Genomic DNA, 60,911 nt, shown 5'->3' on the forward strand with positions numbered 1-60,911 from the left:
AATGAGTGGTGTATTGAAATCATCTTGAAAGGTGGAGATAAATTCCATTGTGGCAACAGACAGTTGTCATGATGTTTTGCAAAGAATGTCATTAAAAATATATGATAATTAAGCATAAAGTTATAATTAATGATTTGGAAATGGGATTATAGAACAAATAAAAACTCTCTCTAACCATTTGTAATCAATACTTTAGTCAAAAATTTCTTATTTTTTCCTTCCTGAACCAATGAACAACACATTTATTCATCCCTATCACTCAGTGTATTTCTCTTCTTCCACTCTTTCCCCTTTTCCCCATTGTTTCTTACAGAGCCTCTCCTTTATGATTTTTGTCTCTTTTCTTACCTTATTTTTCAAATTAAAACCAAGTGAATGCACAAGTCACATCAAAATGAATGCTACAAAATTATTAGTAATAAACATCTCTCAAAAGAAGAGATATCATACTATGCCTCTGTGCCTGCTGCTGTTCCCGCTGTGTCTGTTGGGAGAAAAAGAAAATGGCTGTGCCACCTCCTTATGCTGACCTTGGAAAATCTGCCAGGGATGTGTTTACTAAGGGCGATAGATTTGGCTTAATAAAATTGGATCTGAAAACAAAATCTGAGAATGGAGTGGAATTTACAAGTTCAGGTTCAGCAAACACTGAGACCAGCAAAGTTTTGGGCAGTTTGGAAACAAAATAAAAATGGTCTGAATATGGCTTGACATTCATAGAAAAATAGAACACAGACAATACATTGGGCACTGAAATTACTGTTGGGGATCAGCTTGCACATGGACTGAAGCTGACCTTTGATTCGTCCTTCTCATCTAACACAGGGGAAAAAAAAGTGCTAAGATTAAGTCAGGATATAAGCCGTAACATATCAATCTTGGCTGACATGGATTTTTATATTTCTGGACCTTCAATATGAGAAGCTGTGGTACTTGGTTATGAGGGCTGGTTGGCAGGCTACCAGATGAATTTTGAAACTTCTAAATCTCAGGTGACCCAGAGCAAATTTGCTGTTGGCTACAAGACCAGTGAATTCCAGCTGCACACCAATGTGAATGATGGCACAGAATCTGGGAGCTCTATTTATCAGAAGATGAACAAGAAGTTGGAAACTGCTGTCAACCTAGCCTGGACAGCTTAAAATAGCAACACTCATTTTGGAATAGCAGTCAAATATCAGATTGACCCTGATGCCTCCTTCTCTGCTAAAGTGAACTATTCTAGCCTGATAGGCTTAGGTTAAACCCAGACTCTAAAACCACATATCAAACTGACATTATCAACTTTGCTGGAAGGCAAGAATGTCAATGCTGGCAGCCACAAGCTTGGTCTAGGACTGGAATTTCAAGCATAAAAGAAGTTGTACAATCACTTAATTTTAAAAGATTTTGCAGGATAGATACCTTCAGAAATTAGTGTACCTTTTCATGTTGTATGTCTGGGATGCAAGTATTGCTATGTATCAATCATATTAGACCTCCAGGTTAAAGATGATTCAGCTTTAAAGTGTTATCCTTCCAGAGATATAGAAGAAACCTGACTCAGAAAAAAAGTACTTTCAGCTCCAGGCTTTTGAAGGCATATGTGATGACTCCCACAACAGCTTTCAGAATTCTTTAAGGACTGAAAGGATGCATTGATCCACCTTTTTTTCTTAATGTAGAGATAGTTGCTAGTGGAAGGCAATGATATGTAGGCACTTAGTAAATGTGAACTGATTAAATGAATACATTTTGACTTCCTGAGAATTCATTGTCCATTGCAGTCAACTTGGCTGCAATTCTATCCTAAGCGGGTAGACAGGCTCATTCCTTGATTGAGTGAAAACTTGTCTGAAAAGGGAACATTTTTAACTCAAATACTCATGAATTGTTCCAGCTTTGATTAGTTATTTCTGCCAAAGTTGTCTGTGGAGTCCTTTTAGTTGTCCACTTTGTACCATTTTGTTGTGGAGCCGGTTTGATGTGATTAAGCCAATAGTGTAGTACTTAATTCCTAGTCTCATTGTGGTTCCATTCACTTTGACTGAGTTACATATAAAGAAGTTGCTAGGACACTCAGCAATAAGCAGGGAACAGTCTGTTTAACTGTGCTCAAACAGTGGCATAACTTGGAATCAAAATTGGACTTCTGTTGTATTCTCATACTAATTTTGTTTTTTTTTTTTAGCAATTAATGGATACATTTTAGAATCTTCCATGTTGTGTGGAATTAGATGCCTTCCCCTCCAAATTCTGTACTTACCACCACTTAAAAATACAACTTGAATAAAATATTGAAATTTCAAAAAAAAAAAAAGAAGAGATATGATAACATAGCCCCAACACACTTCTTTACAGAGGCGAGAGGTCCATGAAGTGGGACATCACAAACAGTATCAGACATTTTCATTGTATTGATTAGTTTTGCTATTTTTTTGTCTTTTCTCCCTAAAGAAAGGTACTTCACTCTGAATCAGTTCATAGAAATGTGTCCATTATCTCTCTCTCTCTCTCTCTCTCTCTCTCTCTCTCTCTCTCTCTCTCCCTCTCTCCCTCTCTCAATAGATAGTTAGAGATAGACATATATTTGTATACATATATAGGGATATGTGTATGATTTGTGTGTATATATATATGAATATGTACACACACATATATTAAACTAAAGCATCACGAAAGGTTTCATGAACCTTTAATGTTATTAGAACTAAGTCCTAAAGAATGGGAATATCTTTAAGAGGGGTTAATGGGTATGAAGGAAAAGATTTTTCCATGATTGCAACAAAAGGATATTGATGTTAAGTGAATTAGCTACAAAGAGTAAGTAAACTAATATATCTGCAATTACTTCTTTCATCTTGAGATAGCTAGATCATTAAATTCTTAAGTATATTATCATGATTGCAAAGAAAAAACAAAAGAAAACTTCCATACTTTAAAATAAACAAAATTTTAATTCTAATATACTGAATAAACTTCTTCGTTTTTATCAAGAGCTATAATTTTCAACTCAGGCTATTAATAATAAATTATTTTAATATACCTTCTTTGAATTGAATATACCTTTCAGTTCAGAATTCACTTAGATTTGTAGCAAATTACAGCTGGAAGGGGGCTTAGAGGTGATCTAGCTCAATCCATTCATTTTGCAGATGAGAAAAATGAGGTCAAGAGATAGCGAATATTGCAGTTAGGTTTCGATTAAACCAAGATTAGAAATAAATGATGTATCTGGATACCTAGTCCAGTGATCTTGTAACTACTTTAATTTTAATAATAAATATGTTCATTTTCCTAGCACAGAGGAATTTCTCAAAAAATGTGAAATCATTATTTTTCAAAGGTAACACAAAACATTTACTTTCTATTTAAAAGTCTCTTTGCTGAGATAGGTAAAAATGGCCTTTTCCTTCTAATACATAATAGTCTAGATGGGGAGATGGAAATTCAGAAATCCATCCTACTTATTCCCCTCCCCAAAAAAATAAAGAGAAGAAATAACAGTCTCCAAAAATCAGTCATATGTGTCACATGCCACGTGAACATGGGTGTAGTCAGTGAGTGCTACAGAAGTTCAAGGGAAGGAGAATCACTTTTTTGAGGTGGTAGTCAAAACTGGCTTAATAAATTAGGTGGGATTTGAACTATACATAGAAAGAGAAGTAGGGTTTTGATAGGAGAAAAGGAAAGGGTAGGTCATTATAAGGATGTGGTGGTGGTGTAGAGAACAAAGCAATAGAAGATTTTTTTTAAACCCATTCAATTTATGTGACTCTCTTGACTGGATTCAAGGAATGTTGCAGAGGATTTGAATATGAAAATTTTAGAAAAGTAAATTGAGGTAAGGTTTCATGATCCTTATTTGTCAGACTCAGAAATTCTAAAGATATTGGGAACATTTAAAGGTTTTTCTCACATCGACTCAGACATGTATACAGTCATGGGATCCTAGTATAACAGAAGGTGTTACATTTAAACTAGTAAAAAGGGAATTACATGATTAAACTGGTTTTCTTTAATGTCAGATACTTAAACATAGAAGCTATACCTAGACAAATTTAGTGTGTTCGATAAAATAACTAATAATTAAGTTCTGTAAGGGGTAGGCATGCCATTACCTTGGAATCTGAAGTGAAAAGACAATGCCTTTTTTTATGATAACGAATCAGCGAGTGTCAAAGTTTAATCATGTCTGGTATAAGACAAAATAATGTTAGCTCACAAGATAAGTTCAGGTAGTTATTATCTGCCATTCCAAGAAAGGTCTACCGGAGAATTTTGGGTACCAATCATCAGTAGCACTTTTATGAAGTATTTCTAGGCCCAATTAAAGTTCATATCTGAAGAAAAATCACCAAACATCCCCATGTTTAAAACCACCCTTCAAATAAAAAATTTGTGGCTATATTTTTTATTTAAAAAAAAATAGAACATAAGTTAATTTAAACTAATAATTGCTCAATAGTGAAATTCTCTAGCTTTTTGGAATTCTGTTGACTCTCTAATTCACCACAATGATAGGACAAGCTAATGTGAATAACTGATTGGGAAATTTGTTGTTAGGGAAATAAGTGCTCAAATCAAGGACATCTCAAATGGCTTTAATATCAAGTTAAATTATTTCCAAGTATTAGGGAAAAACGTAAATCAAGTTGACACTGCATGAAATAAGCACGTGATAAATTATCAAAGATTATCTAACAGTGGGTGGAGTAAATGAAGGAAGTCTAATTCAAACCTGAATTTAATTTCTAATTGTGATATTTGATGATGGTACAAACTTAAAATTTATTATTAGATTTGTGTATCTGTGTGGGTACATGCACACTTATTTTTTAAACTGTGTAGCCCTCAGTTGTGGTAATATTCCATGGGTAACACTGGTAAATGAATATGGACTTTTTTCTTATTTAATACTTAATTTATGATTTATATTTTTCTGAAATAAAATGAATAATCTATTCTTTACTCTGTTATCTGGACTCTTTGTATTTTTATATTTTTAATTTACTTCTCATCATTGGGCAGAACAAATTTTAACTAGTTTCTTTTTATTTCCTCTTTATGTTTGTGAAAGTCATCTTTTTAATTTGGAATTTGATAATTTGGTTTTATCTAATAGTTTGTCTATGTAATTTTCATTTTTATTATACCTACTGCTTTTATTCATTAATTCATTATTTTATTTTAAGTTTTAAGGTGATATTTAGAAATTTAAATATAAGTCTAATGGTAATTTTTTGATTTTTAAAAATGCTTTTATTTGCCTAACATTTTTTATATCTGTTCATTCTGTCTTTCTTTACTGAAAGTGTGTGTGTCTGTTATTTTCTGTATGAATAAATGTATGCATAGAAAATACACTATATATATGCACATATTTATGGGTGTGTATATATATATTTTTGTGTGTATATATGTGTGTGTGTGGGGGGGTGAAGGTGTGCATGTGTGCTTGTGTGTGTTCCCTACAAACTACTTAATTTTATTGAGAAAGCTTTGGTATTTTGTTTCACTACAATTTTCATGAATAAAATTATTTATTGTTTTCCACTTTGACCAGGACCAGTAGACATAAGGATACAGATATCTGAAGTTATTCCAGACATATCAAAGTGGTTTTATATATGCATATACAAACATATATATGTATATACACACACACAATAGTTATCCAAGTGGTAATACATGAAAACATTGGGATCCTGACCAAAGTGAACCACATCCATAATTTGCAGCACTGCACTACAAGATCATGAATAAGGCTATATCTATATATCTACACATACATACATATATGCGTATATCTAAATGCATGCATATATGTGTGCACATGTAACAAAAACACAAATCTGTTAAAATAAATTTTTTTATTTGTCCACTACAGATTTCTTGTTGGATTAAAACTCATGAAAGTCTGTCTGCTTTTTTAGGCCAGGTACAATGATATTTTGCTTTATTTTTTCTCCTAGCTTGGGGTTCAATTAAGACTTCTCTGAAAATATACTGGGACAGCAGGCAAACAACTATATATAAACAAGATATATCTAAGGAGTGGAGAAAATGTCTAGTCCACCGTTTAGACGATCAAATAACCCAGTCATAATTATTTTTTAAGGGAAGTCAGGGAAAGCATGAGGCAAAGATGAAGAAGGAGACCACACTTTCACTCCACCATCTTGTATCCTCCCCCTTCCTTGATAATTTCTTGAAAGATGATGTCTAGGTCTTTTTTTTTATGATAGCTTTCAGGTAGTCCAAAATTTTTTAATTTTCTCTCTTGGATCTATATTCCAGGTTAGTGGTTTTTCCAATGAGATATTTCACATTGTCTTCTATTTGTTGTTGTTGCTTTTTGGTAGTGCTTTATAATCTTTTGATTTCTCAATGTTGTTAGCTTCCATTTGCTCCATTCGGAATTTTAAGCTATTAGTTTCTTTAGTGAGCTTTTGGACTTCCTTTTGGACCTCTTTTGGCATTTAGGTTAATCTATTTTTAAGGTGTTATTTTCTTCTGTATTATTTGGGAGTCTCCTTTAGCGAGCTGTTCACTTCTTTTTCATGATTTTCTTGCATCACTCATTTCTCTTCCCAATTTTTCCCCTACTTCTCTGTAATGTCAAGCAAAGGCAACTTCCCAAGGTTCAAAATACCAGCATAGGTGCTCTCCATTTTATTCAGTGACAAATTAAGAACAGAGAGAATCAACATATAGCATAATATAAAATACATCATTTACCAAGTGTGATTCAATAATCTCCAAGTACTACCCCACCCCTGGACATTATATTCATTTAATCAATCCCTAATACCCTCTTCTAAGTACTACTCCACCCCTAGGCTGTATAATCATTTAGTCCATGACAAAGCCCTTTTTTCAAATGGCGATTAGTTTCCAATGATAAGTAAAGTACATTAATTTGTTTAATCACAGAGCACAAAAAGTTAAAAATTCCCAACCCTTGGATTACAATTGAATCTACCCCAGAGTTACAACAAGCTTAAGCACAGCATTTAATACCCAAAGAGAGGTCTTTTCTTCATCTTGACCTGAGGCAAGGTCTCAGCAATCTTTGTTCCTGGGGAGACAAAGCTTAGCAAGGCTACAAGATACATTGCCAGTGTCTTCATTAATTCATTCTCTGTCTGCAGAACAGTCCTAGGACCCCTGAAAACATTAACAAAACCCCCTTCCAGGATTTCTGTAAACATACAACAAGAAAATCCTTCTTCAGGGCTTCTGAACCAACAGCAAGGTTCCAGGACCTAACAGTCTCAGTAGCTCTGAGCCAACAGCAAGGTTCCAAGTCCTCTGCAACAACAGGAATGTCTTCAACAGTGGACAGAATTCACTCTCTGTCTGCAGAACAGTTTCAGGAGCTTTGAACCAACAGCAAGGTTCCAAGACCTCTGGAACAACAGGACTGTCTTTCACCAGTGGACAAATCTGGCAAAACAATATCAAAACAGACAGACAATAACAGCCATATCTCTCTCCTCAGTCCTTGGCAGCTCTGGGTGGCAGCTCTCAAAAGTCCTGGGCAATTCAAACTGGCCCTCAGCAATCATCTCAGTCTCTCTCTGCCTACAAGATGCTGCTTCCAAAAAGTTCTTCTGCCTCTTTCTTTTCTTGTGTCTCTATAAATTTATGTCACCAGCTCCTCCGAGTTCATCCCTCTCTTTTCAGTCCTCTCTTTTCATGTCAATAAGTCCATCCCACAAGTTGGGATTCACAAGCTCTGGGTTTTAGCACACAATCGATTTGAAAAACCAAGCCAATACAGGGAGATCTTTATATTCCATTACTATTACATTCTCTTACTTGATTTTCAAAATCCTGTTTGACCTCTTCCATGGCCTTTGACCAATTCATATATTTCTTGGAGGTTTTGGAGGTAGGAGTTTTGACTTTGTTGTCTTCTTCTGGTTGTATGTTTTGATATTCTTTGTCACCAAAATAAGATTCTATACTCTGATATTTTTATGCTGTTTGCTCATTTTTCCAGCCAAATATTTGACTTTCTAATTCTTTGTCAAGGTAGGACTCTGTTTACAATGGGGGAAGCACTCTGCCAAGCTTCAGTTGTTTTGTGCTGCTGCTTTCAGAGGTACTTCTAGGGATCTTTAAATGTCCAACTTTTCCAAGGATCTATCATCAAAGCAGAGGTGCTTTATCCTTTCCTGGCCTGTGTTCTTGTTTGTGAGTGAACACAAGTACTATTTTCTGCCTTGAAACTGTGAGAAGAATGTTCTCTACACTGTAGCACAAGGCCTACCATACCAATGCACACCCTCACCTCAGCTCCACCACCCAGGACTACAACCCAGATACAAGCAGGACAAAGCAAAAGAATCTTGCCTCAGATCCAGCAAAGAGAAACCTGCAATCACCCAATGGTCAGTTCCTCAATATCCACACAGTCTGTAGACTGGGAGCTCTGGAAGCACCGGCTGCTGCTGTTGCTGTAGCTGGCAAGCCTCGGATAACTTTGCTGCCACAGTTCTGCGGCCCAACAGCTCCTCTCTCACCTAGGTCCCGCAGAATTTTTCCACTGACCTTCTATGTTGTCTTTGGTGTTTGTGGGCCAATAAGTCTGGAAACAACCATTTCTACCAGTGATTCAATCCAATGAGGCTTGTTCCAGTCCGATCTATGCTGGTTTAGCCCACACTAGACTTCTCTCTGTTCCCTGCCTGTTGTGATAGACCCTTCCTGTTGACCCTCCAAACTTTCTTGGCCTGGAAATTTGTTTCATTCCATCATTTTGTGGGTTCTGTAGCTCTAGAATTTGTTTAGAATCACTTTTTTTACATATATCAGCAAGGGTTTGTTGAGAGCTGAAGCAAGCCCTAGTTTTATTCTGCCATCTTGACTCTGCCCCTCCTCCAATGACTACTTCTTTCATAGAAAATAAATAATCCTTAATGGATGGAGTCAGAGGAAAAATTTTAAGGCTTGCTACCTAAATACATTTTGTGCATTTGTGGTAATTTTAAACAACCTTATTTGATCCCTCACCTAGGATTACCTGGGGCAAGATTTTCCTCCTGTTCTTCAAATGTGGTAACATCAAGATTCTGCAGAACAAATCTAATATCAGCATCACAGTTTTCTTCAAATGTTTCTGATCAGGCCAATTAAGATACTGAAGCTAGTTTCAAGTTGGGACAATGGGCCTTCAACCACTATTAATGCAAAAACATGGTGCTAGATCTCAGAGTTCTTGGGTTAAAGATGTAGCCCTAATTCTCTAGTACCAAAACATGAGTTTCAGGAACTACCTTTATGTACCAAAACACCTCTATCCACCTAACTTCCTTGATTATCTCCTACTCTACTATTTCCCACAATATAGTTAGAAAAAAGATAGATACCATACAAAATCTAAATATTTATCAGATTACCAATGTTAGTATGATGGTCGCCCCAGCTTATCAAGAATTTAGGGAACATAAGACAGGTCAAGTGTTGCTTTAATGGGGCAGTTCATATTTCTTTGTACTGGGATATTTCTTGCTAACAAAACTGTAATAGGTGCAACTACTGTCCAGGATAAAGGTTTAGTCTCTAATTTTTGTGATACAATTGGAACTGTTCTGATATGGGGTGATATATGGAGGTAGTCTTTGATGAAAAAAAAATCAAGTTTAGCTCAAGTCAATCAATGCTGGAGGTAGAGAAAATAAAGCCATAATTCATAAAATTTTATTTCACAGTGCTTTATGGGAAGCTAGGTAGCACAGTGGATTGAGAACCAGTCAAGAATAGTAATCTTCTTTTTACATTAAAAAAAACTGATCTCACATACTAGCTGTGTGACACTAACCAAGACACTTAATTCTGTTTTCCTCTGTTTCCTCATCTGTAAAAAACAAACCAGATAAGGAAAAGGTAAATTAGTCTAGTATCTTTGCCAAGAAAAGCTTACTTGGGATTTTTAAGAGTCAGGTATGACTGAAAGCAACTGAACAATAATAAAAGTGTTATACAATTCTTATCTTTTATGGTCCTCAAAACAACTGTGCCAGTTGGATGCTATTATTATGCCATTTTCCAAATAAGTAAATTAAAATTAAGAGAGGTAAATTAATTTGAACCAATTAAAACCTATAATAAGTGCTTTAAATGTGGTGAAAACTCAGATCTTCTGGTACTTTATCTGGTATACTAAGATGAGCCACCTTTTATAATTACATATGATAAGTGTTGTACACAAGAACTTGTTTTTAGTCCTGAAAAGTAATGATAGGAGGTTAAGCCTTCCATGGGGCAGCTTGACTAGTCCCTCCCTGTAGATGAGTTCCAAGCACACTGTAAGCATATCTGCAATTCTGGATGCAATGAGACCTCAATCGTGGTTAGTAGCATGTATTGTCTTTGGGCCCCTTGCCACTGCTAGATCAGGGACCACTTGTTGCATTAGTCCAGGTACCTGGAGATCCCTTCAGTCTAAACAAATAATATTGAAAATGACACTTTTAGAAAAGCAATAGTGGAAGCTGGAATTAAAATAAACAAAACAGCCAATAATCATTATAGTAGTCATTTTAAAAGGCTTTTAAAGGTTTTTAAATACACCATCATACCTTGTGATACTGACAGCCCTGTGATACAAAACCCAAAGATAGCTTAATACCAAGTTACAGATGAAGACACCATGTCCCAGAATTATGAAATATCCTATTTGTGCTCTAATAACTATTGAGTATCATATTACTGATTCAAAATCTGATCTCTGGTGAGGTGCAGTGACTTGTCAATAAAATGTAACTAATATTACTTTTAAGTTCCCCTTAGTTTATAGTAGCTTCCTAATAAATGGTTGTTGAATTGAATTTCAAGCATGATCTTCATTAATATATGTTTTCCTGAACTGTTGAAAACAGTTAGGGAAAGTCAAACCATGTGAGCTACTAAGTCTACTACAAATTCATGGTAATTAGCTTCAAATGGCATCACACCAGTACACATCATTTTATTTCTTTCTGATAGACTATCTCACTTTTCATAAAAGCTCTGCTCTTCTGCTAAAAGACCCATGCACAGCCTACAAGTTCTCACCAAATTTTTTGCTAAAGTCTGAAAGGATAAAGCAACTATTTTTCTTCACAAGGTTGGGTGATCAGACTCTTTACTTGCTTTCCTATTTGCACCTTGGACAATATTCTCCACTAACGTTTCATTCAGATGCTTCATTCTTACTCCTACATGTTAGTATGTACAAATGTGTAAATATGCACATTGAGTTTGTATCTCTAAGTTAACAAGAACTTTGTAAAGTGCTCTATATATGTTAAATCTTGTTATCAGAGTACAAAAATTTATTTCTTTACAACCTAAAGAAAATCTCTATTAAACATTCTTCAAATGTGGCTACATACAGGAATATATTCCTTAATCTTAAAAAAGTTATTATAATGCAAATCTATATTAGAGTTATGTGATAAAATTCTCACAAAATTTCTTCAAGACACTGATACTTTACTAATCATTACATCAATGGAGTTCTCTAAGTGAAATGACTTTATAAGTGTGCAAGTAAAAGAAACAGCTGGAAAATTGGCTCAATTTCTAATATTAACAAAATTATCAAATTGATAGATGAAGAGCATGATGTAGATCCAGCTAACCCAGATTTCAATGACGCATTTTTAAGTCTATTGCTATTAGTCTTAAGGAAAAAAGGTATATATACTCAGGGTAGATGAAAGTATAATTATGTGAATAATTAATTCAGCCAAAGCAAATGTGTGATGTGATGGCAACATACAAGAAGATCTTTAACTGAGTGTCTGAATACCCTTATGTGTATAGCTCTGTGTTATTTGATATTTTATTAACTACCTGAATAAAAGTGTATATGACATATTTATAATGGTTGCATATGATAGAAAATTAGAACAGATGACAGCCTTTAAATGACAACTAATGTATAAAATTTTATTAGAATGAATATCATATTCAGTAATTCTGAACAACTCTGTGATGTAGAGACCACAATTAGGATTATCCAAAATTTATAGATGAAAAAACCAAGGCCCACATCTTTCTCAGCTCCTTTCTTATCACTCCAGCATACAGTTATCTCCAATCTTCAATCAATTAGCAAGCAATTATTAAGCACTTTCTAAGCCCTAGACACTGTGCTAGGCACTCAGGTTATAAAAACAAAGAAGGAATCAATCACTAATCTCAGTGATACTTAGTCATTTTGATACCCAAGCACATACCTCCTTATATTAATATTTTATGTTTTTATGATTATATGTCTTATCTGCTCAACTAGACTATAACTCTTAGAGGTGTAAACAAAGATCACATTCAAATTTTTTCCTTCATAGTTTTAGAACATTGCTACTACTTTTAAAATAATTCTCTTAATAAGTTCAAAATGCAAACAATTACCACATCTAACTTCCTACAACATCTATTCATTCGTTTCTGGGAGACATGGAGGAGACTTACCATCCTTTGTTGACCGGTCCTTTGAAAATAAATCAGTTGAAATGTGATCTTCCAAAAAATAATTCATTAGAGGAATTGAATTTGGTCAGATTGGGTTGCTTATCCAGAAATGAAACCCTCTTCTCTACTTTTATCCTAGCTTGCTCAGGTTTCATTAACTTTACCTTTCTCTTCCTCAAAAGTATCTTTTTCTGCCAGAAGGTCAAAAGAGTCTTATATATCTCTAATTCCCCTTACCCTCTTGACTTTCCAGGTATTAGAGAGATACATGGTACCTACTTCAAACTCAAGGAATCCTCTATATATACTGTGCATATTTAAATAAGGAGATAGACACATGCACATAGGGATTTAAAAAGCTCTTCTAAAGCTCATTTTCTAGGGGGATAGTCACAGATACATCACACCACATAAAGTCTAACAAACTTTCTTGGAAGCATGGAATGAATTATCTTTTTTTAAACCCTCTCCAGCATTCATGAGTCCTTTCCTAAGCTTCCTCTTCTCTTACCAAGGCTATCCACCCTATTGTTCCCTACCACCCCCCCAGGTACTTGGCTCACAGACCTGCCAAAACAGGCACCTACTACTTTTTGCCTTCCAGAACAATTCCCCTGTATCTAGTCAAACCTAACTAAAATGAAATAATGCACAGGGACTTCTCTGATCAGGAGTAAAACATTTCCAGCTTGATCTTTATTTATAACTCATACTCAATGAGATAGTCGATGCTATTGGTGATGGCAGTGGTGGTCCTCCATTCTCAGAGAGGACCAAAAGTATATTTTATTATTATTACTATTAGAGTCAAGTTACAATGTGTCCAACTGTGACTGATCAGACAAATACAAAGTCAAATGCTCTACCACAGGTTGGGCACAGATAGTTCATGCAAACATTTGGGGTGGATTCTGTAAATTTGTGCATCTCATGTTTCTTTTGAGCTACTTCAATTCTGCTGTGCTCATATAGCACAGCACCTTCTCTAATTAGGGCATTCCATGCTGCACTTTTTTGAGCCAGTGTTTCCTATGTCATAAAAACAATTCCAATGTTCTTTTTAAATAATTGTTCATGAATTTGTTTTTAGTTTTCAACATTGGCCTTTACAAGATTTTGAGTTTTAAATTTTCGCCTTCTATTTCCTTTCCTTGCCCTCCTCAAGAGAGCATGCAATCTGATATGGGAAACACATGTAAAATCATATTAAACATATTTGCACATTAGTCATGTTGTAAAGGATAATTAGAACCAAAGGGGGAATCCATGAGAAAAAAAAGAAAAAGGAGAAATAGTGTGCTTAGATCTACATTCAGACTCCATAACTCTGAGAATGGATAGCATTTTCCATCATAAGTCTTTTGGACTGACTTAGATCATTGTATTGTTCAGAATATCTAAGTCTATCAAAGCTGGTCATCACACAGTATTGCTGTTGTAGTTACTGTTTATGTTTTCTACCCCTTTTGTTGTTGTTTTCCTTTTTCTTTGCTTCACCTGAAGCATAATATATTCTGCCCAAGCCATTTAACTTCACTCTCTGTGTGTCTCTCCATTTCAAATGTCTTTCTTATAAACAAAATATTGTAGGAATATGGTATTTAATCTTCTCTGCTATCCATTTCCATTTTAGAGGAGAGTTCATCTCACTCACATTAACAGTTATGATTTCTATGCCTTTATCTCCATCCTATTTCCCCACTTTCTGTTTATGCTTTTGTCTCTCCTTTCTCCTTTTTACTCTTAACAAGTGTTGTGCTTCTGACTGCTGATTCCCTTAATCTTCCACCCCTTCTGTCAGACCCCCCCTTTTCTTTCCCCTTTCCCTTTCTACTTCTTCCTTATATTCTGTCCTCCCTTTTCTCTAACCCCATCCCTTTTTTCCCCTTACCCTTCCTACTTTCTACAGGACAAGATATATTTCTATACCCAAGTGAGTGTGTATGCTATTCCCTCTTTGAGCCAAATCTAATGAGAGCAAGGTTCAAACAATGCTTGCCTCCCTCCTTTCTTCCTCTCTACTATAATACATCCTTGCACCATTTCATGAGATGTAATTTACCCTTTCCTGTCTCTTACTTTCCTCTTCTACCAGTACAATCTTTTTTCACCCAAAAACTATTTTTATAATCATATCAAAGACAACTTACACCCACAATCCTCTGTCTATGCATACCCCCCTTTTAAGTGTCATAATAATGATATAGTTCTCAAGAGTTAAAAGTATCATTTTCACATGTAGGGATAAAAACAGTATACCCTTATTAAATATCATGATATTTTTTTCCTTACCTGTTTATATTTCTCCTGAGTCTTGTATCTGAAGATGGAATATAGGATGCTCAATTTTGCTGTGGAGTTGATCCTTGTTTTTAATCCAAGCTCCTTTGCCTTATGGAAGAGCATATTCCAAGTTCTCCAATCCTTTAATGCAGAATCTTCAAAGTCCTATGTAATCCTGACTATGGTCCCATGATATTCTTTCTTTCTGATTGCTTGCAGTATTTTTTTCCTTGACCTGATAATTCTGGAATTTAGCTACAATAACCCTTGGTATTTTCAGTTTGGGATCTCTTTCAGGAGGTGATTGATGGAGTCTTTCAATGACTACTTTACACTCTGGTTCTAGGACCTGAAGGCAATTTTTCTTGATGATTTCTTGAAAGATGCTATACAGGCTTTTTCTTTGATCATGGATTACTGGGAGACCAATAATTCTTAAAGTACCTTTCCTGGATCTATTTTCCAGGTCAGTTGTTTATCCAATGATGTATTTTACATGTTTTTTCTATTTTTTCATTCTTTTGATTTTACTTACTTGATCCTTCATGTCTCATAAAGTCATTAGCTTCCAGTTGCACAAATCTAATTTTTTAGCAATTGTCTTCTTCAGTTAGCTTTTGTATCTCCTTTTCCATTTGGTCAATTCTACTTTTTAGGCAGTTTTTCTCAGTGAGTTTTTGTACATTTTGTAATTTTCCCAGTGGCAATTCAGCTTTTTAAGGAGGTCTTCTCTTCAGTGTATTTTTGTATGTCTTTTCTAATTTAACCAATTTTATTTTTAAGGAGTTATATTCTTCAGTGAATTTTTGTCCTATATTTTCCAAGCTGTTTACTCTTTCTTGTGTACCTCTCATTTTTTTTTCAAAGTTTTTATTCGACCTCCCTTATCTGACTTTTGAAATCCTTATTTTAATAAAATCTCTTCCAAAAAGGTTGTTTGGGTGCTTGAGACCAATTAACATTTTTATTTTAGGTTTCAGCCATAGGTATATTGACAATGTTTTCTTATTCTGAGTTTGTGTCTTGAACTTCCCTGTCAATATAATAATTCTCTATAGTAAGCATTCTTTTCTGCATTTTGCTCATTTTGTTTCCTATTTCCTGGCTTTAAAAGTTGAGCTCTCCTCTCTCTCTGGAACACAGAGGCCCTATCCTAAGCTTCTTTTGCTGGGGCCTAGGGGCTTGGTCACTGGCTTTGTGTGCTAGGGCCTCAGGTGTTGGCAGTTGGAGGTTGTATGGGTCTGGTGGTTTACCTGATACTGATCTGGAGTCCTAGTGGTGTTGCCTGGTGTTTGCTGAAGCTAGGTGGTGTTTTTCAACATTTCCCCAGGGTTACACTGAAGAACATGGAGTTCTGGCTGCCAGATGAAACCTGCCTGTCCAGAGTTGTGCTGAGGCATGGGGTGGGAGTTCGGCTGTTGGAAGATGCCTGTCCATCCAGTACTATGATGAAGCAAAGGGAGATTGGTCACTGGAGGATGCCTGACTACTTTGGGCTGCTCTAACACACATGGTTCTCCAAGCTGGAGTCCACCAGTTCCCCTGTCTATGCTAAGGCGCACGAGGGTATTGGGTTTTGCCTGCTCCAACACCTAAGGACTCAGGATTTCCTGCTGGTTTGCTGCTGGGACATTTCTCATCCTGGACTGACCTCCACTTTGTGTGAAGTGAAATGGGCTTTTCTTGGTGATCCTCCAAGTTTCCCAGGATAAAAGACTGCTATACCCTGTCCTTCTACTGTGTCCTGTGTTCCATAATTTTCTTGGGCCTTCATTTTATTTTTTTTTAAAGCAATTGGGGTTAAGTAACTTGCTCAAGGTTACACAGCCAGTTATTTCTGGGTGTGGTGCTAAGTATCTGAGCCCGGATTCAATCCCGGGGCATTCTGACTCGGGGGCCAGTCCTCTTACTCACTGAGCCACCTGGCTGCCCCTAAGCAATTGGGGCTAAACAGCTTGCTCAAGGTTACATGGCCAGGTGTTTCTGGGTGAGTGCTAAGTGTCTGAGCCTAGATTCAATCCCAGGTCATCCTGACTCTGGGGCCAGTACTCTTACTCACTGTGCTACCTGGCCACCCCACGGACTTTATTTTTTAAGTGATTTTTTGTTTTGTTTTGTTTTTTTGCTTTTTGGAGGGCAATCGGGGTTAAGTAACTTGCCCAGGGTCACAGGATTATTTTTTGTGTTAAGTGTCTGGGGCTAGATCCAAACTCAGGTCTTCCTGACTCTGGAGCTGGCACTCTACTCACTGTGACACCTAGCTTCCCCTTTTTAAAGTTTTTTAAAGGTCAATAAAGAAGGGTGAGAACAATTTACTTCTTACCCTGTCTTCTTGGCTCCCAGAAGTCCCTTTCAATATCTTCTTTTTTTTTAAGCAATCAGGGTTAAGTAACTTTCTCAAGGTTACAAGGCCAGTTATTTCTGGGTGGATGCTAAGTGTCTGAGCCCAGATTTGATCCCCAGGTCATCCCGCCCCTGGAGCTGCTGCTCTTACTCGCTGTGCTACCTGGCCGCCCCGGTCCCTTCCAATTTCAAAGTTCTTAATTTTCTTACTGTTCTTTCTCATTGAAGGTTTTTGATAACATGACTGAAAACATCATGCTAAAAAGCAAAGGAGCAAGCACAAAGCTTTGTTTCACTCCTTTGGTTACAAACAAAACATGAGAGCTTCATTCTTTATCCAGAACCTGGGCAAGCATGCCATTGTGAAACTGACATACAACACTGATGAGATCCTCTAGGCAACAAAATTTTTACATAATTTTCCATAAGCCCTCATGACTGACTGAATCTAAAGTCTTGCTCATATCTAAAAATATTGTATTCAGACCTCTGTTCTGTTCTTGGCATTTCTCCTGGAGTTGTCAGGCAGCAATCATCATAGCAACAATTCCTTGGTCCTTTCTGAAACTATACTATCTCTCAGGTAGATGACTATTTACCCTTCTAGCTGAAAGATCAGTCTATTAAGGACTCTGGCAAGAATATTGCCAGCACTGACTAAAAGGAAGAACACCTGTGATTGTCACAAAAAAAATCTATTTCCTTTACCTTTTATAGAGATGGACAATGGAGGTTTCCTTGAGACCCTGTGGGATAAACCTCCTCTTACCACATAACCTGGATAATTTCAGTCAACATTTGTATGAGCAATGGACTCCCCATCTTGCAAATATCAACTAGAATAGAATAAACACCAGGTGCTTTGCTAATGAAAGGAGATTGATGGCATTTAAAACCTTTTATTCATTTGTAAGTTAGACTGGGGAGGTATTGACTTCACCCTGAGGTAAATGGTCAATGGCTTCAGTATTGATTAATGATGGTCTTTTGAGAACACTATGAAAGTGTCCAGCCCATTTTTTAGGTTCATGTGATTATCACTAATCAATGTGGCCCCATCAGCACTGAGTAGTTGAAGTGCACCATAGGTCTTTGTCCCATAAATAGCCTTCAGGGCATCATAAAAATTGTTTGGATTATTACTATGAGCATTTAACTGAATTTCATCTATCTTCTTACTTAACCAAGAGTTCTGTATCTCTCTAAGCTTTGCTTATACTTTATTTTTGATACAATTGAATGTTCCCTTCTTAGAGATGGATGAACTATCTTGCTGGTAAACCTTGTGGAGTTTTCGTTTTTCATTTAGCAGCTTCTGAATTTCTTATTTTCATCAAACTGGTCTTGATGTTTGGGAGTCTTTTGACATAGATTTGCAAATGTAGTGCTGTATACCAAACCTCTAAAACTGCCCACTCTTTTTCTGCTCTGCTGTTGCCAAATGTGTGTGGGCTTAACTTTTGCTCCAAGTTAGCAACACACTGTTCCTGTTCAGAAGAGTCTTAATCTGCTGATCTTAATTCTTCTGGCAGTCTTTTGCCTTGGGCTCCTGTATTTGTTGGATGTGAATATTTAGCTTGAAGAGGATAAGTCTATGATCAGTCTAGCACTATGCACTACACCCTTGTTACTCTCATATCCTGTAGGTCTCTCTTCCTTACAATCACATAGTATATCCAATTCCAGTGTTTGCTAGGAGGGTGTATCTATGAGGTTTTATTGTGTTTAAGTAAATAGAAGACACTGTTGGTGATGAAAAGGTCATGAGTCGCAGAAATTTGCACTATTAAGTGACCATTGCTGTTGTTGTTTCCAACTCCATTGCTCCCAAGGACTCCCTACCATGATGTCTGGTAGTCTGCATCTACTGTAGCGTTAAAGTCTCCCAGAATTATGAACTTGTCCTCTTTTGTTACAGTGATGATAGTAGTCTCCAGCTCTTCATAAAATTTTTCTTTGACATCATCAGGGTTTGTCATGGTGGGAGCATAGGCACTGATGATGGTGGCATGGCATTTTCCTGAAACTGGTAATCACATTGTCATGAGTCTGTCATTCATTCTTTTGGTAGGCATAGAAGCTTGTTGATTAGACTAGTTTTGATTACAAAATCTAAACCAATTTCACAGCATTCCCCTTCAACGTGGCCACTGAAGAAAACATGTGTATTTAGTGCTGAGTTCAGTAAGCTTGTCTTGTTTCACTCAGGGCTACTATTTGGGTATGATACCTGATGAGTTATTTTCACAAGAGCTGTTCCTCTTTCAGGTTCACTGCATTTTGTTTTGTCTATAACTGTATGTATTCCATGTACCAATAGTGAATGAAATCATCTTTGCAAAAGGTTTTGTGTGTGTGCGTGTGTGTGTGGTGTGTGTGTTTCCATCACATGGTGGAATCCTCATCTGCCCAGGTAATTAGGCCAGGGTTGGGTAAGCACACATTTTTAGAGCACTTTTCTTGCTCCTTCCTCACACCAAAAGGTGAGCAGTGCAATCCTTAAAAGGCTGCCAAATCCCAGAGCTGCTTCCAGTGAGAAGACAACTTCATGGCCTGAGTCACCTGTGTTCAAGGTTGTGACTATACCTCACAGCATATCCACACCTGCTGCTTAGTCAATTGCCTGTCACCACAGGACTTTGAGATAGATAACATTGTAAAATGGTATGGGTGATGTCTTTTGATTCATGTGTAAATTGGATTTAAGTGAGGCCGAGTTGCACAAAATCATTAGCTTCACTACCTCTTCAAGAGTCATCGCAATCCAGTGTCAGGACAGAATTAAGATGAATAGAGATAGCTCAAAATGCAGTGGAGGACCTTAGCATCTTCAATGTTTAACCAAGCTCTAAGCACTCAACATTGCCTGATTCAGCTGCCCTCATGACCGTCAGAACAAATTGTTCTCATCTGTCCATTCCACCAGGGAAAGTCTTCACATGCTTTGGGTAAATACAGCCTAATTCACTGATGGGTTTGAGATCCCTTGTTTACCCTCAACCTGGTTTAGCTCAACTGTAGAAATGGTTTACTGGGCCACTGGGAATGCTACAGCTTTTTGGAGTCAAAGGTGGGAGTTAGGTGGATCAGGTTGATATCAGAAGTGCAAAGCAGTCCTGAAAAGAGCTCATCAGTGCTACTACTCTTCCTTGGACACATGCTACATCCCACACTACCCTCAGTGAGATGGTAGATATTCTCTCATAAAACCTATCTGTGTACCAAATTTTAGAATCCTTTTTGTGATTGGAAGAGGAGAAATTTAATTTTGTCAATGAAATTATCCATTTATAATTTGATGAAATTCAATACACCAAAAAGAAAGAAAATTACAATCTTTGCCATAGCAACTTAAGCCTCTTTTATACTGATTTGGAAAATATCCTCATGCATATAAGACCCAAACAGATGCTCATGTTTCATTTTTTAATCATGTTTTTAAGATATCACACTGACCTAAATTGCCCCACCCCCTCTACTCTCTTATCTTTTATACTGGATAATAACCAAAGACAAATTGTAAACATTACTAAAGCTTTATTCTAGGGTAAGCATCTGTCAAGGCACCACTGAGTACATCATTTGTGATTAAGACAACAAAGGATACACATATTAGTGTTGAGTGACTACAAGTACCAATCAGTCTGTTTTATAGCTACTTATCCCAAACTACTTCTCTCTATGGAGAGTACCTAATCTTATTAAAACATTTCAAGGATATGTTACAAATAAATACACACACATATTTGTATTGTCAAAATATTTTGGATGTACCCTGTTTTCCAACGCTAAGGCCTAACAAGCAGGCTGTGCCCTGAGCTTGTCATAATAGCAATACTTAGCAATCTTAATGATCTCACTCTCTGGAAAAGTGTATTACTTTGTCCAAGCACCAGGTGCTCACTGCCCACATTTCCCAGGGATCTGAGAGCCATCTTGCTTGACTTGCTCACTTTCATTGTAACAGCTATATGAACCAAAATTTTGTGAGACAATAAACCTGGAGGCTGTTCCCACAAGACCCAGGAACATCTGCATTGCCCATATGTGAGCCTGCCACGGGAAACTTCTACTCAAGACCTAACGATGGTTATGTCATAGTCCAGTTCACTTATGTGTATAAGCATTGCCCAAACACTAACATGTTAAACATTCCTTCTCAGGAGGAGAGAGGGGGATTTTTGCTTGAAAATTATGTTCTTCACTTTGAAATATGTTATACTACTACTTTATATCCTGACATGCCTACCTCTAGCCTGCTCTTTTTGACTCCAGCCATTCCCAGGTTAAAGACAGGTCCAGTCTGTACTGCTTTCAATATTACATTGACAATCTGTATGCTTATATGTGTATACGTGGGTGTATGTAGTTATTCAGATGCATGTGAATTATTTATATATGCACACATACATGCACACATGTGAGCTTGGGGTGTACACATGCACAAATTTTGCCTATAATAACACATTCCTTGGTGCGTCAAAGAAAGAATGCTGACCTAGATGGGCCCAGAGTGTCACGCAATATAACTTTTGTTTTCTTAAATGAGTCATGAATGCCAATTTTGCAAATGATTAATGATCTGTAGCAGTTATAAGTGGGCACAAAAGTTTCTTTGAATACTTACATGGGGAAGAAAAGCAAGCAAACAAAAATTTTCTTGGGCAAGTACGGCATGCTGTTTTGCTCTGGAAGAAGTTGGTTTTAGTAATTAACTACCTCAAAAGTAAGCACTAGTAGAATATGAAACATTTATAGAATGTAGTGACAGAACTAAGGCCAATGTAGAGTCACAAGACCTGGACATGTACATAATAAAACATTTTACCTAACAAATGTGATATTTTAATGACTTACACTATTATTGTGCTTTGTGATTGTAAATTAATGAATTGCAGAAGAATTTAATAAGTGCCTACTAAGTGCTAGAATGGATTCAAGAAACTAAGGCTCCAAAAATGAAAAAGAAATAATTGATGAACTCAGGAAGCATGCATTCAAAGGGTAAACGTTATATCTCTTGTTCCTCAAAATAACCCTGGGAAGAATTATATTAAGTATCATTATCCTTGGGGTGCTAAGTGTCTTACCAGACTGAGTGCCAGTCCAGGAGTCAGAATGACTCATCCTCCTGAGTTCAATTCTCACCTCAGATATTTACTAGCTGCATGACCCTGGGCAAGTCACTTAACCCAACTTGCCTCAGTTTCCTCATCTGTAAAATGTGCTGGAGAAGGAAATGGCAAACTGTTCCAGTATCTTTGCCAAGAAAATCTCAAATGGGGTCATGAAGCATCAAACAAGACTGGAAAATGACTGAACAGCATTAAATCATTATTTTATAATTATTATTGAAGAAACTTATATCTAGAGGGTTTCTGTCATTTATTTATTCCAATAGTAAGTAAATATCAAGCAAAGTTAGTACCTTTATATGTAAGAATTTTATTTTCTTCATAGCCCCATCATAGTCCTTTTTATAACCCATTCCCATACAAAAGCGAATGTGTACTTGATGAAAAACAACCAAATAAACTTATAAAATAGGGCCAAAATTCATAATAATTCTGCATTTAGATGGATAGTAAAAAAATGGTTTGAATTTATGCTCCTAAAGAGGGGAGAACTCTAACAACAGATTGGAGTTTAAGTTTCTACAATTGCTGTAAGAAAAATTCTTCTCTCTTGTCTATCTACCATTGTGTTCTCATGCCATAAAGAGATACCACTAGTAACTTAAGCACAGGATCAACTACAGGAGTTTATGAAAAAAGACAATATTAAACATGGGAAATCTATTATACTTTGTTTTAATTTTTATTTAGTATTTCATCTTTCCTAGTTACATGAAAAACAATTTTTAACATTTGATTTTAACATTGATTTCCAAATTCCCCTTTTCTCCTACACTACCCTAATTGAGAAGGCAAGAAATTTGATATAGACTAATACATGTGCAGTCAGGTAAAACATTTCCATATTAGTCATGTTGTGAAAGAAAGAATAGACCAAAAAAATGCTTAGAATAGACCAAAAAAAATGCTTAAAAAATGAAGAAAAGTCTATTTCCTGGCTGCCCTGGTCCTGGCTCAGAGCCTCCGGAACTCTCCGGAAGAGATGTCGGGAGAAATTTGGTAAACTCAGGGTGCCAGCAGCTTCCACTTGCACCACTTCCTTCAAGGGGATGGGCCTCAACTCCAACTACATCAAGCTCAGTGTGGGGGGACACATCTACTACACCACCATGCACACCCTCCCCTAACAGGACACCATACTGAAGGCCATGTTCAGCGGGAGGATGGAGGTACACCAATAGGAAAGCTTGGATCCTCACTGACAGGTGTGGGAACCTCTTTGGTATGTTCCTCAACTACTCAACTAGATTGGGCCGTTCCGCTGCCTAAGAGCCACAGGGAGGTGGAGGAGCTCCTGGCTGAGGTCTAGGGTCTGGTGAATGAGTGTTTGGCGGCCTTGCAGAGCAAAGCCTTCTACAAACCCTTCTACAAGGTCCATGTGATCACCTCCTCCAAAGAACAGAAGTTGATAGCCAAGTTCAACAAGCCGGCAGTAAAGTTGCTTTACAACAGAGGAAACAAAAAGTATTCCTACACCAGCAATTCTGATGACATGTTGAAAAACATTGAGCTGTTTGACAAGCTGTCCCTGCATTTCCACATGAGGGTCCTGTTAATCAAGGACCTCATTGGCAAGGAGATCTGCTGCTGTTCTTTCTATGGTCAGGGCCGGAAGATTGCAGAAGTCTGCTGTACGAGCATTGTCTACATCACAGAGAAGAAACAGACTAAGGTGGAGTTCCCAGAGGCCCGCATTTATGAGGAAACCCTGAATGTTTTGCTGTATGAGGTTAAGGATGGCTGAGGCCCAGACAATTTTGGAGGCAATGGGTGGCTTTGCAGGCCATGCCCACCACCTGGATGAGGATGAAGAGGGTGAGAGGATTGAGTGTGTGCATTGGATCCATATCAAGCACCCAGATGAGCAGGCTACCCTTCTGTGCTGCTCACAGAACCCCCTCCCCCCCTCACCACGCTCCCAGGCCATATTGAGAGCCTGTGGACTCTGGAAATGGTATTTTGTAACAATCCAGGTCATTCTTTTGGTATTTCGTGGCAAGGTGAATTGGTTCTGTCATGGGGACCCTCAACCCTGGGACTGTTCATGCTGCATCTGTCATTTTTTCATTTTCCTGAAGGTGAAGAGCCTTTGGGGAAAGCATTGCCCAATCCTGGGGATGAAGAAGGGGAGTTGACTGGGAGGTGACAGTGAGGACTTTCATTTTCAGTATTTATTTTTGGTGGGAACCCCATGGGGTCAGCTCTGAGCTGTCCACAGATCACCCTGATACAGGGACTCCTTCTGATGAGGTATGGGCTCTGGGAGCCCCTCCAGCTCTCCTTGAGTCCTTGAGGTACAGGATAGGGAACCTGCCTTGGACTCTTGATTAAATCATCCCATTTGATGAGGCAAGTCTGTTATTCAAATTCCCACCCTTGAACTGACCTAGCCCACCATTGTTTGTGGTCTCCAGGTGGCTTCCCACCCTTAATCACTCATTGACCTCATTAACACCCCTAGATTCCTCCCACAACCTTCTGTATATAAGATCCTGTGTTGTCCTCACCTGTGTGAGAGCACCATAGAAGAGTTAGTGCACCACAGAATGCCATAGAAGAGAGTGCCATAGAATAACCTAGCACAGACTTACTCTGTGTCTAATGAAAGCGAACTTTTAATAAATTTTTCTTTTCTTTGACTGTGAAGACTTGAGTTGAATTCATTCTGCAGGACCCAGAGTGTTGGTATTTTGGTGTCTCCAGAGCAAACCTAACCTTCTTAGTGGGTAACCTCTTCACTTCCCGTGGGTCAGCTGCCTGTGTCAAGGAGGTCTGCAGTCCCCAAAGCTATCCTGAGCTTCTCTCTCCCCATCCCGAGGGGAAGTGCAGGGCTGTAGGCTTATCCCACCACTATGCCCCCTCCCAAGGAAGAAGGCAAAGAGAAAGCAACACCAAGACCTTCTCAATTGGGAATTTCTTTTCTCTTAGAACAATCATGTACCTCTTGTGGCCAAGGAAATAAACCCCTTAATGTCAGGATATAGCAAGTGGAGGCTGGTCCATAGAGACCCCATGCTTCATCCTGCCCTTCAGCCAGCAGCTCCATTTCACTGGCCCACCAGGCCATGGGCAGGGCTCTGACCACAACCCCAAGTGTCCAGTTAAGAATCTGGCTTGGACAGGGTCAGATCTGCATGGCCAGAGGTTCTTGTCCCTGAGTCACAGGCAGGACAGCATGTGGCCATTGGGCCCAGCAGACCCTGATGTCTGGCCACGCTCTAAGCTACAGTCCTGCAATGGCTGCGGGGGACACAGGAAGTAGCCTAGGGACTGGGGGCAGCCCTGGGGCTTCCTGAAAAGGAGCCTCAGGAGCTCTTGGATCAGGTCCATCCACAATGTCAGGTCAACACTTTTCAGCCATTGACTGTTGTGGGGAGTTGTGTCCATCTCCAGGCAATTAGTCCTGGTGTCCTGGAGCTGCCAGAGTCAGGACTCAAACTCAAGTTCTCCTGCCTCCAAGGCAGGCTTTCTATTCAGCAGCTCCTTAGCTTCACCGCTTCTCCCCACCCCCACTGCCTTCTATGCCTCCTGAGAGGCAGGAATGGCCATCAACAGACTTCAGGGGGTTCCTTCTGCTGAGTCAGAATTCTCCAGAAGATGACTTCTTCAGCCCCTTCCTTTGGCAGAGGCAGGAGTCAGGGGGCCCCTGCCCTGCTACTTCACCCTCACCCCAGTGTCAGAGGAGCTACAGAGAGAGAGCCAGAAGATATGGCCCCTGCCCTGCTCCCCCCACCCCAGGCGCAGAGGGGAGACAGCCAGGAGACAAGGCCTCTGCCCTGCTCCCCCACCCCCACCCAGGGGCAGAGGCTCCAAGAGAAGCTCAGCCTCTCTGAGGAGAATGTCCTCACTCAGAGCTCTTGTTTCTGTAGTCTTCTTTACCACAACCTGCAAGGGAAAGAATGTGACTGTCAGCAGCCCCATTTTACTGATGAAGTAAATGAGGCTGGTAGAGCTCTTTGTGTCCTGCTACCACCATCCAGTTAGTCCATGCCAGAGTCAGGCCTCTGTAAATGAGAGAGTGCCCACAGGGCTCTAGGTCTGGCCTCTGAGTGAAGACCCAGCAGGGCTCATTCAGCACACACAAGATGTACAGATACTTTTGAAATGTTTCCTGCTTGTTTGTTTTTTTTGCCACTTTCAGAGAATAGGAAAGGAATGTGTGTGACTGTGAGAGAGTGAGTCATGTTGTCCCCCAGGCCATGGGGGTGAGCCGTTGTGTGGTGGGAAAAGCTGAGGGTAGCTACCTCCCCATCATCTTTGCAGAGAGGGAACTATAGGGCGATTTGGGCTCAGCCAGGGAGATTCGAGCCTGTGACCACGAAGAAATATCAGATGTGAAAGATATATGATGTTTGTATATGGACCAGAAGGGTTTGAGTTCTATACCAAAACTCTCTTTTTTGCAAGTTTGGTTACCAGACAAGGCATTTCTGTGATATGTACAATGTACTGTTCTATGTACTGAAATGTTCTATGTACTGAAGTGGCTTCTTGTGATGTAAGCCATGCACTCTCAGAGGGACTTGGCCTGTATGTGGTCAGAAGGCAGTGGGTTTTTAAAATGCTATTACATTGTCTTCTGTTACCATCACCCTCACCATCAGAAAATCCCACCCAGACCACATCTGACTGTCCTAATCATGTTTTCATCAGCCAAAGGCTGAGCTCAGCTGCTTTGTACAAAATATTCCTGACTCAGTTTACCAAGTCAGGCTTCACAGTTGATTATACCTGCAAGGGTTTCTTCCCCAAAAAATAACTTTCAGAAGAAAGTTTGTGTTGATTTGTTTAAGCTTCCCACATGAATTATATACACTGCGATCTCTGTGGAGATTGGACAAGCTCCTTACCCATCTTCTGGTCAGGCTTTGTGAATCAGGTCACACCATACAATGATGAAGCATTGTGAATGTAGGTAGGCCATAAAAGTGTCCACTGTTTTGGAGAAGGCACTGTATAATTACTCTTCAAAAGTAGATTTTCATTAATCTAGAATCTATTCTTCACATAATAAAAGCTGGACTTTGCTAGTATCCATGGTCAATACAAAGTATCTGACAGTTTGCCTTTTCCTTCTTTCTCAGTGCCCCATACATAGAGACACATGAATGGCTCAGCTTAGGGGAAGACCAAGAGGGTCCCAAGGTTGATGGTTGCACTGACCTGTTAGGTACCCCAAACCTGTATCTCCCCAGATCCTCCAGGGAAGGGGAAATTAGGAGGCACCATGTAGCTCAATCCAGTGATGCTGGAACCACACACTTCCTTCACTCCATCACATTGTTTTACCCATTTCTTTCCCTTTTGTGGAAAAAAGACAAATCATGTTTCTATCAGAAATTCCCAACCTTGTTATTTCTCAGCAAGCCCCCCCGCCTTCACAATCACACATTCTGGGCTATAAACTATATCCCTGAAGCCAAGATACTATGTATTTTCCTTTGAGCAAGGTGCACTTAGGGAACACAGAATGCTAGCTTGGGGCAGGAGCTTATAAACTAATCCCCACCCATATTTCTGAAGGTTTCCTGGCCCTTTCAAGATCAAAATTTGTCCTCTGTGAATTGAGCACATGATGCTCACTGACCATCCTGGTTTGCTTTTAGATCTTTTCTCACAAATCCAAATTTTCAATTATCCTCTGAAATTAAACTTATATTTATGTTCCCGTTAATGCCATTAATCTGACAGATCAAGGAACATTTATTAAGTGCCGTGTATCAGCTGTAAGCAGAAGGATAAGCCAGATTCTAGATTCAGTCCCAACCCCAAGGAGAAGGAATAGAAATGGGTTTTAGATTTGGCCAGTATTTGCAGACATTTTTCTAGTGACACTTCAGAGGTTAGAAGTTAATGATATTGCTTAAGAGCAGTCAAAGAGCAGCCTGATGCTTAGTCAAAAATAGTCCATTTTGTTGCACAATTACAAAAATGAGGTTTAGCAAAGCTTTGAAAGGTGGGGCAGTCAGAGTTACTGCTGCTACTGTCACACTGACCACTCTTTCCAAGAGGCTTGATTCTGGCCACTTGCATCCCCTGACCAAGACATTCAATCACCCACCCCACTCCATGAAGACAGTCTGCAAGGAAAGGGGCCTTTCTGAGCCATGATTGAGCACAATGGTCACTGTGCTGAGATCTGAGCTCTTGGTCCAGTCTTTGCTAACACATATTTTTGTATCCTTCAAAGAAACTGTCAGACTGAATCTCTGAACATTTGTGTGTGGCCCGTGGGCACATCATGGACCACGGCTGTGAAGGGGATAATAGGCGTGATTCAGTTTCTGTAGAGTTGCAATCATAGAATCCTTTCCTGTTGAGTATGCTTTTAACTAGAGGGTCACCAAAAATATCACTTTAGCACATTCAGATGTCTTATACTAAATGTGCCCTCCCTTAAAGCTATGCACAAAAGCTTGTGTTTTGTTTTTTTAGAAATATTCAATGTTTATAGGTTACAAGCATTTGTCTATACATACACATATGTAACATAAAATAATATAAAGGACTTCTACAAAAAAAATTAAGGAAAAATGTACACTTCAATCCATAGTCAGACACCATCAGTTCTTTGTTTGGGGATGGGTAGCATATTTCATCATAAGTCTTTAGAATTGTCTTGCATCATTGTGTTGAGAATAGCTAAGTCATTCACAGTTGATCCTCTTGAAATATTGCTCATATTTTGTAAACAGTATATTTCACTTTGCATCAATGCACACATATTTCTCCAGGCATTTCTGAAAGCATTCCACTCATCATATCCTATGGAACAATAGTATTCCATCACAACCACAAATCACAGCTGGTTCAGCCATTCCCCAATTGATAGGCATCCTCTCAATTTCTAATTCTTCGTTCCCAGAAAAGGATTATTATAAATACTTTTGTGCATATAGGTTCTTTTCCTTTTTGTTTTTATCTCTTTTGGGATACAGACCTTGTAGTGGTTATGTCTAGGTCAAAGGGTAGACATGGTTTTATAGCCCTTTGGGAATAATTCCAAATTTCTCTACAAAATGGTTAAATCAGCTCAGAAGTCCATCACCTGCATCTCATTTTTCACACATACCTCCACCATTCGTTATTTTCCTCTTCTGTCCTAGTAGCCAATCTAATAGGTATGAGGTAGTACCTTGGAATTGTTCTAATTTTCATTTCTACAGTCAATAGTGAGTTAGAGAATTTTTTCACATGGTTATACATAGCTCTGACTGCTTTATCTGAAACTTCATATCTTTTGATCATTTATTAACTGGATAATTAATAATTTAATAAATTTGACTCAGTTCTCTGTTTGAGAAATGAGGCTTTTATAAGAGAAAGTTGTTTTAATTTTTTTTCTTTCACAATTACTATTGCTAAATATATCCTATCCCACCTCAAGTATTTATTCTATTCTCTCTCTCCTTATACTTTGTCCTTCTTCAAAAGTTTTTTACTTCTGACTACCCTCTCCCCCAACTGGTCCTCCCTTCTATCACCCCACCTTCTTATGTTCCCTTCCCCTCTTACTTTCCTGTAAGGTAAGATACATTTCTATCCTTAACTGAGTGTGTATGCTATTCCCTTTTTGAGCCAATTCTGATGAAAGTAAGGTTCACTCACTCCTCCTCATCTCCCCCCTCTTCCTGTACATTTGTAAAAGCTTTTCCGTGCTTCTTTTATGTGGGATAATTTACCCCCATTTTATCCCCCTTTCCCTTTCTCCCAGTACATTCCTCTCTTACCCACTAATTTGTTTTTTAGATATCATCCTTTCATATTCAACTCACACCTGTGCCCTCTGTTTATATATGCACTTTCTGCCAGACTTAATAATGAGAAAGTTCTTATGAGTTACACATATTGTCTTTATATATAGGAATGCAAACAATTTGTCCTTATTAAGTCCCTTCTGATATCCATTTCCTCTTTACATTTTTATTCTTCTCTTGTGTCTTATATTTAAAAGTGAAATCTTCTATTCAGCTCTGACCTATTCATCAGGAATTCTTATAAGTCCTCTATTTAATTGAATGTCCATTTTTATTTTTCCTGAAGGCTTATATTCAGTTTTCTTGGATAGATTATTCTTGGTTGCAATTTATTGCTCTCCAGAATATCATATTTCAAGTCCCCAATCTTTTGACGTAGAAAGTACTAAATCTTGAAATCTTGTGTTATCATGCCTTGACTGTGGCTCCATAATACTTGAATTGTTTCCTTCGAGTTCCTTCAAGTATTTTCTCCTTCACCTGGGAACTATGAAATTTGTCTATAGTATTCCTCGAATTTTGCATTTTGGGATCAGTATATTATTATAATTTCTATTTTGCCCTCTAGTTCTAAGATAAAAGGGAATTCTTCCTGGATAATTTCTTGAAAGATGATGTCTAGGCTCTCTCTCTCTCTCTCTTTTTTTAATAATGACTTTCAGAGAGTGCAATGTTTTTTTTTATTTTAATTATGTCTCTTGAATCATTTTCTAAGTTAGTTTTATTTAATGAGATATTTTACACTGTCTGACTTTTTCATTTTTTAAATTGCTTCTTCACTCCTCATGAAGTCATTTGCTTAATTCTAATTTTTAAGGAATTATTTTATTCCCTGAACTTTTGAACTTCCTTTTCCATTTGGCCAATTTTACTTTTTAATGTTTTTTTTTCAGTGAATTTTTGTGCATCTTTTTCCATGTGACCAATTATGCTTTTTAAGGCATTCTTCTCCTCACTGGTTTTTTGTACCTCTTTTACAATTTGGCCTAGTCTGATGTTTAAGGTGTCATTTCTTCAGTATTTCTGTGTATCCTTAACCAAGCTTTTGACTTAATTTTCATGATTTTCTTGCATCACTCTTGTCAACTAGATTGGAAGTAGCCTCTGACCTGTGGGTGGCTGGAGCCAAACAAACAGAACAATCTAGAGACAGGAGAGTCAGGACACTAACAGAAGTCTAATAAAATCGAGAGTGAGGAAAATGACATATGTATACAGAAGTCCCCTTTCCTAAGAAAAAGGACTGAACATACTGGATGAAAGGCAGGTCTTATACAGATCCTGGACTGGATCATGACATCATCATTTTTATATCCTAAGTAACCATTTCCCAAAGCCCTGAAGGAACAATATTGTCTCAAGTCTTGGGGGTTCATATCCACCCTGTTGGGCACAGAATCAGAGTATTAGGACAAGAAAAGAAGAGCAGTATTTTTCAGTGACAAGAAATAGAGACTGGGAATACATGATGAAGGGTCCAGGAAAGAAGGGAGAGATTAATCTCTCAGCAGACACCTGTTGTTGGTCCATGGAATAGGCTTTGCCAGAGGATGATATCATGCAGACCACAAAGAATTATTGTTGAGCCAAGCTCAGGACACAGCCTATGTGCTGGGCCTTAGCTCTGGGAAACAGGGTATCTCCAAAATATGTTAATACTCTCATTTCTCTTCCCAATTTATCCTCTAACTCTTTTACTTTATTGATTCATTCATTTATTTAATTATATATATACATGTGTGTATATATATATATATATATATATATATATATATATATATATATGCTTTTTAGAGGGGGGAAGGCAGGGCAATTGGGGTTAAGTGACTTGCCCAAGGTTACATGGCTAGCAGGTATTAAGTTTCTGAGGCTAGATTTGAACTCAGGTCATCCTGACTCCAAGGCCAGTGCTCTAGTCCCTGTGCCACCTCATCACTCCATTTTACTTGATTTTCAAAATCCTTTTTGAGCCCTTCCATGGCCTGAGATTAATTCATATCTTTCTTGGAGACATTGGATATAGGAGCTTTGAAATGGTTATCTTCATCTGAGTGTGTGTTTTGATCTTCCTTGTCACCATAGTAACTTTTTATGGTCAGATATTTATTTCTGTTGTTTGCTCATATCCCCAATCTATTATATCAATTTTAAATCTTTGTTATAATAGAGCACTGCTTCCAAGGGGAAGGACACAGGAGTTTTATGCAACTGTTTTCAGCGTTACTTCCAGGAATCTGTAAAGTTTTCAGTTGTTCTAAGGTGGGATGATAAAGAAGAGCTGTTTACTACTCTTCGGTTGTGCTGTGATCTAAGTGGCCACATGCACACTTTTCTGGCTGGCACTGTGAGGAGGGTTCCCATTCCTCTGCAGTCACAGGTTCTGATGTGCTAGAATGCCTATCTCACCCTGGCACCACCACCCAGTATGAGGATACAGATTGAGTATGGGCAAAACAACAGAGTATTGCCTCAGTGCTAGCAAAGAGACCCCTGCAACCTCCTTCCAACCAGTTGTTCAACCCCCTTATCATTTGTGGGCTAAAGGCTTTGGAAGCAGCCATTGCCATTCTCCCAGGGCCTAGTCCTGGTTTTCTGGGGTGTGGGCTGTGTTGGTGAAGCCTGAGCTGGACTGTGATTTACTCTCACCCCGGTGAGACAGACCTTTCTCGCTGACCTTCTAAGTTGTCTTGGATTGTAAAATTGTTTCATTTTTTTTCTTTTTTTTGGTTCTTCCACTCTAGAATTCATTTATAGTCATTATTTAAAGGGATTTGGAGGGCGTTGAGGTAGACCTAGGTAAGTCCCTGCTTTTACTCCACGATCTTGGCTCTGCCTCTGCCTCTGCCTGCAAATGTATTTATAACAGAATAAACTTAAAAAAAACCCACTAGCAGAAGTAAGGCTGGGGAGGCGAGGCCACAACTCAACTGGTTTGTTTTTCTTTGTCAAGCATTATAAAACACAGAGGAACTGAAATAAAAGTTATTCCCACCTCCCAGCTTATTAGATAAAGGTCATTTCTCAAGGTCTTAATTGCCCCACTGAAGTGGCTGAGAACTGCTGCTGCCTACCCTGAGATGACATCTCTCCTTTCTTCTGTCTTCTTTGTTCTCTCTGCTCTCCTGACTCTAGCTATATGTATATATGAAAACTGCACCTCCTGAACCTCATAGGCTGATCTCACTTTAGTTTAATCTCTTCCCAACCAGGAACTGCAAATCCTAGGGGGGCTGAGTGGTTACACATTGCTGTTGGCACATATAACATTTAATTTGGTCTGCACAACAACTGTGTGAGGTCTATAGATCAGGGAAGACAGAAGAGGAGAGAAGAGGGCAAGTCACTACCTGGATCTGCTCTTTTTATTCAACCTGCCTTTCAGGCAAAAATTCCTAACTTGTGCAGCTGTCTATTCTTTATAGATTTGTCTCCAGCAAAAAAACCTACAATGTTACAAAAAAGTCACTGTTTCCTATGATTTTAGTGTGTACCTGATTAAAGTTTCTAACTAATTATCAAAATAACATCTTAAATAACAACACTGATCTTCAAAATAGCAAAAAGAAAAAGCAGTGACAAAAAAAATCAGCCTTTAATCCTCATACTAGTATGGTAAAGTGGAGAACTTAGTTAATAGACTGTAGGGAAGGGACTAGATATATGAACCTGTACCTGAACTACCCCACATCCTCATTATTACTTTGTACATAGTTTGTACCCCATCCCTCTTTTCCTAATTTCCCCTCTAACTTTTTTACTTGATTTTTTAAGCTTTTTTTTTTGGAGGGGAGAAGACAGGACAATTGGGGCTAAGTGTCTTGCCCAAGATCACACAGCTATTGAGTGGTAAATGTCTATGGTCGGATTTGAACTCAGGTTGTCCTGACTCCAGGGCCAGTGCTCTATTTACTTCACCACCTACCTTCCCCTGATCTAATAATAATAATAATAATAATAATTTATAATTCTTCTATAGCCTAAGACCAGTTCAAATTTTTCTTTGAGGCTTTGTATGTAGGAGTTTTGGCTTTACTGCCTTCTTCTGAATGTGTTTTGTTCTTCCTTGTCACCATAGAAACTTTCTACAGTAAGAATTTGTTTTTCTGTGCTGCCTCTTTCTTGACATTTAACTCTTTGCTAAAGTTTGGCTCTGCTTCCAGAATGGAAGGAACACTCTTTCAAGCCTCAGGGGTTTTCTGCAGCTCTTTTCAGAGATGCTTCTAGAGAACTATAAATACTCAGTTCTTACAAGGTGGTATCATCTAGTGAGAGGTATGTTTACTAATCTGGCCTGTGCTCTTGTCTGCGGAACACTCTTTTCTGCCCTGGAATTGTTACGAGTGTCCCCACTCCACTATTCCTACAATGTCTGGTGTGTTGTTCTTTCTTGCCCTGGCACTGCCACTGAGCACTGTGACCAAGACGGAGGGTGGGCAAAGCAACAAAGTCCTGCTCCCAGTGCAAGCAAAGCAATCCCTGTAATTTCCTTCTTACCAATTGTTCAACCCTCTGTCTGTGGTCTAAGAAGGCTGAAAGCAGGCATTTCTTCTGCTGATGCAGTAAATCCGAAGGCTTGCTCCTGATTTGCTGTGACCCAGTATGCACTGGAACAGCCTACACTAGACTCTCCTCCTCCTGGATGCAGCAGACATTTCCTGCATACCTTCTATATTGTATCAGGCTGAAAAAACTGTTTTATCCAGTCATTTTGTTGGTTCTGTCACTCCAGAACTTGTTGTAGGCCTTTATTTAAAGATGTTTGGAGGGGTTTTGGGGGGAAGCTTAATTAAGTTCCTGCTTTTTACTTTCTACCATCTTGGCTCCACCCCCTAATAAGTATTATTGACTCCCGTATTTTATTATGACTAGTAGTAAAGGTATCATTAGCACACAAGAAATACGTGGATTTTCCTTCTTTACAGGTATAATTGCATGATCCTAGATGATCATTTACCTCCCATCTCTCGATTTTAGCAAACCACTTGATAAAGATTTTTATGCTATTCTTTTGAATAAGATGATAATAGTAGGGCAAAAGTAGAAGATGGGATTCTTTGGAATTAAATACTGACAAGACCCAAATGAAACTCATGTATCATTTCTATTCATGAACTGAAAAATTATTTTGAAGAAGCCTTCAATAATTTTTTCTCTAATTTGTTAGCTCACCTAAGGAAAGTTTAAGAATGCTAGTAACTTTTCTTAATACCCACTTTTTAATACAATATTTTAATTTCTCCCACTTACATACTAAAACATTTTAATTTTTTTTTAAGTTTTGACTTCCAAATTCTATTGCCCATCCTTCCCTCCCCTGCCCTCTGCCAAAAGAGTAAGGGATTTTGTACAGAATGTAAATCATGCAAACATCACCATATTAGTCATTTTGTTAATGCTCTCTTAGAACTCTGATTCAAATCCCCACTTGAATTTTGAAGATATTTCTGGTTGATTTTCAAGAGATTTTGTTAAGACGAGTAGAGTACACTGGCAAAAATAAAAGATTGGTATTGTTTGTGTTTGAATTTTCCCAGGAAGTTTTGTGAGGTTTGGGGGGTGGGGTGGGATACACACACTGAAAACTCTACCTGTGATCATTTCCATTCTTTTGAAATTATCTCCCTTTTTAGATTACCCTGAAATGAATGTCTAAAAGTCTTTAAAATTAGGTTGCTTCCAAGAGATATGTCCTTTGTAAATACTTCAGCTAATATATATTAGTCCCTTCCCTGTACTTAAATGACATTGCATTAATAATTGAGGTGCTATAATTAAAAGATAATATGCCTACTGTCATTGCAGATTACTACACCTAACCAGATCTGTTGCATTTTGCTTTTTTTTCTGTCAGTTTTAAGTTTTAAATATGGTCTAATTAGATATCATAACAAACCCTATGAAGGATAATTTTCTCCACAACACATTTCAGATGTTTTATAAGTGACATAACTAGGTGGTAGCCTCAGCTCATCTGTCCATTGCAATATCATTTTTAACCACTGACAGCGTCAGTTGTGTGAATGAGCTTTTGAAAGAGCTTGTCCCTCCTTCATCTGGGTTATGCCAACATAGCAATGTTCCTCAAATTGGTCATGGAATTGAGAGTAAAATTCCCATTACAATGAGGTGAGACGTCTTTCATCCCAATCTTATTTCTTCACTGATAGGTCTTTATGATAAAATGTTATTTCAGTGTTTCCTGTGGAGAAAAATGTGCATCTGTGGTTCCTAGTAGAAAAGCACACAACTAAATACATATGAATTAGTTTAATGGTAATGCATTGTTGACTAGCCATTCCAGATCTCAAACTCTATTATAAAGTGGTAATTATCAAAACAATCTGGTACTGGCTAATAAATACAGTGTTGAATATGTAATCTGGTATATAATAGAACCAAAGATCCAAACTTTTGGGACAAAAACTCATTATTTGACAAAAACTGCTTAGAAAACTGGAAAAAGAGTAATGAAGAAACTAGGTATACCAACAACTCACATCATCTACTAAGATATGGTCAAAATGGGTACATGATTTACATATAAAGGGCAAATTCATAAGCACATTAGGAAGGCATATAATAATTTACTTGTCAGATCTATGGATAAGGGAAGAATTTAGGAACAAAAAATATAGAAAGCATTACAAAAAGTAAAACAGATAATATTGATTAAATAAAATCAAAATGTTATTGCACAAACAAAACCAATGCCACCAAAATTAAAAGGAAAACAGAAAACTGGGATTTTTTTTTGTCAAAAGGTATCTCTGATAAAGGCCTCATTCCTCAAATATATAGAGAACTGAGTTAAATATATTTTAAAAAATGTCATTCCTCAATTTATAAATCATCAAAGGATGTGAAGTAGTTTTCAGGCAAAGAGATAAAAGTTATCAATTGTCATATAAAATCACTATTGATTAGACAAATGTAAATTAAAACTAATCTGTGGTACAATATCACATCTATTAGTTTGACTAATGTGAAAAACACAAACAAAAACAGAAGATAAATGTTGGAGGTGATGTGGAAAACCTGGGACACTAATGAACTATTAGTGGACTTGTAAACTCATTCAACCATTCGAGAGAGCAATTTTAAACTATGTCCAAAGGGCTATAAAACTACACATATCCTTTAATCCAGCAGTACCATTGCTGGGTCTATATCCCAAACAAATCCTTAAAAAAGATATTTTTATACAAAAATATTTTAATAGTTGTTTTTTGTGGTAGAAATCAAAGGGTTACCCATAAATTGTGGAATGGCTACACAAGCTGTGATATATGATTGTGATGTAATATTATTGTGGTATAAGAAATGATGATTTGAGACAAACCTGGAAAGATTTACGTGAACTGATGCAAAGTGAAGTGAGCAGAACCAGGAGGACACTGTACACAGTAACAACTATCCTATATAATGAGGAACTATAAATTAATTAGCAATCCTCAGCACAAAAACAAATAAGATAATCACAAAGTGCTAATGATAAAGCATACTATCGCCATCCAGAGAAAGAACTGATATTGTCTGTATACAGAAATGAAGCAAGATATTTTTCTCATTCTCTTCCATTCTTTGAATGTTCTTGTACAAAATGACTAATGTGGAGATGTTCTATATGATTTTGCATGTACAATTTATATCTGATAGCTTAATATTTCAGGAAAGGTGATGGGAGGGAAGGAAAGGAAAGACAGAATTTGGAACTTTTAATGGCAAGCAAAAAAAGTACTTAGTGCCTTGTTTCAGCTATTCAATTATTTAGCACCTTGTTTCAGTTCAAGTTTCTTTTCAGCCTTGCCCATGATTATATCAAGTCTTTGTTTAAGAAACAGAACTGTGAGCCCCACAACTTGTCAACCCCACAACATGTGCAATCTTGCTGCTAATGCAATAGGGTAGTGATGGAACAGGGAGCAGCTAATGAGTATATATATATAAGGAGAAACCCAAGCTAGGAGAGAACATAACTGAGAAGAGAGTACTTGGGGTGGGAGAACTGAGAAAGTGAACTTTGTGGTGGCCAGGCACTCTGTTTGTCTGTTCTATCTTGTTGATTTTTGTTTGTGATCTTTTCTACAGAAGCCCTGGGACATTACTGGAAGCCCTGAAAGAAAATTTTCTTCTTTTCTGTTTACAGAAATCCTGGAGGAGGGTTTCAGAGGTCCTGGGACTGTACTGATAATGTGTGTTGAGTTCTCAGACCTCATTGGTGGGTCTGTGTTCATTTCACAGATAGTGAATTGATGATGGTGCCAGCAATCTGTATCAATGTTGTTTTAGCTCTGTTAAACTTTGTCTTCCCAGAAACAGAAACTGAGAAGGACTTGAAGTGGAATGGACACTGTGAGCTTCAATATGTAACAGTAAGTGGAGGAGGACCTGGATGAGCACCTGGACAAGGAGCTGGATGAGGAGCTGAGAGCTGCCTATCTTTGAGTCCTGGTGACAGTTGGGTAAATTCAAGCAGGAGCTGGCACCATGGAAGAAGAACCATGGAATCTGAGAGCCATCCTTGAATCAAGATGAAAAGATCTCTTCTTGGGTACTTAGTGCTGACTGAGAAGATCATGATTTACTGTAACCTATGGGTAGAGAACTTTGTCATTTGTACTTTATGTCCCTTAAGGAGGCTTGCTCCTTAAGGATGACTGAGTTAAGGACTTCCTGAATGATATCTTTTTTTTTTAAACTCTGTCATCACTTTGGTGAAAACTATGTGGCTACTTTAGTGATAACTTGTTATGTTATAACATTTTGAATGCTGTACTTTGATTTCTGTGAATGTTTTGCTATAATTTCATGCTGAATAAATAGAGAGTTTCTTCTACTATGTAATCAGAACCTTATAGCTGTACACAATAGCAGTCCTCTGGCAAGCTGCTCATGCTTGGATTTACAGACCTCAATACTTTAAAAAAATGTTAAGTTTTAAACATGTAACCACAGGAAAATAAAATATGTATTAAAAAAATAATACATAATTGAGATGTCAAAATGGATATCTTCTGGACACTTTCCTTCATGCTTTTCTCATTACCCTGAATAATGAGAAAAGCAGTTGTCATGCTGACTCTCCTTCTTTCTTGCTTTTCAGGAGCCAAATAGAGTGGTGGCCTTATAGCTAGGCTCTGGGTTTCCTTCCTTCCAATTCAGGAAAGAGATAGTAGTGGAGCTTGACTTCCATATTAATTCTGAGTCTCCTCCCACTAGGATTTTAATTGATAAACAGCTTTGCAGACATTTTGTCACCTTTTCTAACACTTCCCTCTAGGAATTGGGAAATACTAATGGCCTCTTGCCCAGAACTGTCCAAGAAATACAGTGTAACATTCTTTCAAGATGTAATAATGTCTCATACACTTAGTATTAAAATCATATATTATATTTACTTTATGAGTCACTTTTATTTATTTTTAGATACAGGACTAAGTTAATATGTGTTCTAATAGTGCATGTGCTGGGTAATTCACTTTATACATAGTTTACATGATTGGTAATTATTAATTTTCTTGTTTTAAATCAAAACTGTGTAATTCTTTTGTGATATGCATCATTGAGGGAAATCTATGAATAAGGATGAAATATTCTAGAACAACCAATCCAAAGCAAATTTGATGTAATTGTTAATTAATGGTGGATTTTGGAGAGCAATATTTTCTAATAGACTGGCAAACAGTGTGCTTTCAAGTGAGCTCCCATGTAATGTTTTACAAATTCATTTCTAATCTCTGTGATCTTTCTGTCAGAAAAGGAGATGAAGTGATTGCTACCAAAGAATTTCTGGGTTCTTTCAAAATGCTCACTGTGTTCACTGTTTTATCTCAATTTCCTTCTTTAAGAAATGGTGAAGCTAAGCATGAGAGAATGGAAAGACTAATTTCATTGAAATCAAAAGACTTCAGTTGGAACTTTAGTTTCTAGAAAACCTTGGAAAATACATATTGCCTCTCTGAATATCAGTGCCTACATTTATTCAGTTTCAGAACTTCCTAAAATTATCTCCAAGGTTTCTTTCAATGCTAGCTAACCTTCTGTCCTTTAATCAATTATTTTTTCTTCATTTTTTTAAAATCTTTTCCTCCTCTTTTCTATTTTCTTCCTTTTTGACTTCAATATTTATTGAAATTCATGTCAGAATTACCATAAAAATCACATAGTGCCTTCTCATAGTTAACCATTTACGTATGTTTTTATTTGTTTCATTTTTTTTTGCTCAAATCATTTAAAGACACAATGGCATACAGATAGCTTTTCCTGACTTTTTCTATATCTGTAAAAAGTTACTTTCTCAGTTTCATTGGAAATCTTTAAGCAAATCTGGTTGGACACATATTGAGAATTTTTTTGGGAGGATTCTCTTTCTGGTACAGACTGTAAGAGAGAGTTTCTCACGTTGAACCCATCTTTGAGATTCTGGGAGTCAGTGATAATTTAATATCCTCTATGAGCAGAACTCTCAAACTAGTCTATAGACTTTCAGTCTATCTCATTTACCAGTTCCAAACCACATATAGCATATGTGTGTCTTCCCAAATACCCCTTTACACACTGAAGACAGTAAACAATAAATATTTTAACTGAGCGTGGAGAATCTTAATATGCCCCCCTTTATCCAGAATTTTTTCCTTCCTCATCCTCCGAAATGAATATCTATTTGCTCAGCATATGCATTTATATTCAATATTTTTTTCTTTCATTTCCATTTCTCTATGGCTGTTGTATACAGAAATTACAAATTATCCAATGAAATTGTGTTTATTATGGTTTAATAGGCATGATAAAACCAACTCTGTCAATTGCTTTGGTTTTATTCAAGAAGAAAATTTGAATCTTCCTACTATGTATTTGTGACTTCATTTATTGTCTCATTTAATTTATAATGAAAATATGGATATGAATGAGGTTCAGATCTTGGAATAATGTGTAAAGGCATTTTCCATTAAAGAAAGATAATAATACAATCTACTAATTTAAAGTTAATAAAGAGTCCACCAACAGTCCTTCCCAGCATTTCATCAATCTTTATGGTCACTTTTGTCTTCCCAAATATCTAAAAATCCTCACTTGGTCTCTCAAATACTGCTAATATGCCACCTTCTGTTTTTGGTCAAATTCCTTGAGAAGGCATGGTACCTCCACTTACTTTCCTCTCATTCTCTTGTTAACTCTTATCAAGTCTGACTACTATCCTTATCATTCAAACAACACTGCTCTTTCCAAAATTATTAGTGATCTAATTACCCAATTACATTGCCATTTTTTAATCCTTATTCTTCCTGGTCTCTCTGCAGCATTTAAGACTATCCAGCAAATCAAATGTAAGGAGGTAACATCTATAATGCACTTAACACAATATTTTCACCCAATCCTCTTATGTGACCTCTTTCACGAATTCAACACTGTTTATTACCTTCTTCTGAATTTTCTCACCTGTGGTTATTCATGGCTCTGCTTTTTCTCTCAAATTCTACCTGTGTTACTGTTCCTCTTCCTCTTTCTCTTCCGTGTAACTTCTATGTCCTAAAGTTTTGTACTGAGTACTTTTCTCACTCTATGTGGTTACATTTGATTTTCTCACCAGTTCCCTTAGGTTTAATCATTATCCATATATCTAATTCTGAGATCTATATCTCCAATCATAGCCTCTATTCTAAACTGTAATCAAACATCAACAAATACTTGGTGGGGGCTGTGACGGCAAGCAAAGAAGTACTTAGCACCTTGTTTCAGCTACTTAATTTTTTAGCACCTTGTTGCAGTTCAAGTTCCTTTTGAGCCTTGCCCATGATTACATCAAGTCTTTGTTAACAAACAGAACTTGTGAACCCCGCAGTGGGAGAAACTTGATGATGAAACAGGAAGAGGGAGGAACAGGGAGGAGCTAATAACCATATATAAGGAGAAGCCCAAGCTGAGAGAGAGCACAACTGAAAAGAGAAATAGCTGTGGAGGCTAGGGACTCTGTTTGTCTGTTCTGGCTTTGTTGATTTTTGTTTGAGATACTTTGTACAGAAGCCCTGAGACCTTACTGGAAGCCCTGAAAGAGGATTATCTTGTTATCTGTTTATAGAAGTCCTGGAGGAGGATTTCAGAGGTCCTGGGACTGTACTGATGATGTGTGTTGAGTTCTCAGACCATGTTGGTGGGTCTGTGTTGATTTCACAAGCAGATAGTGAACTGATGATGGTGATGAATCATCACAGCAATGTGATGAATGTTACTGTGGCTCTGTTAAGCTTTTTCTTCCCTAAAACAGAAACTGTGAAGGACTAGATGTGTACTGGACACTAAGAGCTTCTATATGGACCAAGAACTGGACAGGGAACAGAACAAGGAGCTGAAAACTGCCTGCCTTTGAATCCAGGTGACAGGTGGGTAGATTGAGGCAGATGCTGGGTCCTTGGAAGAGGAAACATGGAATCCGAGACCCAGACTCAAGTCAAAATGAAAAGATCTCTCCTTGGGTACTTAGTGCTGCCTGAGAAGATCATGATTTACTGTGCCCTAGGGATGGGAGAACTTTGTACATCAGAGATTAAGACAATGTGACCTAAGGGTGGAGAACTTTGACCTTTGTACTTTGTGTCCCTAAAGGAGGCTTGCTCCTTAAGGAGGATTGAGTTAAGGATTTACTGAATGATATGTTTTGTATAAAACTATGTGATCACTTTGGTGAAAACTCTGTGGCTAATTTAGTGATAGCTTTTTGTGTTATAACATTGTGAATGCTGTACTTTGGTTTCTCTGAATGGTTTGCTTTAATTTACTGCTGAATAAATGGAGAGTTACCATGGGATCAGAACTTTAAAGCTGTTAATAGCAGCAGTCTTTTGGAAAGTTGCTTGTGCTTGGCTTTACAGGAGCCTCCAGATAGATGCCTTATAAACAACTCAAGATCATGCTGTCCAACACAAGAACTTCTTATATTTTCCCCCCAAAGTCTCCCTCTTTTCAAATATCCAGTTGTTTGTTTTTTAGGGGATTAATATCATTCCAGTCACTAAGACTTATTACCTTCATGGCATCTTCTCCTCAAAAATATGCATCTAAAATTTTGTCCAAGTCATACATAAGCATGTCCAAAATTAGTTGAAAAATTGAATACACAGATACAAAGTGAGGGAGGGATGGCTAGATTTTAGTTCTGTAGGCAAAAATGTGTGCATTTCAATGATCTTCAATTTGAATATCTATAAATACTTAGACATGGTACAAAATTAATCAATAAGCTTTAATTAATCCTTTACTGTAAGCCAGGAAATGTGTTAGATACTAGGAATAGAGAGAGATACTGAAATATATTGAATTCATGCCATATGAAAATTTCTTGAAATAACTGATGTTTAGTCCCCAGGAGCATTACTGCCTATGCAGGGATATTATCTAAGAGATTGGGTTTATTCTGTTTGCCAAAGAGGGAAGAGCCTGAAGCAATTAAAAAGAGAAATATTAATGGTAGTAGGGAGCAAAGGAATAATAGGGAAAAAGGAGGAGAATGACAAAAAAAGGAAGAGAAGGATGTAGAAGAAAAGAAGAACAGAAAGAGAAGATGAAGAGGAAGAAGAAGAAGAAGAAGAAGAAGAAGAAGAAGAAGAAGAAGAAGAAGAAGAAGAAGAAGAAGAAGTAGAAGAAGAAGAAGAAGAAGGCAGAGGAGGAGGAGGAGGAGAGAAGACAACAAGAAGAAGAACTTTGCATGTCAATATAATACAATTCATTTTAAAGTACTTTGGAGAGTATTGGAGTTCTCATCACTGAGGTTTTTTTTTTTATACAAAGTGAATGGATGTCTATTTTTCAGGTGTTTCACAGAGATTTCTTTTTGGTATTTTTTGAACTTGTTGGTCTCTTTGTTTCCTCCGAACTCTGAGATTCTCCAATTCTGTTTGTGTGGATGTTTGTTTCTTCCTTAATTATTGCACTATAATGATTTCACTCAGTATGTAGTTTGGGGACCTCAGTCCAGCTCTGGATTATTTTTCTTTTATACTCCCTTCAATAAGACAATCAGGCAGAGTTCCAGGCTTCCATATAGTTGCTTTTATTGGCTATTTCGCAACCATTAAATGGCAATATACATATGGTTTCTTTTTAAAAAGTAATTTACAATTATTACAGCTTTGCAAAGCAGCACTGCATCATGCTGAGGGTAGATTATAATTATCCTCATCTCACATTTCAGATAAGGAAAGGGATGCACACAAAGGGCTAAGCCCTGCTGAATATACAAAACAGTGGGATAAGATTTAATAGGCATGCTTATGAACCTACTGGAGGTTATACCAAACTCAATGAGGAGGGGTATATTCTAGTGTCTATACATTCTTTTAATAGCTAACTCAATCTTGGCCAAAGTCCGGTCATTTCCCTAGTTCATCAGTGGAGAAACTGGGCCTAAAATCCATACCTAATTCTAAGAACAGTTTTTGCAAGTCACAGACTATTACATTATTGTTTTCCACTTAAATGATGGGGTAGAGGGTGATAAAAGATTCTTATTTTGTGAATCAGGAAAGGCATGTAAAGTTAATGATGATAATTTATATATCACCTTAAGATTTACAGAGTTCATTATAACTGTCTCATTTTATCTTCACAATACTGTTGAAAGGTAAATCCTATTATTATCCTTATTTTATAGTTGAGATAACTGAGAGAAGTCATGTGACTTGTCCTAGGCTACACATTTAGTAAATGTCTGTTGTGGAATTTGAATTCAAAATTCTATAATGTCAAATTGGGCTTCCAGAAAGTCCATAAGGTTGTACTAATAACATACCTTACATGTTGTTCCCTCTTCAAAATAAATTTACAATATTTAGAAGGATAAGGAAGAGTTATTGCTCTATTAAAAGGATTTGGTTGGGGGTGAAGCTGCAGGGGCTTGAGAAGCCTGCCGAAGCAGCAGAAGCTTCTATGGTAATTGAATAAGTCATTTCTTTAACTAAATTAATAATGTAGAATGTATAACTTTGTCATAATCAGGTATGTTAAGAGGAAAGTAAGAAGGTGACTGAAAGTTTGATATATAAGGTAAACATATATACTAAAATTACAAATAAGAGCATTGAGTGGAGATAGAATGCCTGATATCTTTTTTAAAAATCCCTTTACTCGGGGCAGCTAGGTGGCACAGTGAATAGAGCACTGGTCCTGGAGTCAGGAATACCTGAGTTCAAATCTGGCCTTAGACACTTAACACAAAAACTAGCCAGGTGACCTTGGGAAAGCCACTTAACCCCAATTATCTGACCTTCCCCCCTCCAAAAAAAAAAACCCTCACTTGAAGAGCGAACCAGAAGAAATTTGTACACAATTACAGACACGATGTATGTGTCACAACTAACTTTGATAGACTGGTTTCCTCTAAGCAATGCAAGGTTATAAGACAACTCCAGAAGACTCATGATGGAAAGAGATGTCCACATGCAGAGAAATAACTATAGGTTCTGATTACTGACAAAAACAAACTACTTTCTCTCTTTTTTGTTCTGTTTTGTTTTGTTTCCCCCTTCTCACTGTTCACTCCACTGGATTTTATCCTTATTTACATCCTGAAAATTGTTTTTTGTTAAAGTATTTGTAGATCTTATTATGTAGATTTGTATATGTAGATTATATACATATTGTATATGTAGATAGATAATATATAGATTGCATGCTTCCATGGGGGGGCGGGGAGGGATAAAATTTGAAACTAAAGGGATTGTAGAACTGAAAGTTGTAAACTGAGAGCAAATAAAAATTAAAAATTAAAAAAACATTTATTTTTTTAAAAATCCCCTCCCTAGAACAGTGAATCATATTTAGTATTTAATGCATATATAAGTGAGCAAAAAATATTTTATTTTATTTTTTTCAAATGCTTTATTAACTTCGATTTTACATCATTCATTTCCGCCAGATTTTGAGTTACAAATTTTCTCCCCGTTTTTCCCCTACCGACCCCCTCCAAAATAGCCATCCCACAGGATATCCCCTCCTCCAATCTGCTCTCTCCCATGTTTTCTCCCATACCCCTTTAGTCTTTTCCAGTGGATCTCTACGCCCCAGTGCCTGTATACCTTATTTCCCAATTACATGTAAAATAGTATTGATAATAGTATATACATACATACATACATACATACATATATATATATACATACACACACACACATATATATGTACATATACATACATATTTGAATATTTGATTTTAAAACTTTAAATTCCAGATTCATTCCCTTCCTCCCTTCTCACCCAAGCGTACTGGGAAGAAAAGCATTCCAGTATAGGATGTACATGTGTGGCTAATGCAAAACAATAACATAGTAGATATATTGTAAAAGACTGACTATATTTCCTTCTCTCCTATCCCACCTCCCACTTGTTCTATTCTCTAATTTGATCCCATCCCTTTTCAAAAACAGGTGCTTCCAACTTCCCTCCCCCCAGCCTGCCCTCCCTTCCATCATTTACCATCTCATCCCCTTCCCCCCTACTCTCCGGTAGGGTAAGATACCCAGTTTAGTGTGTATTTCATTCCCTCCTCAAGCCAAATTCAATGGGAATAAGGTTTACCCATTCCCTTTTGCCCTCCTATTCTTCCCCTCCATTGTAACCATTTCCCCTTGCCTCTTCTGTATGAGATAGTTTACCACATTCTGTCTCTAACCAATTTCCACTCATTACATTCCTCTCTCACCTCTTAATTTCACCTTTTAAGTATCATCCCTTCCTGTTAAATTGGTCCTGTGCCCTCTATCTATGTATAACTGTAAACAAATATACACACATTCACATATGTATTCATATGCCCATATACCCTCATATATAACATATATAGACATATATATATATATATAGACACACACACACACACACACACACACATATATATATATATACACACACACATATATTTCTATTTTTATTCCCTACAACTACCGAGAAAAGTTTTATCAGTTATAATTATAGTTTTTCCATGTAGGAATGTTAATTGTTCAACTTTGATAAGCTCCTTATGATTTCTTTTCCCTGTCTACCTTCTCATGCTCCTCTTGCTTCTTTTATCTGAATGTCAAATTTTCTGTTCAACTCTGGTTTTTTCAACTTCTGGTTTTGAAAGTCCTCTATTCCATTTAATAACCATATTTTCCCCTGAAACATGATACTCAGTTTTGCTGGGTAGGTGATTCTTGGTTTTAATCCCAGTTCCTTTGACCTCCGGAATATCATATGCAAAGCCCTTCGATCCCTCAGTGTAGAAGCTGCCAGATCCTGGGTTATCCTGATTGTGTTTCCACAATATTCAAATTGTTTTTTTCCTGGCTGCTTGTAATATTCTCTCCTTAATCTGGGAATTCCGGAACCTGGCTATAATATTCCTAGGAGTTTTCTTATTGGGATCTTTTGCAGGAGGTGATCGGTGGATTCTTTCAACCTCTATTTTTCCCTCTTGTTCTAAAATATCAGGGCAGTTTTCTTTGAGAACTTCCTGGAGTATGATTTATAGGTTCTTACTTTGATCATAGCTTTCAAGTAGTCCAATAATTTTTAAATTATCTTTCCTGGATCTGTTTTCCAGGTCAGTGTTTTTTTTTTTTCCAATGAGATATTTCACCTTGCCTTCTATTCTTTCATTTGTTTGGGTCTGTTTAATAGCATCTTGATTTCTCATAAAGTCATCACCTTCCATTTGCTCCAATCTAATTCTGAAGCCATGATTCTGCTCATTGACCTTTTGAGATTCTTTTTCCATCTTGCAAATTTGACTTTTTAAGGCATTCTTCTCCTCATTGCCTTTTTGAGCCTCTTTTGCCATTTGAGTCAGTCTGTTTTTTAAAGTCTCATTTTCCTCATTCAGGCCGTTGACTCACATTTCATAATTTTCTTGCATTGTTCTCATTTCTCTTCCCAATTTTTCCTCCACTTCTCTTATCTGCTTCTTAAGGTCCTCTATGGCCAGTAACCAGATTATATTTTCCTTTGAAGCTTTTGGTGTAGGACTTCTGACTTCACTATTTTCCTCCTGTTCCATGCTTTGCTCCTTTTTGTCCCCAAAAGAGGAGTCCAATCTTGGAATCTTTTGTCTGCTTTGTTTCCTTTGCCTGGTTATGTCGCCCTTCAGTCACTTAACCCTTGGGCTTTTTGCCACAGTAGGACTCTGCCACAAGGCAGATTAGCTTTTGTGTCAAGCACTGGGGTTTTCTCAGCTGCTGGAGGAATTAGATGGGTGCCCCCTCTGAGGCCTCCACACGCTCAGGCAAGCTGGTCACACATCTCAGGACCTCCACCATTGACTGCAATCCAGATCCAAGCAGCTTAAAACAAGAGCGTTTCCCCTCAGACTGGTTGCTTATTCATCCTACACTCTGTGTGCCAGGAGCTGAAGCTGCCATATGGCGTTGGCTGGCTCTACTGGCATCTGAAAGGCTTCTTGCCCTGGGGTCAAAAGCCAATGCACTCCCACTTACTGGGTCCCAAACTCTAGGCTGAACTGACCTCTCAGTTTGTCCTTAGCATTTATGTGTTGATAATTCTGGAAATGGCCACAGCTGCTGCTGATCTGGAGTCCCTCTGGTTGGTGGCTGATCAGACTCGCCCTGGGGCTAAAACCTCACCTCACATGGGCCTGGGCTGGGCTTCCAGAGCCCTGCGCTGGCTGATTCCTTCTGGCCTGCAGGGCTGTCGTCAGTGGGAGGTTAGGTTTTCTGTGTCATTTTGTGGGTCATATAACTTTTTTCTAATAACAGGCTATTTAAGAATTCTAGTTTTCCTTCTGCTAATCTGGACAGTCTATATTTTTCTTAATATTCTGTCATTTCACATAGATTGTTAGTTGTAATGGCATATAATTGAACAAAATAACTTTTAATAATTGCTTTAAGGTAATATTCATTTGTGGTGCACTTGCCATCTTTATTTTTAATACTAGTATTTTTCTTTTCTTTTTTAATTACTTATTTATGTATTTTATTTTTCACAAAACTAGCTCCTAGTTTTATTTATTATTTTTTCTTTTAATTTTATTAACCTCTGCTGTGATTTTCAGGATTAGCACTTTTTGTATATAATTGGGGATTTTTAATTTGTTCTTTTTTTTACTCCTGTCTTTTTTACTTCAGCTGAAGCATAATAGATTCTCCACCAACCCCTTATGTTAACTCTGTATATATTCTGCATTTCTTAATCCAATATGCTACCTGCTTTCTTCAGTGTGCTTCCTATCTTCTCTCTGGGTGAGGTCATCCCTTGCACATTTATGATTAGTAACTGTGCATTTCCCATTGTATTATTTTCTTCTGTTTATCCTTCTCTCTCTTTTTACCTGGCCCCTGGCCTCTAAAGTCTGTTTTGTTTCTCATCACTGCCTTCCTTTATCTTCCCTCCCTTTTATCACCCCTCCTTTATCTTACCCACTTCCACCTCCTATGTCCAAGCTAAGATATATTTATATGTATAATTGAATGTGCATATATGTATGTATTTATAAATATATATATATACATATACACACACATCATGATATTTGGCCCTACTTGCATGTGTGCATACATGTTTGTGTATCTATATGCATGTATATTTTATATAATTTTCCTCTCCTTCATTTGTTCCTGCTTCTGTCACCACCACCTACTCTCACCATGGTTGTTTCATCCACATAACCTCAAGGACATTGTTCACTGATATGCAATAAATCTCTCCTTCAACCTTCAAAGCTGTCTCAACCTTCCCCCCCCCACTTTGACTCTGCTCCCCAAAAATTCAATTTGAGGTATGATTTTAAGTTGTTTGGTGGAAAATATTGAAAGAGGCCAGCTGAATGCCCCTTCTACTCTTCCATCTAGGCTCCACCCCTGAAAATTTCAAGGAAAATCACTTTGGCATCAGTATGTATGCTGGACAGAATTGGAAAAATAATTTAGGTAGGAAAACCAATCAGAAGGTTACTGATAACTTAGGTGAGAAATGATCAATGCCTGAACTAAGGTGCTGTCTGTGTAAATAAGGAGAAAGGGTGTGATACATAAATGTAGTTAAAAGTTAAAAACTGTCAGATTTAGTATCTGATTGAATATTTAGAGTGAGAGAGAATGAAGAGTCAAGTATAATGATTAGATGATTAAATTGTGAATCTATCAGAAAGGTGGTGGTATTTTTAACAGAAATCAGGGAATTTGGAAGAGGATGTTATGTGGAGGAAAAATAAGTCCAACTTTGGACAGATTTAAATTGAGATGTCTCCTGGATATCATGTTTGGATATCTATTAGGGAATTGGCAATGAAGTAATAGTGGCAAAATTTGTCCAGACATTGGAAGAGAAGGACTGGTCAGCCATCCAGGACAGATGCTTCCCTTAGCTCTACAGTAGCCAAGAAAAAACAAACAAGGGATCAGAAGACCCATGGATTGCTAATTGTTTATAGGTGATCAAAGTATTTTCAGGAGAACAAGAAAAGGTATCAAGATCATATCTGCATCAACTAATGAACTTGGTACTGGAAAGAAATTTGACGTTTTTGCATCCCATCTCAATTAAGATGGAAAAATAGAACAGGCTTACTCGGACCAGTGGTTGAAAAGTATATTTGTATATTTGAAACTTCTAGATATGGAAAGTAAGTAAAATATTGAGTGGTAATTAATTTTATATATAAAGGGTTTTAAACTAAGAGAAGAAGACTATAAAATCATAGTTAAAATTAGAAAAGATCTTAGAAACCATTTAAAACAGTTCCTTCACTTTACAGAAAAAAATAAAAACTTATAGAGTGAAATGACTTGTTCCCAGTCATACACATTATAAGTACCAGAGTTGGGATTAAATCTCATTCTTCTGATCCACATGCAGCACTCTGAATTCTACCAAAATTCCTTTTGCCCGACTTTCCCCCGTAATCATGGCCCCAGGAAGTAAGATATGTGGAGAAGAGACCAGGCATCCTGAGCTAATTGTCATCTCCCTTTCCATGTCAACTTATAAATTTTCCAATGGTATCCATGCCATACTCTGTGGTGCCTTCCAAGGCACTAATGACATTATCTGAGTTAACAGTGGACAATATGAATTGACCATCTTTTATATTTTTATTGTCATCTCACTGTTCCTGTCATACAATATTTTGTTTTGTTAATTTATGAAATAAAACAAAATTTTCTATAACATAGTACAATAAAAAGATGACTGGACATAAAACTGTGAATCTACTATGAAAAACTTGCTATTCTTTTCAAATATACAACAAAACTGTCATACAAATTCCTTTTTCCCTCCCCCTTACCCAAGAAATGGCTATTGTTAGATACAATTAGATGTGTGCATGTGTGTGTGTGTATACATATATGCTCTTTCTCTGGGTATTTATAATTAAAATAACTTATTTACTCAAAGTTGTTCTTAAAACAATATTACTCTTATTGTATACAAAGTTATCTTAGCAATGTTCATTTTTCTCTTTGTTATTTCATATATCTTTCCACTTTTTTTTCTAAAATTCATATCATGTCTTATACCAGAGTAGAATTCCTTTGCAATCATATACCACAACTTCTTCAGCTATTCCTCAATTGCTGGGCATCCCAGCAATTTCCAGTTCATTGCTATCACAAAGAAAGCTGCTATATACTTTTTAGAATATATAGGTTCCTTTATTTTTTCCCTAATTGTCTTCAGAAATAGACCAAGTAATGACATTGCTGGGTCACAATCTTTGGGCATAATATCATATTTCTTTCAATATGGTTGAATCAGTTCACAATTCCATCAACAATGAATTAGTGTCCTGATTTTTCCACATCCCTTCCAACATTTTCTACTCTCTCCTTCTATCATTTCTTTTAACAAAGTCTCCTAATTTCTTCTTTTCCTTGGAAAGTTGTATGTATTAGACCAGACTAATAAGCCACTTGAGGTCTACAGAAATGCAAACACTTAAGGTGTGGTTAACAATCCAATTCAATCTAAAATAATATTTAATAAATGTCTACTATAATACAGTAAGTATGCTAGTTATTAGAGACACGATGATAAAGTGGAAAAATAGCCCTTTCTTTTAGGAGTTTTCTTTAGGGGATACAAGTTCAGAAATAAGCAAATATGAAGTAAATACAAAACAATTCAAAGTGAATTAAAAAAGGAGGCAATAGTAATAATGTAAGAGTCTTGGAAGAGGAGAATTCAAAATCATGCTTTAAAAGAATGTAGTAATTCTGAATGATGGGAATAAGGAGAAGGTACATGACAGATGTGGGAGACCACTTGTATGAAGGCATGGAGTACAAGATGGAATATTTTTTTTATGGTAAACTGCCAGCAGACTATTTTGACTTGAAAGTAGTGTACATGAAAAGGAGCACTATGAAATAAAAATGGGAATGGAGATTGAAGGTAGATTGTGGAATATTTTAAATGCCAGCTATCTAGTTCTTTTGTTTCAGTCATGCCCAACTCTGTGACTCCATTGGGGGTCTTCTTAGCAAAGATATTTGAATGCTTTGTCATTTCTTTCTATAACAAATTTTACAGATGATAAAACTGATTAAAACAGGGCTAAGTGATTTGCTCAGGGTTACACCGCTAGTAAGTGCCTTAGGCCAGATTTGAATTTAGGTTTCCCTGACCTCAGACTGAGCTCTCTATCCACTGGGCCACATAGCTGTCAATAATGTTAGACATAGGGGTTTTTATTTCATTTTAGTAATAGAGAGCTACTGAAAATTTTTGACTAAGATCAAATGATCAGACTGTTTTAAGAATAGAATTTTAAAAGCTATGTGTTGGATAGATTGGAGAATTGAAAGAATGGAAGCACAGAAACCAGTAAGTAGACAATTATAATAGCCTTCAGGAGAGGTTATAAGTACCTGGACAAAGGAAAAAAAAAGATGTACAATGAAAACTAATATGTTCTGAAACTTAATATCAATGAGACTTGTCAACTGACTCAATATGAGGATTGACAGCAAGGGAAATGTGTAGGGTGATACCAAGGTGAGAAATTGGATAGAACTTCCAAAGTGAAAAATGGTATGCTTGTCAACAGAAATAGAGAAAATTGGTGGCCAGCAATTCAAGCAAAACATAGAGAGGAGCTTCTTATGATCAATTCACTTTTTTCACTTTTTTTTTTTTTTTGCTTTTTTGGAAGGGGGAAGGCAGCGCATTTGGGGTTGTGACTTGCCCAAGAGCATATGGCTAGTAAGTGTTAAGTGTCTGAAGCCGAATTTGAACTCAGGTCGTCCTGATTTCAGGGCCGATGATCTATTCACTGTGCCACCTAACTGCCCTGATTCCTTTTCTTTTTGCACGTGCTGCCTGAGAACCTCAACACAAAAATAACTATGGTCACCTAAATTTTCTCTTGAATAGAATACGAAAATGTCTTTTGTTGCTTCTCTGTTATACAGTTTTAAAGAGATGCTGAGATATACCTGAGCCATAAACTTCTAAATAATGCCTTAATTGAAAGTAAAACATATAATCAAGTAAATGACTAAATGCATACATGTATGAATGAAGGAAAAATAGATGAGTAAGCAAACAAATAAATAAGTTATTTTAATTCATTAAATTAAAAACACCCACAGAAATCCCTGGGAATTTTTGCAAGTCTTTCTGCCCTTAATTCTTAATTTTTTTTTCATTTGTAACATGAGAACATTATAGAAGATTTTGAAATTTCCCTACAATTTTGATATATATTTCCATCTATTCTATAATTCTATTTCTATTTGCATCCAAATGCAATATGGCAATGTAATTCTCATTGTATGCTTGAAAGTTGGAGAATAAATAAATCTCACAAAGTGCTGTTCTAGATCTTAGAAGACATATATTGTTCCATGCATCCTTGGTCCATTTGCTATTCCTGTGGCAGCTCTTCATGGAAGATTGTAACATAATAATAAATAGTTAATGGTACTCCAAGTTATTTGTAGTTTTCTTCTTTCTTAGGATCATTCACAACCTCTCTATTCAGAATTATCATCAGTTCCAAGTTCTGTATAGACATCTGAGGCAGTTCATAATCATTTTTTTTTATGAATATACTTCAGACACCCAGAAATGAACATAGAACAGCTGTTAAATGATGATCTCGAGAACTTTTTATTATTTAAACCATTGAATTCCATCTCTCAGAGGAAGCATTTTGGCAGTAGATACATTAAATAAATGCAAAGTATTATTATTGTTGTTGTTCTTCTTATTACTATTGCTACTCAAAGGCACAAGCTTTTTCCTAACGATCTATCTCCTTTCAGGAAGTGAATGTGATTGTGGTCTTATTGGAAATACACTTTAGGGGGGTAACGTTGACATAAAGGAAAATAAGCCATAAAAACTTGTTTAGTTCTGAGTTTGATATAAAGAATTTTATATTTTTCTTAAGCAGAGATTAAAATTGAATATCAGATTATGGAGTTGAATTTCTTCCTTGACATATTTCTTTATGTCCCTTATTTTGGTGCCTCCTGTCGCTTAGAAATTTCCCTTCTACGAATACTTTCCATGTACTTTATTTTTATTCTACATGTGTTTAGTTATATAAACACACACACACATTTATACATATACATATATACGTATATATATATATATATATGTATAATGTAATTTTTCCTATTTCCATATGAGCTCTTTAAGAGTTCAGGGACATCTTTCATTAGGATTGATATGTTAACCAAAATGCTACTCAGTCTGTGGATATTTGGAAGCTTTCATTATAGCTATGAGCAAATATGTAAGAAAAAGGAGATTTTCACAACAGAGCCATTCCCAATCATTGAGAAAAGTATTCTGTATTTCACCCTTTTTTTTCTCTGTAGATCTTTATGAGTTCAATGAGCCTCACCATTTTGCCACAGACACCATCATGGAATTATAAAAGAATGAAACTTTTGAGTACTTTGAAGAAGAATGCTGTAGCATCTTCAGAAAAGAGAATTTCTTTCTAACTTGCACTCTGGAAAGTCCACATTGTGACAGCTAACATAAAATTGTAAAACTGTTAGCAAAGTCTCTGAAAAAAACTAACGTCAGGACTTTCATGCTTTTCTCCCTTTCAGATAAGCTGTGCTCTCCTCCGGCCACAAAAGAAAAACTTAAAAAGGAAATACAGCTGCCACTCATGAAAGAGCATTTCACACTGAAAATGGGCAATTTATTTTCCATGCCAGATCAACAGCACTATTGATTCTTAACATCCAAACATTGAAATAAAAGCTTGGCTTCATTTCTAGGGTCACAATTTTCCATTGCAAAAACCTTAGTTCCAGGCTTTTATTTTATTTCAGAATTTAAAGGTATAAGCTTCAGTATCTGACAGCATTAGCCTCTGAAGGAAGGCTACTCATTTGATGGATTATGGGATAAGTCAGGTAGCAGGGATTGCTGCAAGGTGACACAGACATTAATTTTATCAGGGTTTTAACACCTTTCTTTACTGTGATCCAGTCAGACTACATTGCCTTCTATTTGCTCAGTCACTCCTTGCTGGTCTATTATCTGATCTGACATATGGCTACTAAGCCTGGTGTAGCTTCCTTTCACTATCTGAAAAAAAATATGCTATTTGCCCACTTCCAAGGACAGGTACAAGTTTTGCTCCTTGATGGAGCTTTCTTTAATTAGGCTTGTGTTTGTAATCTTTGCACTTGAAAGACTCTAACATTGTTTAAATTGTGTGGCATCGTCCTTCCTCCCTCCTTTTTTATTTTGATTTTTAGACTGGATTAGTTATTTAATTTATGTAGGAAATTAGCAAAGGATAAACATCTCTTTACCAATACAGACAGAACATCAACTACTCCACACTTTTACAGGTATAGAGAATTGTCTGAAATAACAAGAGGTGAAAATGACCTCTCCAGGGTCACAGTATTTATCAGAGGTAGGCCTTGAATCAAGGTCTTCCTGAGTCTGAGGATATCTTACTAGCCACTCTTACCATAAACAAAATAAATGTACTGGGTGACATATACTTATTTTTTTAAATAAAGTGATAGAAGGCTTTTTCAAGAATTTCTTTTCAATAACTGGTGACATGCTGAAGTAGTGACATTCCAAGGCAAGGGAAAGGGACATAAGATACTCTGATTTCTAATTAACAAATAAATTTAATTTTCTAATGTGACAAATATAGGTGTTGACAAATGAAGGTGTTTGACATTGGGTAAATTTTCAGTATTTGAATCACCAGGTAAACTTTTCCATGTATTGGTGGAAATATCAACCCTGCAAACTTAGAAATTTGGATTCTAGGTCATGTAAGCTAAATAGAGAGTAGTGGGAGTATATGAAGACCAAAATATGAAGAATATTGGAGACTGTACCTGAAACGTGAGTAGAATTTGGAAATATAGCACACATATGATTATATCACCATGCCAGTACCCAAATGTGTACACACACACACACACACACAAACACACATGCACCATGTTGTCTTTTACATTGAAGGTCAGATTCATTTCAACATGTATCAATTCAGTGAACTGACAAATACCTAGTTCTTAATGACCTAAGTTAAAGACAAAAGTAATATTACTATGTAAGTTGCCATTAAAGGGGAATCTGTGAACATTTGTTATACGTTAGTCTTCAGAGCAAAGAGAGTACACCAGTCTTTGCAAGGACCACAGTTCTTTCCTCATTGTTAATAGATCTGTGCTCCTACTTGAGTGTCACAGTCTGGGTATTGCCTGCTGCTTTGTACAGCACCCAGATTTGGGGGGTATTGAATATTTAAACAGTAGAACTTTTTTTCCCCCTCAGAGTTTCTGCTTTTGGATTTACGTTGTACTTCCTCTTTAGAGGAGAATTTTCATTTTTCTATTTTCTACTTTTCTTTCTAATCCTGATATTTAGGAGAAAGTTTGGAAAAACTGCTAAAATCAGGTATCACACCTACTTATGGATTTTTTCTTTTTCTTTTGAAATGCTTATGTGACTACAACCCAGATTCTCTTGACAATAGTTTTTTTTTTCTTCTTTCCAATGTGGCTCCTAAAAGAACACATTTATATTTCCTTAAGGACCATTCAATGAAAAGCAGCCCAAAGTGAAACCACATCCCCACATCTGCATATCTTTAATATCTAATTGTAATATCACCTGTTAGGGAATGCACAAGTTCACATTTTTACACCTCACTCCTTTAGTAAGAGGTTCCTCTTTAATGTGCATTAGATGCGCTCCCCAAAATATATGCTAACTAACTTTATAGAATAATGGAATTTTAAAGTTGGAAAGGACTTAAGAGCTCATTTTTTACAACCTCCTACTGAATGCAATAGTCTTTATTTTATTTTATTTTTTTGCCAGATCATATAGATTCTAATGGGACATTTACAGTGACAATAAATTTGTGAACTTTCCCATTTTATTTTTGGTCTACTCTAAAGTTTTATTCCCCCCACCCCCTTTAATCCAACATGGTTTTCAAGGTCAACTCTGGAACTCCATGATGTTCTTGGTTCAATGTGGGGTACTTTCACAATTACACAAATACACCATAAGTGCCTTCTTAAAAAAAAAAAATCAACTAAACTAAACTAAACTAACAGGCACTATATGTCAGATACCTATTCACTTAATTATGATGACTAGTGTAACAAATAATATAGGAAAACTGAGTAGAAGAATTAATTCGTCCCCCCATATAGGAATGGAATAGAATCTACCATATTTTTATGTTGATAAGAGAAGGAATGCTCCCTGAAAAACTCACAGTCTTTGGGTTGTTTCACAGCTGGAATATCTGGAAACAAACTGTTCCTCACCACTGTTCCATCTACCTTCAGAATATATTATTCCTTTTTGCCATAAAAGCTGCTCTTGGAATGATTTAAGAATTACTATAGACATCTGTAGGAACTACCATATCTTACTATGATATTTTCCCCCTCAAAACAATTGCAATTATTCTTTTGTGAGGTTAACCTGGGCTAACATCTCTGGGAACCAACCAAAGCATTTTCAATTATTTATAAAGTCTGACATATAAATATACCTGTCCTGCACGCAAATAATAAGACTTATTTACATACAACTAAGCAATACAAAGGTAATCACATGATAAATCACTCAAATGTTGAAAGGCATTCATCATGTCTCCCAACCTTTTCCTTAAAGAATAAATATTTCAGATGCCTTCAGGTTTTCTTCACGAGAAGTTGCTTTCAGAGCCAGTCATAATTCCAATCAACTTCTGTATATTTTTTGCTCATCCTCCTATGGATTGTCAATGATTCTCTGATGCTGATCAAGGAGCAGAGAAGGATATAAAATGTAGAGATTAGATTTGCCCTTGATTCCCAATTATATGTTAACCACTTTCTCAGTGGTGAAGATTTGTACCTGTTGCTTAGTCACTGTAACAAATCCTGATTCTCTGCCCATGTCAGTTATGCCTATATCACTTTCTTTTTCTAGACTCTTCCCCTGATCTATTAAATCATCATGTCAGTTCATCCAGAATCTAAACTAAGCTGTCATTAAAGACTAAGCCATACACTGAACCTGTTCTTTGCCCTGCCTCCCTGTCTGTGTACACTGACTCTTACTGGCTAATGGTCTCATACATTAGAAATGTTGAAGTCCAAGACTAATGGTGAACACTGTAAACACAGAAAATTGAGAAGGACAAATGAAACAGAACAGAAACAAACATTCTCTACCCTGTTTCTCAGTCAGGGTAAACGAGACAGGAGTGAGAGGGAAAGTATCATGCTTCTGATTCAGTTCATCATACCCATGATTTGGGTGAAATTTGATCTTTATAATTTGAACACAGCTGGAAAGAGACTGGCTGTCATAATCTTGCCAGTTTTAGAGATGCAGCATTTTCCGCAGTCCTCAAAAGAGGATTACTATCAACCAAATTTCTGGAGAAAGCCAGAACTAGAGTGGCTCCATGTTAGATTGCCTAGGTATGTGAAGAATGAAGACCAAGTCCTCTCACATCTGGATTTCCACATATCATTTCTGGTCACTAAACTGAAACATTGTACCATGCTTATTTTCACCAAATTAGATATATTTTCCACTAACTATATTGTGTGGATTTGCGATGTTCACATTTCTTTCCTTCGATTGATTATTTGATTTTTCTCTCTGATGATTACAACTCAACAATTCAATACCTCTCAGACATCACCAGCCCAATAAAATTTCACTTCACAGAATCACAGAATAAAATCTCATAGTCAAAATGATTATCAGAAGTCATCTAGGGGGGAGAGCAAAGATGGTGGCATAAAAGCAGCAAACCTCCCTGTGCTTCCCCCATAACTACCTCAAATAGCTATTAAAATGACTCTAAACAAATTTTAGAGCTGTAAAACCCACAAAGTGACAGAAAGAAATAAACCTCCTGCTGAGGTCAGCCCTGAAGGAAAGGTTCATCACAGCATGCTGGGAGCAGAGCCCATCCTCCTTTGAGGCTGTGGTTCTAGCTTCAGGGCAGGCCCTACCCTACAGCAGAATTTCAGAAGAGTGGATCACCAGCAGTTGTGGTGGTTTCCAGAATTATCAACCCATAATGCCAAAGACAAAGTGAGAGGTGAGAGTGGACTTTGGGAACAAGGGGTCCAGGAGTGTGGTCCAACCTCTGCTCCAGGAGAGAGAAGTGGCTGAGATGCATTGGCCACCACCACATGACTGCTCAGAGCTTCTGGCCTGTAGATCATAGGGGGACCAAACGACCAGTCTGAGGGGTAATCACTTTTGCTTTAACGTGCTTGGATTTGGGTTGTTGTTTGGTGGAGGTCCTAGGGTGTGTGACCAAATGCCAGAAACCATGGAGGCTTCTGAGAGGGCACCTAACTAATAGCCCTGACAGCTGCAAAAATCTCAGCAATTTTTGATAAAGCTCTCCTCTCTGGAAGCAGACTTCTACCATGGCAAAAGGCTCAAAAGTCAAGTAATTGGGTGTCAACACAAGCGAACAAAGGAAGCAAAAAAAGCACAGCAATCAAATCTTAGATTCTCTTTTTTGGGGAAAAATAATCAAATCATGGAACAGGAGGAAGATAATGAAGTCAGAACTCCTGTACCAAAAGCTTCCAAGAAAAATATGAACTCATTACAGGCCATAGAGGAGATTAGGAAGGATTTTGAAAATGAAATATAGGAAGTCTGGGAAAAACTGGGAAAAGAAATGAGAATGATGCAAGAAAATCATGAAAAGAAAGTCAACAACCAGACTGAAGATAACACCTTAAAAAAAAAGACTAACTCAAATGGCAAAAGAGTCTACAAAGAAAATGATGAGAAGAATGCCTTAAAAAGCCAAATTTGCAAAATTAAAAAAGAATCTCAAAAGCTCACTGAAGAGAATCATTCCTTCATAATTAGACTGGAGGAAATGGAAGCTAGTGCCTATGAGAAATCAAGATGCTATTAAACAGATTCAAATGAATGAAAAATAGAAGGAAATGTGAAATATCTCATTGGAAAAAAAACACTGACCTGGAAAATAGATCCAAGAGAGGTAAATTAAAAATTATTGGACTACCTGAAAACCATGATCAGAAATAGAACCTAGAAATCATCCTTCAAGAAATTTTCAAGGAAAATTGCCCCCATGTTTTAGAACCAGAGGGCAAAATAGAGGTTGAAAATATTCACAAATCACCTCTTGAAAAAGATCTCAAAAAGAAAATGCCTAGGAATATTGTAGCCAGGTTCTGGAGTTCCCATATCAAGGAGAAAATATTACAAGTAACCAAGAAGAAACAATTTTATTATTGTAGAAACATAAACAGCATAACACAGCGTCTGGTAGATTCGACATTGAGGGATAAAAGGGATTGGAATATTATATTCTGGAGGTCAAAGGAGATGGGATTAAAACCAAGAAATCACATACCCAGCAAAACTGAGTATCATGTTCAGGGAAAAATTTGGTCATTCAATGAAATAGAGTACTTCCAAGCATTCTTGTTGAAAAAAA

General features: G+C 37.1%; 2 pseudogenes; both read left to right on the forward strand.

The window, feature by feature from the left end:
• The first annotated feature begins 465 nt into the window (after positions 1 to 465).
• Positions 466 to 1,637, forward strand: LOC138170100 (non-selective voltage-gated ion channel VDAC1 pseudogene; annotated as a pseudogene).
• Positions 1,638 to 23,089: 21,452 nt separating this feature from the next.
• Positions 23,090 to 54,912, forward strand: LOC138170239 (BTB/POZ domain-containing adapter for CUL3-mediated RhoA degradation protein 3 pseudogene; annotated as a pseudogene).
• The last annotated feature ends 5,999 nt before the right edge of the window (positions 54,913 to 60,911 follow it).

This window comes from Petaurus breviceps, unplaced genomic scaffold, assembly GCF_028583685.1.
Source record: "Petaurus breviceps papuanus isolate PSGF00001 unplaced genomic scaffold, PetGlider_PUasm1.0 38, whole genome shotgun sequence".
NCBI lineage: Eukaryota > Metazoa > Chordata > Mammalia > Diprotodontia > Petauridae > Petaurus > Petaurus breviceps.